The 72,089-nt window shown below is 40.3% G+C and overlaps 4 protein-coding genes across 11 annotated transcripts in view; 2 read left to right on the forward strand and 2 right to left on the reverse strand.

Annotated features, from left to right (window-relative positions):
• Window positions 1–18,820, forward strand: part of LOC122552801 (TNF receptor-associated factor 5-like) — a 67,978-nt gene extending 49,158 nt beyond the window's left edge. For all 3 annotated transcript variants that reach the window (XM_043695758.1, XM_043695760.1, XM_043695759.1), the window contains 5 exons: window positions 6,604–6,678; window positions 6,759–6,851; window positions 12,934–13,074; window positions 16,084–16,252; window positions 18,047–18,820. In XM_043695758.1, the coding sequence (XP_043551693.1) occupies window positions 6,604–6,678; window positions 6,759–6,851; window positions 12,934–13,074; window positions 16,084–16,252; window positions 18,047–18,627 (1,059 nt within the window). In that variant the 3' untranslated portion in view covers window positions 18,628–18,820. The remainder of the gene's footprint in view (window positions 1–6,603; window positions 6,679–6,758; window positions 6,852–12,933; window positions 13,075–16,083; window positions 16,253–18,046) is intronic.
• A 5,557-nt stretch (window positions 18,821–24,377) lies between these two features.
• Window positions 24,378–51,963, forward strand: LOC122552802 (creatine kinase M-type-like). The gene is made up of 9 exons (XM_043695761.1): window positions 24,378–24,752; window positions 26,881–26,927; window positions 31,923–32,121; window positions 36,778–36,932; window positions 39,426–39,558; window positions 45,339–45,510; window positions 46,552–46,675; window positions 48,451–48,640; window positions 51,015–51,963. The coding sequence occupies exons 1-9, from the start codon at window positions 24,737–24,739 to the stop codon at window positions 51,203–51,205; spliced, it is 1,227 nt and encodes a 408-aa protein (XP_043551696.1). The 5' UTR covers window positions 24,378–24,736; the 3' UTR covers window positions 51,206–51,963.
• Window positions 51,964–52,046: 83 nt separating this feature from the next.
• Window positions 52,047–60,230, reverse strand: mrpl57 (mitochondrial ribosomal protein L57). Of its 3 annotated transcripts, none has more exons than XM_043695763.1 (2): window positions 60,042–60,230; window positions 52,047–52,672 (listed from the first exon to the last, which is right to left on the reverse strand). In XM_043695763.1, exon 2 carries the CDS (start codon window positions 52,654–52,656, stop codon window positions 52,345–52,347), a length of 312 nt encoding a protein of 103 aa, XP_043551698.1. In that variant the 5' UTR covers window positions 52,657–52,672; window positions 60,042–60,230; the 3' UTR covers window positions 52,047–52,344. The 3 variants fall into 3 exon arrangements, with proteins under 3 accessions (XP_043551698.1, XP_043551697.1, XP_043551700.1); XM_043695762.1 differs by lacking the exon at window positions 60,042–60,230 and adding an exon at window positions 59,556–59,659; XM_043695765.1 differs by lacking the exon at window positions 60,042–60,230 and adding an exon at window positions 59,341–59,521.
• An 11,082-nt stretch (window positions 60,231–71,312) lies between these two features.
• Window positions 71,313–72,089, reverse strand: part of mark1 (MAP/microtubule affinity-regulating kinase 1) — a 214,747-nt gene continuing 213,970 nt past the window's right edge. For all 4 annotated transcript variants that reach the window (XM_043695768.1, XM_043695766.1, XM_043695769.1 and 1 more), the window contains one exon: window positions 71,313–72,089. This exon is cut by the window's right edge and continues 940 nt beyond it. The gene's annotated coding sequence lies outside the window, so the exon portion shown is untranslated.

A 72,089-nucleotide genomic window follows, 5' to 3' on the forward strand; every position in this document is an offset into this window, starting at 1 on the left:
AAAATTGCAATATTTACATAAAGATGCATTAATTATCAGTAATAATATTTGATTTTAAAAATTTTATTAGCATTTTTCTCCACCTGTCTCAGTCTATCTCACCACAATACACCATGATGTAGGACTGAATCTTAACAGAAGTTACTACATGTTATTTTTGTAGTGCTTCATGGGGGGGTTTCTCTTGCAACGCCTAGCGAGTTTTCTTATGCAAAGGTCCCAACCTCACCTCTTTAACCAGGTGACAAATGCCCCGTGTACAATACTAGCCTGGTTCTCTGACTGACCATAGGTGGAAGTCCCCTCATCCCCCAGTTGATGGGATACCCCAGAATCCTTGATAGCCAAGTCATCTTAGAGCCACAACCCTATACATGGACAAATGTTGGCAGTCTAGTTTACCTTTCACAGTGTATTTATTGGGACATCACCCACAAACCAATGCTACTCCTGGCAGATAGGTTGGCACATCTGACACTTCCTTACACACACATCTGCCCATCCCTTTCCCTGTTACTGTTTAAGCATCAGGGCCATGATTAACTATATGTCCGTAGCCACATCCCATTTTACAATCCTGCTACTGTTTCCCTACTGCCTATCGTAACCCAGTATCTTGCCATTCTTCAAACAGGAAAGCCTTCAATCACTTCAAAACACTCATTTTTATTCACCAACACCAAAAACAAACAGAATTCAAACAAACAGAAACTGCATTTGCCTCTTGAAACAGCAATTGACTTTCCAGTGCCAATGATTTTACAGTAAATAAGAGAACACTGCATTCAGCACATCTGCTGGAAGTGGTTGTCAATTAAGTCCTGTCTGGCTATCATGCTGCAGATAATGTTCCTCCTATTCAAAGCTTCCCCTTCCTCCTCAGAAGAAAGCTCTCCAGGCTCATCGGCCTCCATCACATCCCCTCTTTTCCTCCTTCATTTGGACAGAGCACAGCATACCGGGATTATGCAGCACACTCTGTCCAGAGTATACTGCAAGGCACCAACAGACCAATCTAAGCAGTAGAACCTCATCTTCTGAAGGCCTGTTGTCTGCTTCACGGTGGCTCTGGTCGAAGAATGGGCTACATTGTAAGTGTTCTCCGCCTCAATCAAGGTACTGCATCGTGCAATCATTCATCATGGTTGAAAAGGAGAGCCCTTGTCTGTCTTTGAAAAGCATTTGGCTCTTGAAACTCAGTAGAATCATGAGAGTCCTTGGTGTACCCCACAGTGCTACAGAGTGGTACCAATGATCACAAGTGTATGTTGATAGAATGGCACCCTTTCCCATCAATGAACTCAGCCATGTTGTAAAATTGTCCTCTCAGTGCAACGTGAGTACAGTCTGTGCTCTGCACGGGAGGAAAGCCAGCTTTGTTGTTGAAGGTTACTGCTCGGGATGCAGCACTGACTCGATCATGAGGAAATTAGGTGAATCTGTGAGCCCTGGCACAAATGGATCCACTGTTGTTCATCATTTATAGAAATGATTTGGATGAAAATATTGGAGGCATGGTTAGTAAGTTTGTGGATGACACCAAAATTGGTGGAAGTGGATAGTGAAAATGTTTATCTAAGATTACAACAGGATCTTGATTAACTGGGCCAGTGGACCAAAGAATGGCAGATGGAATTTAATGGAGATAAATGCAAGGTGCTGCATTTTGGTAAGACAAACCAGGGCAGGACTTACACAGTTAATAGTAGGGACCTGGGAGAGAGACCCAAGGATGCAAATACATACTTGCCTTGAAAGTAGAGTCACAGGTAGACAGGATGGTAAAGGTATTTTGCATGCTTAGCTTCATCAGTCACGGCATTGAGTACAGGAACTAGGACATCATGTTATGGCCCTACAAGACATTGGTAAGACCACATTTGGAGTACTGCATACAATTCTTGTCATCCTGCAAATGGAAGGATGTTATTAAACTGGAAAGAGTGCAAAAAAGATTGACAAGAATTTTATCAAAACTGAAAAGTTTGAGTTATAAGGATAGGCTGGGACATTTTCCCTAGAATGTAGGAAGCTGAGGGGTGATATTGTAGACGTTAATAAAGTAATGAGGGGCATAGGTAAGGTGAATAGGCAAGGTCTTTTCCACAGGGTAAGGGAATCCAAAAACTAGAGGACATCGGTTTAAGGTGAGAGGGGAAAAGAGACCTGAGGGGCAACTTTTTCACACAGAAGGTGGTCTGTATATGGAACGAGCTGCCGGGGAAGTGATAGAGATGAGTACAATTATAACATTTAAGAGACATTTGCACAGGTACATGGATAGGAAATGTTTAGAGGGATATGGGTCAAATGTAGGCAAATGAGACTCATTCAGATTTGCAAGTCTGGTTATCATGGACAAGTTGGGCCAAAGGGTCTGTATCCATGCTGTTTGACTCTGACTGTGTCTGACTTGTGGATTGTATCCAACGGCATGCCCTTCAGTCATTTGCAATGGGCAGAGAGATGATTCTACTCACCCAACCTGTACTTGCAGAACTCAGAACATGTTGTCCATCATTAGGTATGGTTCCACGATTGGACAATACTTCTCAAATCTTCCAACCCTGGCAACATCCTTGTAAATCTTTTCTGAACCTGTTCTCAAGTTTTACATCTTTCCTATAGTAGGGAGATGCAGTAACCTAACCACTGTCCTGTTGAGCTGCACCATGACCTCTGTACAAACTGGATTTAGCTAGTTCTGCATTGTACAAATAACATTTTGAATGTTGGTGGAAAAATAGACGGCATTGTATCTGCACTCCGACTCATTCATGAGATTGAGTGAGAGTCATAGCCATGCTTAAAGGACAGGGCAGCCCTGGTCACACAGGGCTTCCTTACCTCATTGTAAGGAAGCAGAAATCTGAAAGTTCTCAAAAATATAGGCATCATGCCAACTTCCAGAGTGGTATAGACTTCTAGGCCCTGAGGTGATTACAGATAAACTTTTATCTGTTCATGGAATGGAATCTATGAAAACTGCTGCATTATGATATGGTATTCTCAATATAACCTGTGCACAGTCTATAGTGCAGTGAACCTGGGAAGCCAGCTATGTTGCAAATCCTACTGCTTCCACTGCAGCACTGTCCTTGTCATGGAGAATCAAATTGAAGCCATATGATCTGACACAAATTGCCTCGGTAATAGCCTCCATGCATTTGTGGGTCGTGGATTGAGAAAACCCACACAGTTCCCGAATGGATCCTTGGAAGCAGTTAGTTTCATAAATATTTAGTGCAGTTGTTGCCTTGATGATCACTGGAATAGAGTGACCATCGTGGAAATGGCATCGAAGATGGTAGACTCCGGACCTCTTGTACCACCTCCTCCTTTCTGAGAGAACCTTCAGCTGTGACTACTTCATGTGGAGACTATTTGGCAGCCACTGGAGGTTATTGGTGGTCCTGGGCTTGCTGGTGTATTTGTTCCTCTGTGTAGAAATCATAGCAACAATGACAGTAACCATTGTTGTGGCTTGTTACATTGATCACAGTTCCACTGAATTTGTGGGGGAAATATCAGAAACAGAACAGGTCAGTAGTAATGTGAGTAGTCAGCATTCACATCTTACACAAATGACAATTTAGCATCATCCTGATACAGTGGGACATGGTGGACTTTGACAAGGATGGCTCTGGAATATCTTGTCAGGGATCTTTGACATAATGGACCTTATTCCAATGTATGCAGCACAAGACATGCCACACAAATATAGTAGGAAATTGTAAATACAGTAGGATTACTGAAAATCTGACACCCCACCCCACCCTGCATCCTTAGAAAGGCAGCTTGGGTTTGAAGAGTATGTTGACAGATGCCTACAGTTCAAGGTGCAGTCTGAGATCTTGGATTGTCTTTGGAAGAATGGTGGCCCTCCCATGCCATTTTTGATGTTGCTTGTGATAACTGTGATCAATCTGCAGTTACCAATGACATGGTCAAGGTTGCTTGTGACCAAGATTTGTAACCCCCACAATTGGACATATGCAGAGTTCTATGACAACAAATGTCTTTATCCTGAACTGTGTAATGTCTGATTAATGCTATTGCCCTGTACAGCCTGCTACTCAGACAGAAAGAAACACTTACTCCATCTACTCCAGCTGTAGTCAAAGCCCCCTCCATTTCCAATGAACATCTGTGATTCAGATGAAGGTGGAAGGCAACACAGGTCACACTTCACACAGTGAGTCACATGTTCAGCCTGTTCACCTTACCCCCTCCCTCCACCCCACAACAAAGCTTCATGTTCCTTTTCCTTGCACTCCCTGGCACCACCTCTATTCTTAGCTTCCACATGATCTCATACAGCTCCTTGAAATACAACTTCATCTTCCAACATTACTCCTGGTTCCAGTCCTCCAAGATTAGCTAAGATATAAGTGTGGTGATGCACTGGCTCCCCCATCAAAGCCAAGATGGTGATAACCATCAATGACTGCACCCTCCAATCCCACTGTACCCAAGTCCTCTAATGCACCATCTTCTTCCCCCACTTACATGTTGAGTTGGTCCCATTTTGCATGGGTTTCCTCCGGGTGCTCTGGTTTCCTTCCACAGTCGAAAGATGTGCAGGTTAGGTGAATTGGCCATGCTAAATTGCCCATAGTGTTAGGTGAAGGGGTAAATGTAGGGGAATGGGTGTGGGTGGGTTGCGCTTCAGCGGGTCAGTGTGGACTTGTTGAGCCGAAGGGCCTGTTTCCACACTAAGTAATCTAATCTAATCTAATCTAATCTAATTTTGCTGGTTCCAATCCACACTAGTGACTTCAACTTCCCTACCACAGCAGTGGCCCCGACAAAGCCCTTGACTCTGAGTTAGCAGGCCCCCAGGACTGACAGTAGACCACCCCCTGACCAGTTTGAATGAACAGCCCAATTAATGGATGACCAGACACTGACTGACATGAGGTGCACCAACATATTCATCTGACTACTGCTGACAAGCTGCCTGGCTTTGTGCCTCCACTAAATGACAAGGCGAGACAGAAGAGCTCTGAACATGACCAGTACCAGCCTTCATGGACAGGGGGTGCAGACAGTCACTGCCCATTGATGTTGGGCACTGTTGACCAAAATGGAGGCCCAGACTCGCAAACGGTGATTTGGAGCCACCATTACTGACTCTGCCCCTCATGTCAGGAGTTGTCACTGTCTAGATTCTCTAGTGAGAGAACAGCAAACTGTATATAAATGAGGTGGATTAGGCATTTATGAAATGTAAATGCATACAAATAGGCCTCTTGTCACTCACTGGCATGACTCTATCTCATCATTGGGTGGAAAGTTGAACTTATTTTCTTAACATTGTGACTGTCATTTTTCTGACCTTATCATTTTTCCCAATTGACTCAGCATTGCTTACGTTTTTCTGGGGCTGGGAAAATTCAGCTCCATGTTACTTTTTTGATCTTCATAATAGTGTTCAGCCTATTTATAAGTTTGGGTTGAAGAAATTAAATAACTATGTATTGCCTTAGAAGAAGTAGGTACAAAAAAAGTTAATACTGCTGTATTCAACATTATCTATTTTAATGTATTTTCTATAATTCTTTGGTATTTGCTTTGTGTGAAAAATAATTCAGCAGAATTTATCTCCCAGGCATAAAAACATAATTAATTTTAATAATAGAAGATTGTGGTATGATGTACACTTCATTCAGTACTATGGGAATGAGAAATCCTTCATTAATATGAATAATCATGGCTTGATGCTAACCTTCAAATAAATGACTCAACAATTCAACAGCAACAAATTTGCTAAATTGCAGAGGGACTGTTCTGTTCTTTCATTTCTGGGTCCAGACTGATGAGGTGATAGCAAACTTTTGATTAAATAAATGTGCATTTAAGGGGTTACTATCCATGGTGCATCTCTTTTACATGAAACTGGTTTTAATACAATTATGGAATAAATTCATGTCACAGCATGTGAATGGCTGCTTTGAGAAATAGAACTCACAAATTCAAAGGACAAGAAATGTCTCTTCAAAATGGGATTGAGTGAGAACGAAGGGAGCTTTTGTCTATTACATCTTAACAACATGCTGAAATGTGCCTGGAGTATTTCAAAATGGATTAGATTAGATTCCCTACAGTGCGGAAACAGACCCTCCGGCCCAACAAGTCCACACCGACCCTCCAAAGAGTAACCCACCCAGATCCATTCCCCTACTCCCTACTAATGCACCTATCACTATGGGCAATTTAGCATGGCCAATTCACCTGAATTGCACATCTTTGGACTGTGGGAGGGAACTGGAGGAAACCCACGCAGATACAGGGAGAATGTGCAAACTCCACGCAGACAGTCACCCGAGGCTGGAATCGAACCTGGGTCCCTGGTGCTGCAAGGTAGCAGTGCTAACCAATGAGCCACTGGAACACACTATAGTTAAGATTTTATGGCCTTCTGTCAACTTGATTTGCACAAAAAGACCCAAACACACTTTTTCCCCTCTTAGTTGGAAGGGCCCAGTTTTGGATCCACAGTTAATTTTATCAAGGAGTTCCAATCACACATTCAGATAATGACAGCTATTATCATTCTCTCCACTGAGTTGGTGTTACAAAATATTTATGGTTTCTCTGTAGCTTGACTCACACTTGATGGAATGTCCAGAAGCTGAAGTGGAATGTAGCTACAAAAAATATGGTTGCCATGTCAAGGTAAGTAACAATATTAACTTTCATATCACCAATTATTTAAAATCATAAAACAATGCATAATTGTGACATTATTTTTACAGGAAAAGCGGTGGATGATAAGGGAACATGAACATTCTTATTTAAATGAACATTTGTTGCTCGTTGTTACAATCAATACTAAATTAGAAGAACAGGTAATGCTTTCTGAAAAGCACTTGCATATTATTTGTTGCCAGTTTGAGTTGATGCCTGTAATCTCTGATATTGTCATGCTCCTAGGCTCCCTCCTCAATCCTTCCAGACTTTAGGCTTTCCAGAGTTTCCTGAGCACCTATGACACTTAGGTCTCAAGACTTTGTTTCAAAAGCCTGCACTACCTTTTATACATCAGAAAACATCCTCAATGTTTACAATTGCAGGAATCCTCCATTCAGAGCTCTCTGATCTCAGACCAGCCATTGCTTTGCTCAAATACAGGGAAATTCCTTTGAAATGAATCAATTTTTCAGACCCTGCTTGTCCCTGCTGTAAAATTTGATCATTTCACAGATTATCCAAAAGGATTGAGGGATTGCAAGCAATTTTATTGAAGAACTACAGCTTAAATACAGTACATAATTAGACCAGATACAGCCCGATGTGTAACCTCTAACCCATGAGAATGGTTTACTAGCCCAGAATGAGAGGGACTGTGGAAAGGCAGCAGGATTTGATCTTGCTGCCTGCTGTAATATTTTCTTCGTTTTTGTGACCAGGGTGAGATATTAAACTGAAAGGTAGCATGGATCCAACTCAAGGCTGAGCTGAGCAAGGTGTTGAACTGAAGCCAACATGGACAAATCTCGGGGAACTCTCCTCCACTTCTTTCTCAAAAAGCTCTTGTGAGGAAAATATCATCTATTAACTTTATTGTGTGTCAGCTCAAGCAGCTGCTGAGGAATTGCCCTCAACTAACTTACAATTCTGTAAGCACTATTATTTTTACATTACATTTCCAGAAAACCTTTTTGTAGTCATTCCCAGCGCTCACGATCATCTGGTGATCTCAGACACCAGTCTCCTCAAAGTATTCTTCTTTTCTCTGTGTGGAACATTTTCTGCAATTTGTTTCACCTGGAAGAGATAAGCCAGAAGCTATAACATGAGAGGGCACCACTCCGCATCTAGCAAGGCTGACCAGCAGAATCTGCTGCTCTTAGTGTCTTCCATAGAGAGGATTTACACATTAAAAATTAACTTGTTTGACCATGTTATGAAATGTATCTTCTGTGCCCATCAGGTTCTGGCGTGAAACCTGAACAAGGAGCTTTTGGCTCAGAAATAGAACACTACTCACTGCACCTCAAAACCTTCCCTGAAAGTGTTCCCAGATCCTCATTTCAGTACTGCCATGATATAAACTGCTTTCCTTATGCTTCCAGAACTTAGGGCCAATATGAATGCAAATAAATTAATAACCCACCTAATACTACTCGGTAAAGTGAAGAGTTCAACCTCATATAGTCTCTGATTAACTGTAAGTAGCAGTATTAACTACCAGTTGTTAAATATGGGTGCACATTTGGGTGCATGGCGCTCATCTTATAGGCACCACCCTTGGTGGTCTAAAATGGCATTCACAGCATGTGCACACATCTGGAGTAAGTCAAGCCAGACACCATATTGACAAATGTGTTAGTGTTTGTGCACAAAGCTCCCATCAGAAACATGCAGGGTGGGCCACTCACGTGATCAGTCAGCTTGTAACAGTGATTTAACATCGGCATTGCCATTTTGAAGTTCAGTAATCCAGCTATTGTCTTTTCTTAGTCTTGTACAGGTATGCAAGCAGCAGCAGGAAGAAAACTCTGCCTAACTAGCAGTGCTGTTTTAAGGCATCGTCAACTACTTACAGCATAGTTGCTGGTTTATTTCTATTGGCTGTTGTGATTGTGCAAGTGTCGGATACTTTCTAGCATTCTTTAAAGCTGCTAAAGTCTACAGGGACCTCTGTGGCAGGTGGTGTCTGTAAAGTTTTGTCAGTTTTGCTGGCTGTAAAAATTCTAAACCACAAACCACTTACTCCCACACATGGGTGAACTAGTAGTCATCTGCCTTGGAGAATAAACTGAGGGCTTGCAGATCAGAACAGGCTGCAATAAGAAGCAGGGGGAGGGAGAGAAGGACTCCCTGCACAACATTCAGGATGTTCAGGAAGCAACTTGTCTGAATCTCAGCAAGAAACCGTACACTACCTGAAATATTAACAAGTGAGTGAGGACATTCTCACTGAAATCTAGCAATGGCTGTCTCCACAACTGCAGCCTCAGAGCAGAGTAAGGGTTGCATTGTCATGGTGAAGGGGACAGTATTTTTGCACTGGGGTCCTTGCAAATATCAGGTACCTTCATTCTGTGGCAGACCACTATTCATTTGTCATCACAACCAACCTACTAGCTATTAGACAAGGAAGGCTATTCTATAACAACATTGCTCATGACTTAAGTGTGCAATCCATGCACTTTTGCAGTGTAGTAATCATAAAAGCTTTGCTATTGTACAAAATGAGATGAAGCAGACCATTAGCCTGCTGAAACAGCGAGTGGGACTTGGTGCAACTGATGTGCATTGAACTGACCATTTGAAGAACCAGTGGCAAACCTGCATTGCTCCTGAGCAGGAAGCCCAACTGAATTTAAATGCCTTTCAGAAATTTAGCTGGCCAATGTCCAGCCATCCCAGGCATCAGGACATTGAAAGCAGAAATCACACCCATTGTGAGCTGCTGGTCAATCTGAGAAGCATCCTGGGGGACGTCTACAGTACTCTCCTGATGAAGAGCTAATGCCCAAAATGTCAATTCTCCTGCACCTCAGATGCTGCCTGACCTGCTGTGCTTTTCCAGCACCATACTCTCGACTCTGATCTCCAGCATTTGCAGTCCTCACTTTCTCCAGAGTGTGTGCCAGATTCCATGATAGTCTTTTGTGTGTCAGTGTCACACCATCATGAGGGCACAGCCCTTCCCGCTAACTAAACAGAGAGTAGCTGAGGACCAAAGTGGAGAAAGATGGAGGAGGTAAACTGGACAACCTCAGTTTACCCAGGTTCTGTATGAACAACCCACCTGACTGTGAACCCTGTAACCCTAACTTTAGTCCCTCATTCTCTGAGCTCACCTTCCCTCTGTCAATCCCACTGCAGTGTTCACAATGTGAAACAATAAATCCAACAAGAAATATGCATTCCAAACCATGTCAAATGGCATACAAACACCAATCAGTCATCCTCATGCATTCCATTGTCATCAGGGTCCATTTTCCTGCCCTCTAGCTCCTATTCAATACAAATCCAATGGCCACAGCATGGTGGCTGGGAGCTGCTGAATTTCAATGGGAGAGACTGCAGAGAGAAGATGACCAACTCTGAGCCCACAAAGCCTGGTTTCAGACAGCGCTGTTTTAGCATAGTCAGGTTGGCTGACTGACAGGCTAAGGCTCTGGCAGAACATTGAATACTGCCATCATGAGAGAAGACAGCAAGTCTTTACAGAGACATTGCTAGTCCCTAGTATAACCTCAGCCATTCTGGCATTGTGTTGAAGGACAAATTGCTGGACTGTAGCTGAAATATTCTTGACACAACAATCCACAGTCACACTGACAGCTGTCCAAATGTGTATGGCAGCAAGCAAATCTTTAGCTTTAGTTAACACAGATATTGGGGGGCTGCTTCAGCTGCAGTAAAAGGTGATGTATCAGTTACTGCACATTCTATCATAGTTGGATCCAGAGGTGTGCTAGTGAGTTTGCCACCAGTTTCATGCTGAAAGAATTAGGTTACAAGCTCTGTGCAGACCCTTTTGCAAATTTGGTGCTGGATCCCTCTGTGCTTTTTTTTGTATCCAGAGCAGGCTTTCTGGCAGGCCTGACAAAGCACCAAGCATTATATTGTGCACTTGATTTAACCTCCTCTGTAGCCCGCCCCATCAAAATGTTCACCTGAGGTCTCTGTGGTAGACTTCAGGAGAGCCCACCCACTGGTGAGCTGACAGCTATGCAACACTTACCCTGGCCAATACAGGCCACTTGTGCTCACTGCATCGATGCTATCCTCCACTTTACAGGCAGTGTCAGTCTCTGCCCTAGTGGTAACAAATTGTAAATGAAGTTCTGATGTTTTTTCATCATTAGTATTTTCATCTTCCACCTATCATTCTGGTGGCTGTGGTTCCTGAGTATTTGGAAAGAAATTAAGTAGAGGGGTAAAGTTGTGGTGAGAGGCAATATTGGAGAAAGTAAGAGATGCATACTCGCACAGTCTGCACCTTATAAATCAGAAGCGAGTGTAGGATGGGAGAGGACACTGCCTGGGGAGGTAGGATGGGAGAAAGAGGATTAGGTATGGTTATACTGTCATCTTCTATAGTTTCACCTCCACCCACTCCAGTGATGGTGATCTTCTGCCTGGCAGTAAGGACAGGCCTCTTCCCCACACTGTAAGTTTGCTTTGTTTCCAGTTGTGCAACGTCTTTTCCTGAGAGAGAGGGAGAGGATTGTCAGTGGGTGTGGTGTAGTCTGCCTGTGTGATGTGGCTGTCAGTAGAATAGCTGTGTAGATGTGGGTGTGAAGCTTACAGCAGTGCTCAGTGTTTGATGGTGAGGGAAACTGTGATTGTTAAGTAAAAGTTCTGTTGTCACAGACTGTTAGGAGATGAGCAGCATCTGAGATTGTGGTCTACTTGATTGGACGTGACGTTTGAAGACAAATTTGCTGGTTTTCACTACTAGTGAGGTCATTGAACTTTATGCAGCTCTGTACAGGTACTTGGGCTTGATTCCTGGCATTGTCCAGCAGAGCTGACTGGCCCCACTGTCTTCCAAACATTTGGAGGGCCTCCTGGCTTCCCATACATACATACTTTCCTGCTTTGCATCTTCGCCACTAAGATCTCGTGTGCAGTATCTGAGAATCTTGAAGCAGACTCTTTCCTATGTTATGCCATTATTCAGTGCATTTTTAATGTCAGAGTGCCTTATACAAAACAATTCAGCACTTGTGCTTCAGTATAAGGCACGTCCTCATCAAGAGAAACAGACCAATTTTACTTACTGTAGGCTAACTTCAACCTAGCCCCTCTCAATTTTGATTCCCTCTGTTGAGGTGTAAAGCAACTCAATGGTGAATTTAGTTTTAGCTGCACACTACAATCTTAGTACCAAACAGCAAACACCAGACTCTGTATGTTGGCAATCTCACATTGACAGCATGAAAGACAATGGTGCTTTGTGAGTCCCATGTCATGGGTTTTCCAATTTAGCGTGTATGCTATTATGAAAGTGTTTTATAAAGAAAGAACTTGCAATTGTAAAACATCATTCAAGTTCTTGGAAAGCTCCAAAGACCTTAAAGCTGATAAATTACTTTTGGAGTGTAGTTATTGTTATTATGAGGAGAGGCTGTGTAGATTGGGATTATATTCATTGGAATTCAGAAAGATGAGGAGGGATCTTATAGAAACATATAAAGTTATGAATGGAATCAATAAAATAGAAATAGATAAGATGTTTCCACTGGTAGGTGAAACTAGAACAAGAGGTCATGGCCTCAAGATTAGAGGAAGCAGGTTTACAATTGAACTGAGAAGGAACTTCTTCACCCAGAGGGTTGTTAATCTATGGAATTCCTTGCCCAGGCAAGTAATTGTCGCTACTTTCAGTAATGTTTTTGAAAAATAAAGGAATTAAGGGATATGGTGAGAGTGTGGGTAAGTGGAGCTGAGTTCACAAAAAGATTAGCCATGATCCTACTGAGTGGCGGAGCAGGCTCGAAGGGCTGGCCGGCCTACTCCTGCTCCTAGTTCTTATAAAGGCAAATTGAACTCAGTAATCTAAAGTATTTAGCCTTAATATTGTTACTTTGGTAGTGTAATTTTTATTCATCTAATGTAATCCATTAGTAACATTGTTTGGAAACATTACTACATCTGCAGAGGTATTCCAGAGACGTGGGTAGCTGAGGGGATTCACACAGATCACAATGACCTTTCATTTTGAGCAATTTACAGAAACATTTTACACAATGCTCTTATTTGCTGAGTTGAAGAAAATACTGTAAAATTTGTTACAGACAAACTGCACATACAATTAAAATTGAAATATAGGTGACCACACGAGGAGTATGAATGTTTACAAGGGGTTGAAAAGAATTGTTGCTCAGTTTTACTGTTGGCCTACTTGCAGTAATTCCTAATGTTGTTAAGTTTTATTCAAACTTCTCTTTAATTTCTTAATGCTAGATTTTAGATTTAAAAAACACTTTATGTGAAAGGAATCAAGCCATCATTCAATTAGAAGAACAGATCAGCAAACTTGACATGGAAATGAGGCAATTAAATGGGCACATTTCCAAAAATGATGATGAAGTTGCAAGAACACAGGTAAGAAATTTCTCTGAGTGGGATTTTCATTGATCACCATCTTTGTAAATAGTTCTGTGCACCCTAAACTGGTAGCTAAATACCTCTGCTTTGGCCATTTGTGACTGGTAAGGCCTCAGCTTAGGCAATAGAGATGTGGAGCAGATTTCCTGCTCTTTTGATCAGAGGAGATACGTGGAACCACTAACTTAGAGTCATAGAGATGTACAGCATGGAACCAACCTGTCCATGCCGACCAGATATCCCAACCCAATCTAGTCCCACCTGCCAGCACCTGGCCCATATCCCTCCAAACCCTTCCTATTCATATACCCATCCAAATGCCTCTTAAATGTTGCAATTGTACCAACCTCCACCACATCCTCTGGCAGCTCATTCCATACATGTACCACCCTCTGCGTGAAAAGGTTGCCCCTTAGGTCTCTTTTATATCTTTCCCCTGTCACCCTAAACCTATGCCCTCTAGTTCTGGACTCCCCGACCCCAGGGAAAAGACTTTGTCTATTTATCCTATCCATGCCCCTCATAATTTTGTAAACCTCTACAAGGTCAACCCTCAGCCTCCGACGCTCCAGGGAAAACAGCCCCAGCCTGTTCAGCATCTCCCTATAGCTCAAATCCTCCAACCCTGGCAACTCCCAGTATTCCATGAGATCTAACCTTGCTAATCAATCTCCCACAGGGAACCTTGTCGAATGCCTTACTGAGGTCCATATAGATCACATTTACCGCTCTGCCCTCAGCAATCCTCTTTGTTACTTCTTCAAAAAACTCAATCAAGTTTGTGAGACATGATTTCCCACGCACAAAGCAATGTTGACTACCCCTAATCAGTCCTTGCCTTTCCAAATACATGTACTTCCTGTCCCTCAGGATGCCCTCCAACAACTTGCCCACCACCGACATCAGGCTCACCGGTCTATAGTTCCCTGGCTTGTCCTTACCACCCTTCTTAAACGGTGGCACCATGTTAGCCAGCCTTCTGGCACCTCACCTGTGACTATCGATGATACAAGTATCTCAGCAAGAGGCCCAGCAATCACTTCTCTGCTTTCCCATAGAGTTCTAGGGTACACCTGATCAGGTCCTGGGGATTTATCCACCTTTATGCATTTTAAGACATCCAGCACTTCCTCCTCTGTAATATGGACATTTTGCAATGTGTCCCATCTATTTCCCTACATTCTATATCTTCCATATCCTTTTGCACAGTAAAAACTGATGCAAAATACTCGTTTAGTATCTCCCCCAATTTCTGCGGCTCCACACAAAGGCCGCCTTGCTGATTGATCTTTGAGGGGCCCTATTGTCTCCCTAGTAACCCTTTTGTCCTTAATGTATTTGTAAAAACCCTTTGGATTCTCCTTAGTTCTATTTGCCAACGCTATCTCATGTCCCATTTTTGCTTTCCTGATTTCCCTCTTAAGTACACTCGTACTGCCTTTATACTCTTCTGAGGATTCACTCGATCTGTCTATATCTTACATATGCTTCCTTCTTTTTCTTAACCAAACCCTCAATTTCTTTAGTCATTCAGCATTCCCTGTACCTATCAGCCTTTCCTTTCACCCTAACAGGAATATACTTTATCTGGATTCTCGTTATCTCATTCATGAAGGCTTCCCATTTTCCAGCCATCCCTCTACCTGCGAACATCTGCCCCCAATCAGCTTTTGACAATTCTTGCCTAATACCGTCAAAATTAGCCTTTCTCCAATTTAGAAGTTCAACTTTTGGATCTGGTCTACCCTTTTCCATCACTATTTTAAAACGAATAGAATTATGGTCGTTGGCCCTAAAGTGCTCAGTCACCGGCCCTGCCTTATTTCCCAAGAGTAGGTCAAGTTTTGCACCTTCTCTTGTAGGTACATCCACATACTGAATCAGAATATTTTCTTGTACACACTTAACAAATTCCTCTGCATCTAAACCCTTAACACTATGGCAGTCCCAGTCTAAGTTTGGAAAGTTAAAATCCCCTACCATAACCACCCTATTATTCTTACAGATAGCTGAGATCTCCTCACAAACTTGTGGAAAATAAACAAAATTCCAGAAGGATCCCAGGCTAAAACTGGCAGAATGTTGTTTTCCCCTACCCAATCTTAAAAATGCTTACTTCTATAATTCAAACCAAGCATTGAAAACAGTCAGTCATTTTAAAAAATCCTCTAATTATTTATTTGCCCTTTTTGTTGTACTTTAAAAGAATTGGCTCTCTGCAAAAGAGAAAAACATGCTATTGTTTTTGTTTTATTTTGTAATAGAGAAGTACAGTTCTTTCGAATTGAAACTGTTCAACTAGGGATGAAATGATAATCATTCACAATGGCCTAGATTTTCCATGGCCTGACATTGGTTATTCCAGTGTAGATGAGGGTTACAAAGAATTGTCGGAGAAATTGAAGATTCTGCTAGACAATCTCCATATGCCTGGAAAATCTTCATTTAGATCAGACAATTCAGAGTTTCAATGAAATTATGTAAATACTTCCTCAGGAAATATTAGACTATTAAATCCGTAGCCTAACTGGTGATAACTATTCAACTGACCCCAACCTTATCTCAAATGCCCTCAACTACACCTCCTAATAGACCTCTTACAAGACCATGGTCTGACCACCACCCCTTTCCCACTTTGCCTCAGTCTCACTTCCCAGCTGCTCAACTCCTACTATCGCCGCTCCACACCCAACCACAACCCCCTCCACCTCCCCTGGCAGGACCCAATACCCCATTTTGCCTTCCACTGCAGATCTGCTCTCTTTTATCTCACTCTGAACCTAACCACACTTTCACTGCTCTGGACCCAGTGGGACTGATCCCCAAATTGATCATCCATTCTGCACCCAACTCCCCTTTCATTCCTATTCCCTTGTTGTGGCACCTACCCTTTGTATGGTATTACTTGGATACTGTAAAGTTGTAATACTTCTCTGCCAATTTTCTACCCTTTTTTGATCTATTTTATTCTAATTGTTATGTCAACATACTGTTGCTTTAAAACAGAAAATGCTAGCTGGGCATACTGACAAAATAATAAAGATTGAGCAGCAATCACAACAACTTTGTAGAAGATTTGATGAAGAAGGAAGAAGTGAAATCTCAGCCCTGAAGGAAATCATCAATGTGTTAAAGGAAAAAGTGGATTGTGCTGAAAATAGCATTGCATCACTAGGTCTGTGTTACTTCCAACGTTCTTTCTCGACAGCAATGGTACATTTTGTATTTTAATTTATTGTGAATTTGGCAAAGTTTAATCAATTTTAAGCAGAGCTGAACTACTATATTCAGAATTCACTTCAATTGACATTGAGTGGACAATTAAACCCACAATCCAAGGGGTAGACCGTAATGACACAGGAGCATGTTTCACACAAAACATTGGCTTTTTGGCTCTCACCAAAAAGCGGTTCAAGAGCATAAAATGTAGCAACAATAGGTGATTGAGGGTAGATGCTAATTCTAAGTCCAAGCAATTAAGTAGAATATGTTACAACAAAAACAAATTGCTGGAGAAATTTAACAAGTCTGTTAGCATCCATGGAGAAAGTAACAGAGTTCATGTTGAGAGTCCAGTGACCTTTCTTCAGAACATAGAAACATCGTACAGCACAGAAACAGGCCCATTGGGCCAACTCGACCATGCCAACCAAGTTTCCACAACTAAACTAGTCCCATTTGCCTGTGTTTGCCCCACATCTCTCTAAACCTTTCCTATTCATGTATCTGTCCAAATGTCTTTTTAATGTTGTAATTGTACCTGCATCCCGTATTGCCTCTGGCAGTTCATTCCACATGCAAACTACCCTCTCTGTGAAAAAGTTACCCCTCAGGTCCCCTTTAAATCTTTCTCCTCTCACCCTAAAAATATGCCTCTCGGTAAAAGACCTTTTCTACTCACTTATCTATGTCCCTCATGACTTAATAAACCTGTATAAGGTTACCTCTCAACCTCCTACAGTCTACTGAAAAAAGTCCCATATTAAATCGCGGAGCAAGCTTGAAGGAACATCATTGGACTTGAACTGTTGACTCTGCTTTCTCTCCACAGATACTGACAATTCTGTTGAATTTCTCCAGCAATTTCTGTTTTTGTATCGGTTTCCAGCATTCGCAGTTCTTTTGTTTTATTTAAGTAGAATGTGGTTCCTCTTTACCTCAAAGATTACAGCACATGGATTGATTAATGATAAACATGAGAACTGAAAGTGAACTTGTGGTGTTTGAAATTTCACAGATCCAAACAAAACATGCATTGTCTGGCATTCCTGGGCTGTTGTGAAATTTTGATCCTGAAAAATTTAGTTTTTGAAAGGCCCAGAGTTCCCTGTGACTGCTTGGGTGTGTAGGAACAGCCCATTCTGCCATTGCATTAGTTGTGCCTAATCTGTATTCCTACTTTGGTTCCATATCTCTTGATATTCTTATGTAACAAAATCTATCAATCGTTCTCAGTCTTGAAATTTTCAATTGTGCTAGCTTCCAGCCTTTTGGAGGAGATAGTTAAGATTCTTACGTGTGGGGAAAAGATATTTCCTGATTTTACTCCTGAATGCTCTATCTTTGAATTTAAGATTGAACTCTCTAGTTCTGGATCTCTCCATCTGAGAAAGTGGTTTATCTGTGTTTACACTTTCAGATTCCTTAATCATTTAAATACTGTGATTCAGGGTCTTTTGACCCTCCCGACACTCTCATTCTTTCACTCACGTAAATTCTATCAACGTACCTGCTTTCGCACTTTCTCAGTCCTGCAGGATTGCTAATATATCACCATTTTTGTAATGTATCACAGAAACTGAAGCAGCTTGTATCAGAACCTATATTGTTTTGCTTTTGAAATTCAGAATATAATTTAATAGTTATTAATAATCAAAGTATATATAGTATTGCAGCTAACAATACTTTGAAAGTTGGCAACATTTTAAGGGCATGAGTTGGATTGTATTATGCTTTTTTTTCACTTTAGCCACTTTCGAGCCCTGCCTGAAGCAACATGAATCATTACTAAATGCTCATAAGAAACTTCTGGAGAAGAATGATGAAAGATTTCGAGTTATTGAAGCTACTAGCTACAATGGTAAACTGATTTGGAAGATCAACAATTACAAAGCACGAAAGCAGGAAGCAGCAGAGGGACGTGCACCTTCTCTTTTCAGCCAGCCCTTTTACACCAGTCGCTGTGGATATAGGTTATGTGCTAGGGCATACTTGTACGGAGATGGCACAGGCAAAGGAACACACCTATCTTTGTTTTTTGTGGTTATGAAAGGTGATTATGACTCTCTCTTGGCATGGCCATTCAAGCAAAAGGTCACCCTTTTACTGCTCGACCAGGGTCCTAAGAAAAACCATATTGTAGAGTTCTTTAAGGCTGATGCCAGCAGCACTAGCTTTCAAAGGCCAGTTTCTGAAATGAATATCGCATCCGGATGTCCAAAGTTTGTATCTCACACTGTGCTTGAAAGTGGGAAAACTGCAACGTTTATCAAAGATGATACATTATTTATCAAAGTTATTGTAGATTTATCTGATCTTGAAGATCTATAAAAGAATTTCCAAACATTTATAGCTATTTATGTAATTCAGGGAAGACATTTGCACATGAATTAAAGGAATTAATCGACATTGTTGACTATTGAGAACTATGAATGATTAGAAGTTTATATTTGTAATCTTTGTGAATATTTCTATTTTTATATTAAACACTCCTTCATATAAAGAGTTATTTTTTGAATAGTGATCAATGCATTATTTTGTTTGCGTGATGATTCAGTTCTGTATTACCACTGGAGCCACACAGCACAACTCCAGGCCCTGTGGATGGGGAATTCAGTGCTTCCAACCATTAACAGTGCGACCTGTTTCCTGTGAAGATGTGTCATGTCTGTCCCACAGGACTTGTCAACTGGCAGACTATAACATTGAACAGCCGTACAGTTGGCTGCGTGTGCAGTTTACAGACTCAAACTGTGCTGCTCCACTCAACATACGTTACGCGCTGAATGACAAGCCAGTATGTAAAGCTACAAGAAGGTAACACCCAGAGCTGCCCATAGGAGTTTGCAGGGCCTGGGAAAGGTAGATTGTGTCAAGACCCCTGCCCTGGGACAGACGAAATATACATTCCATTCCACCGAGCAGTTTTCTGGATGTTCCTTTCATTCCATGAATGAAGGTCTCTTGAGTCTGCATGTTTAACTTTGCAAAAGAAATGATCACATGGTGCTCGTCTCAACTTTTCAAAGGTCATCCCCTCCCTTGTTTCCTGATCCTCCCATCAGCTTTTGGGGTCCCATGTGCACAAGACCCTGGGTGATCATAAAAAATTGCCCTAATCAAGGATTGTCTTAACCAAGTTTTTGGAAATATTGTGAGGTGGATATGGTATTGTAATGAGATGCTGAATTTGGCAGAAAATGTTGCTGCATCCACATTAGATCAGAAGATTTGGTGACCTCTCAAAATGGCAAGATATTAGGTTGCAGTTTATTGTCTTATGTCAGCCATATCACAAGGAAATGGACTAGAAACTGGGTAGAGAAGGGAGGGAGGACAGTAGGAGGCATCCACACTGCTTTTCTTTGGAAGGCTACTTACATGCATCTACGCTGATTCTAGTTTCCATAGGCAGGCATCTCTTCACTCAAGAATTGCTTTACTAAACACCATCTTGTTCATTTACAATTGCCTATTACAGCAACCTCTTGGCCAGAATCCTGAAATAAAAGCTCTCCATATCAACTTTGTTGTAACACCTTTCTCAATCAACATATCCAATGATATAAACAAAAAAGGTCTATTCATTCATGTGCAATTCCTGAGTGCTTGTCTTGTAGGTGCTGTTGCCTGTACTAGTGCCCCTATACAGTACTAACCCAGTGTTTCAGCTTGGCTGGTGGAAGATCAATGGCTTTTGGGGGAGACTACAGATAGCCTCAAGCAGCTCTGGGCCTTGAATTACACCAATGTGGCCTGGGTGGCAGCAGCCTGGAAAAGCTGGCTGAGAGGTTGTGGAATTCGGAGTGTGATGGTGGTATCATCTTGAGAGAGGTTAGATATTTGTGCTGCACAATGCCATTGCTCCAGCCATGGAGGAATGCCTCAGTGACTTTAGTAATTTGCTAGAGCACAGATTATGGGACAGTCACAAAACCTGTCTGCCCCGTTGAACACAGAGTTCTACAGCCCCAATGTTTACAGTTTAATGCAGTCCTGCATGGCAGCAAGGACGGAGCTCATTGCTGCTGTATGAACCTCCACTGCAACACTGAGCATTCAAGGAACTTCAAGCTCCAGTGACTCCAGTGTTTACTCACGCCCAGTGACTCACCATGTTCAGGCCTTGATGGTGTTCTCAATGTCAAGATCTGAATTAGTAGCTGAAGTGTTCACTCAGTGGCATGGTGCTGCTGTCACCTGCTGGGCGTGCTGTAGAAGGGATGGTTGGAATGAGTGAAGGGAAAGAGCAGGTGCAAAGTAAGAGGTTTATGGTCACACAATTTCTAGCATGCACATCATACCAGAAAGCAGGAGGTGAGTCAAGGGAGATTTTAGAAGGAGCATATAGTAGTAACAATGCATCATCTGGAATATTCTCTATGACATGGTCTTGATTGCAGAGGCCTCCATAATGTAGCTTACCATTTGTTCCCTCAGGCTCAATGTGAAAGAAACCTGGCCTCAGCTGCAACTGACAGTGGTTAAGGTCAGTTTATCCTAACACAGAGAGAGGGGAAGGCTAGTGACTGCAGCACAAATGTGTTTTGCTGATGTGCTTCCCATAACTGAATAGGTATTTGGTAGCAGAAAGAGCTGAGTGTGAGGCTGGTTTCATGGTGGGATTAGGGGTTTGCTGATGCAGTAAGTAAATGTCCTTTGAAGATTGATTCTCATTCTGCGTGAGGATTTTGAACATCAACACCACGGATGAAATACAAACATAATGTATTGGAGAAATTCAGCAAATCTGGCAGTGTCTGTGAAAAGACAGAGTCTGATATGTCTGCTTCAGAACAGAAGGGAGCTAGACAAATGATTGACTCCCCTCTGGGTAAAGACTTCCCTGGTTAACAGTTCCCATTCCTTTCTGAAGATTAGCCCTGAGGGATCTCCTCACCAACACCCACCCCTAGAGCATATATAACTGCTTGCCTCTATCCACCTTCACTAGTCAGGCTTTCAGTACCCCTGTTCCCCCTGCAGCTGTCCCTTCTTAGGTGTTCCTACTTCCAGCCATTTTCCATTTTGTAATGGTTACAAAGGATTGAATGGATAATCTCAGGAATGTGGATTATTTATGACCACTTAGAGGAATGCTTGCATGTCCTGCTCACGGGGATAGTCAGCATATTAAAATAGTACATGAGGCAGATCTGCTGCACTGTGTGCCTGGACACCTGTCCTGATTCTCACAGATCCTTGACTTTGTCAGTGCACCACACCTCCCCATGCTTTCCCCCCTCACCCACCCCACCTGCCTGCCCATGAATCCTTGAATAGGTCTTTTCCTGTGGTTACATTTCAAAATGTCTTGAGATGTTTAGCACAGTAAAGGTCATCAGGATCATTGTACTGTTTGCTAGAATTTATGGCTAGAACGGAGATAAAATGGTGCACATTGAAGCCAAATTCTTTTGGTGATGATAAAAAGTTTGCAGATGACACCAAAATTGAAAGTGAATGGTGGACCGCAAAAAAGGTTACCTCGGAGTATAATGGGTTCTTGATCAGATGTGCCAGTGGGCTGAGGAGCGGCAGATAGAGTTTAATTTAGATAGATGTGAGGTGCTGCATTTTGGAAAGGCAAACCTTAGCAGGACTTCTACACGTAATGGTCAGGTCCTGGGGAGTGTTGGTGAATAGAGACCTTGGAGTGCAGGTTCATAGTTCCTTGAAAGTGGAGTCACAGGTAAATAGGATAGTGAAGATGGTGTTTGGTATGCTTTCCTTAATTGGTCAGTGCATTGAATATAGGAGGTCATGTTGCAGGTGTACAGTACATTAGTTTGGTCACTTTTAGAGTATTGTGTGCAATTCTGGTCTCCTTGCTATAGGAAGGATGTTATGAAACTTGAAAGAGTTCAGAAAAGATTTACAAGGATTTTGCCAGGGTTGGAGGGGTTGAACTGTAATGAGGCTGAATAGGCTGGGACTGTTTTTCCTGGAGCATTGGATACTGAGGGGTGACCTTATAGAGGTTTATAAAATCATGAGGGGCATAGATAGGGTAAATAGACAAGATCTTTTCTCTGGGGTGGGGGAGTCCTGAACTAGAGGGCATAGGTTTACAGTGAGAGGGGAAAGATATAAAAGGGACCTAAGGGGCAACTTTGTCACACAGAGGGTGGTGTGTGTGTGGAATGAGCTGCTGGAGAAGATGGTGAGGTTGGTATAATTTCAACATTTAAAAGCCATCTGGTCCAAATCCTGATAAATGGGATTAGATTTACATAGGCTATCTGGTCAGCATGGACGAGTTGGACCGAAAGGTGCTTTTCCATGCTGTATATCTGCATGATTCAAATTACACACTAGTGTTCATCATAAATACACAGCAGAGAGTAACATGAGCCTCAATGCACTTAAGGCAAGGCACAGGAGCAGAACCAGGCCATTCCGCCCATCCAGTCTGCTCCACCATTCAATAAGACAATGTTTGAACTGATCTCTTCAGCTCTACAAAAGAGTATTGGATAAAGCTGGTTGAAACAGTCTGATCTGAAAAGGATTGTGATCAGAAGGTAGGCACCGAGAATACTGGAGAAACTCAACAGCTCTGGCAGCACATGTGGAGAAAGAAACAGGATTGACGTTTTGGGTCTCCTATGACTCTTACTCAGTCTGAACAGTTCACAGGGCACGTCTCTCCATGGCTCCGGGATAATAATCGCTGTCACCGGGAAACTTCCCAAAACCGGAAAACAGGAACATTCAACTTGATTAAAACAAAGAGCTTGATTTACTTCTTTAACATAGAACCGGGGGAAATCTGGCGAGAGAGAGAGAATGGCAGGATCGTCTGTAAAAAACTGAATTCCAATAAATTGACCTCAACATTTGCAATGTAAATGTTAGGCGTCAGAAATGTCAGTGATGTTGAGGGTACCACGTAAACTAGGAAATAGTTTGAACTTTGATGAATTTCCTTTGTAATGATCAGAATGGAAATGTTATTAAGAGAGTGAGCAGACACAATGGTTTAAAGGGGATGTACAGGAGCAGCGAGGAACTCAGACTGACTTGTATCAATCCTAGGAACACACATTCCATCGGACACCACCAGCTATCAGAACCAAGCTGCATTTTGTGACTATGTATAGAGTCATAGAGATGTACAGCATGGAAACAGACCCTTCTGTCTAACTCATCCATGCTGACCAGATATCCTAAATCAATCTAGTCCCATTTGCCAGCACTTGGCCCATATTCCTCTAGACCCTTCCTATTCATATACCCATCCTGAAGCCTGTTAAATCTTGTAACTACCAGCCTCCACCACTTCCTCTGGCAGCTCATTCCACACACACACACCACCTTGTGCGTGAAAAAGATTCCCTCAGGACCCTTTTCAATCTTTCCCCTCTCACCCTAAACCTATGCCCCCTAGTTCTGGACTCCCCCACCCCAGAAAAAAGACCTTGTGTATTTACCTTATCCATACACAACGATTTTTTAAATGGACAATGTATATTTTTGAAATAAAAGAAACCCTAGCTATGACAATGTTGAGCCGGTCTTCCACCTTGACAGGTCTTTGTGACACATCCATGTCTCATTTCGGGGGTTTCTCCACGAGCTCTGTTTTAAAGAGCAAATAGTTTTAATAGTTCCCGTTTCCCGGTATTGGGAAGTTCTCACAGTTAGTTTCGGGGGAGAGCGAGAGATATAGAGACGTGCCCTGTGAACTGTTCAGACTGAAGAAGAGTCATACCAGACTCAAAACGTTAACTCTGTTTCTCTCTCCACGTGTGCAGCCAGAGCTGCTGAGTTTCTCCAGTATTCTGGGTGTTTGTTTCAGATTACCAGCAGCAGTAAGGCTCACTGCAGATAAAGGCAAAATTCCGTGGATGCTAGACATTTGAAACAAACAGAGGGGATGAACTAAACCTCCCTGGTCTCTGCTTCTTTTTCCTCTCCAGATTACAGCTTTAACAGCAGACAGTCTGCATTCTATGCTTCCATTTATAAAGTGACTGATGGTCAGTGGAAACATTTCCACTGAATTCTTCTCGGTCAGCTGCAGACTGATGTGGAGATTGCTGTTCCCTTTCAGTCATGCTGTCAGTACTGCAGCCGTGTTATCCTGGAGGGAGAGAGTGTGTGCAGGAGGAGAATATGTCTATGCCTGCTGCAGGGGGTTTGTCCCCTCCAACCGCGTCCCCCTGTGGCTGAGACAGAAGCGACAGCACAGACCCCCCCCCCCCTCCCGCTGCTGGAACTCCCACTCTGGGAGCAGTCCTGCAGTTAAAGAGCCCCCACCTCCCCCTCCAACAACAATCCAGTTGGAAGCTGTGAATTCCCAGCTGCTGAACCATCAAGGTCACATTTGAAGTGAAATGAGTTCGAACTGACTGACTTGCTCCAAGTGCAGATGGAAATACAGTGAGCCGCCTCTACCACCAGTAAGTGCTTCATAACCCGCCCAAACGCTGCAGCCATGTGGAAACTCAAACGTAAGTTGTTCTTCATTTCATTGCGGTCTTTACGAGTTGTTGATTGAGAATCCCCCCCCGAAATAGTTTGACAGAGCAGACAAGGAGAAATCTTTTTCCCACCTGGAAAAGGATCGAGAGCTAAAAGGCATGGGTTTAACACGGTTTGGGAAGAATGCAACTGAAGAAAGAGACTGGTGTGGGTTTGGAATGCACTGTCTGGGTAGGGTGAAGAGAGGGTAAAATCAGGATGGATGTTCCCAATGACTGGGGAGACCATTACAGAGGGTCACTGTCTAAGGAGATCATTTCGGAGCTGAGATGAGGAGAAACATCTTCACCCAGTGGGCGAAAGTGAGGACTGCAGATGCTGGAGATCAGAGTCTAGATTAGAGGGGCAGGTCAGCCAGCATCTGAGAAGCAGGAAAATCGACGTTTCCGGTAAAAGTCCTTCATCAGGAATGAGGCAGGGAGCCAACAGGGTGGACAGGTAAATGGGAGGAGGTTGGGGCTGGGGAGAAGGTAGCTCAGCGTACAATAGGTGGATGGAAGTGGGGATGAAAGTGATAGGTCGGAGAGGAGGGTGAGCGGATAGATGGGGAGGAAGATTGGCAGGTAGGACAGGTATGAGGATGGTGCTGAGCTGGCAGGTTGGAACTGGGTTAAGGTTGGGGGAGGGCAAATGAGGAAACTGGTGAAGTCCACATTGATGTCCTGGGGTTGAAGTGTTCACCCAGATAGTGGTGAGCCTGTGGATTTTTCTGCCACAGAAAACAGTTGATGCCAAAAGATTCTTTCTGAGGTCTAAACGGATCAAAGGGTATGGGGAGAAAGTGGGGACTGAGTTGAAGCCATGATCATACTGAATGTGGAACAGGCATCAAGGGCTTAGTGACCTACTCCTGCTCCTATTTTCTATGGAAGTGTGGAGAAGGTAAATTCAATTGAGGCATTCAAGAGTACATAGGAACTTATTTAAATACAAATAATTGTATGGGGAAACAGCAGGAAATTGGCACCAGGTCAAAATGTTTGGGGAACTACAATGGGCCAAATAGCCTCCTGAACAATATACGGGTTTTGTGACATTGGCTAACCAGTAGCTGCTTATTCATAGGGATAATGCGATTACAGGTTGAAAAAGACTGGGTCAGTTTAATTCACGTTTTACTGGTGACACAAAGTGAGGATAATGGAGTTAAATAATCATGGCTATTGATCTATTAATTCAGCTATAGCAGGCATAGGCATTTCCCATTTTTATTATGACCAATTCATTGATTTATAGAGTTAGACAGCATGGAAACAGACCCTTTGGTCTAACTCATCCATGCCGACCAAGTTTCCCAAACTAAATCAATCTGTTTGTCTGCACTTGGCCCATATCCTTCTAATTCTTTCCTATTCACATACCTATCCAAACATCTCTTGAATGTTGTAACTACACCTGCATCTACCACTTCCTCTAGCAGTTCTTCTCACATATGAACAACCTCTGTGTGAAAAAGTTGTCCCTCAAGTCCCTTTTAAATCTTTTTCCTCTGACCTTAAAATTGTGCCCTCTTGTTTTGAATTCCCCAATCCTAGGGAAAGGACCTTTGCTAGTCAGCCTATCTATGTCCGTCATGACTTTATAAACCTCTATAAAGTCACTCCTCAACTTCTATGCTTCAGTGAAAACAATTCCCAGCTTATTCAGCATGTAATAACTTATAACTCAAACCTTCCAATCGCAGTAACATCCTGTAAATCTTTTCTGAATCCTCTCCAATTTAATAATAGCAGGGCGACCGGTCTCACCAATATACTGTACAACTGCAACATGACGTCCCAAATCCTAAACTCAATGGTCTGAGCAATGACGTCAAGTGTTCCAAATGCCTTCTTTACCACTCTGTCTACCTGTGATGCAATTTTCAATGAATTATGTACCTGAACCTCCAGGTCTCTCTGCTCTACAACACACCCAGGGCCTTATCATTTTCTATGTAAGTCCTGCCCTTGTTCTACTTACCAAAATGCAAAATTTGTTGTTACTGAGATTTCTTTATGTCTTTGTTTTGCTGAAGAGCTGACTATTTTGTTGACTTCATATTCTTATGTCACATTTCTGCACATGTCACATCTTGTCCCATGTTGTTTCTAACAGCCCCACTGGAAATGCCGCTCAGTCTCAAGTACAAGCACATTTTGGAGGTTTGTATTCTGGAATAAAACAACATTTAAACTGTCATAACATTGCAAACATGGAAGGAGTGTGCATCAGCAATGTATATGTATTTGGCCACTAGCAATAAACAGTAGCATAATTAGTTGAGCTTTTTTTTTGCTTTTGTTTTCCTGTTAGGATTGCTGGCAAATATTTGCCCATTTCTAATTGTTCTTACACTGAGTGGCTTGCTCAGCCATTTCAAAAGTAAATCACATTGTGTGGATCTGGAGTCACATATAAGGCAGACAAAGGAAGGATGGTAGATTTCCATCGTTAAGTGGTATCAATGAATGAGATACAATATTTAACAACAAAAAAATGATAGTCATGGTCACTATTATTGAGACTAACTTTGATTCCAGATTTTTTTAAATGCCTTGAATGTAAATTCAATCTATAGTGATGAGATTTGAACCTATGCCCCCTTGAGTCTGGGCCTACAGGTCACTAGTTCAGTGACATTAACATTACACTATATCTCCCCATAACACTACGTAATTTATTTTGCATTTTAAATCTTTACATTGTGAGCACAGTTTGTTTTTTGTTAGTCGATGCTGCCTGCAATAAGGTATATTTTGAATCTTCAGCAGAAAGTCCCACGCTGAGCTTTGCACAATAAGAAAGTGATCCGTTATATAATGGGCCAGTAATTTCCTGAGCCGTTTCCTGATGCCATAAAGCCTCTGGGTTTAAAGTATAATTCAAAACCAGTGGAAAATATATAAAACAATATTAATTAAAATGACATATAATTTGTTATAGACAACAAATCCTTACTAAACTCCTCAGATTGAGAGGTTTCATTGCCATTTTCATGACTTTGTGTTTGCACACTAAATTATGGATGTTGGAAATTTGAAATTTAAAAATTGCTAAATGTTGGATCTGGCAGTACCTGTGACAAGAGAAACAGTCATTAATATTTTGAGTCAAATCTCTTCTACGGTACTGAGGGAGGTAGAAATGTGATGAGTTTTATGTCGTTGACAGAGGGAAAGGTGGGACAACAAATGGGGTAGTCTGGGATGAATTAAATGACAAAGATGTCATGGTATAAAATGCAAAAAGACTGATGTTGCAGTTAAGAAAAATAAAGCATTTATCCAGACCGAGTGTAAATGGCAAACCAGAATAAGACCTCACATGGCAAAAACATAATCAAAATGGGAGAGAAAGTTTGTGGTCTGAGACTGTTGAATCCAGCAGGATGTACCATGCTAAACCTTATGATTAGAGTTTCACTGAAACACTGCAGCAGGCCATGAACAGTTCAGAGAGCATGAGAGCAAGACAATGAATTTAAATGGAAAGCTACTGGCTGCTCAGGGTCATGCTTTGGGACTGAGTGACAGGTTTCTCAAAGCAATTATCATCCAGTCTGAATTTGTTTCCCCAAATGTAGGGGAGATTGCATTATCAACAATAAATACAATGTGATAAATAGAAAGAAATACATTACTTTACCTGGAAGAATTTGTTGAGGCACTGAACAATGTGGAGACAGGAGCTAAAAGGGCAAATATTACATTGTCTGCAATTGCACTGGCAAGAATAGATGCCATAAGAAGGGGACAGAGGGCTGTGTTGATTGAGGCGTGGGCCAAGGGCATGAGATATATCGGACATGGAGAAAGAATGTGAAATGGTTGGTGTGGGAAGAGGTGATGGACTTCAGTATTTAAGTTTTTACATTCATCACATTCCTGATGAAGGGCTTATGCCCGAAACATCAATTTTCCTACTTCTCGGATGATGCCTGACCTGCTGTGCTTTTCCAGCACCACACTCTCGACATTCATCATTACAACAATGCCAATGCCCCAGTGAAATGGAGATGTGTTCTCCAATCTGCCAACCTTATCATCACCATTGCCACTTCAGGCCCATCTCCCCAATACAAAAACATGTTTTTTTTTAGGACTCCTTAGTGGAGATGGGTGTGGAATTGGGGAATTCTTGATACCAATAGTCATTTCCTCATGAACATCTGTTGTGGGGGCCAGGAAGTTCCATTTGTGTTTTACCACCTAATTGCAGTTGGAGGCATGCTCAATGACCATTGACTTTGCACACCATCCACCGTCCCCAAACAAGAAAGCTTGCTGGATCAGTTTGCTAAGTGCTTTGCAGTGAATCACAGGCCTTGATGTTGAAGTCCAACGTCAAAAGAAGCTGCTGGCCATCAGAAGTAGTTAGCTTCTGGGTCCTAAATATTGCAGTTGGAGACTTAGTCTTAAAGGTAACTAACAGTGATGAATTAAATCTTTTTGTTTGAGTCTTGCAGGGTTAGGTTTGCAAATCTTGTTGTGGGGTTGGGAGTTGTCAGACACGAGGTCTGGTGGTGTCTTCTTGAGACCCACCCTTGATCTCCATCCCTGTTTATTGATTGGCTCCAGATTGGGGCAAGTGAGGCCTTGCCCCAAGCCTGAAGGCAGTCCAAGTTGGATAAACAGCCACTTTTTTCATTTGCTTGGGGAGTTGGATAAATTGGGCCGCAGGCTGTTAAATTGTTAGCTGTTACATAAGGCCTTCAGTGATGGAGAATTGAGAAGATCCCCAATGATCATCGTTTGATTGCTGAGGTGGCAAAGGAACAGGCAAATTCCAAATGATCCAATTGTCCTTCTTGCCACTTCCTGGCCCCCTCCAGAGATGGGAAATTTGTGCCCTTAGAACCTAAACCAAACAAAATTATTTACATCAAATAATTAAGTGAAAGTTACAAGGTATAAAGCAGCAAATGATAGACTCTACAATTCTTTCATGCTCACATAATAAAGGCACCAATTACTTTTTTAACTAAATATAGCCTTTAGGGCAAGGTTTTCTCACATTAGCTTCATTCTGTTCTTTATTGTAGATAGGAATCCAGGAACTCATCTACTGCTGATTCACAGCTGAAACTGGTACACCCTTGTAAAACTGGTTCATCACAGAAATATAATAACAATCCCATTGAATTATATAAAAACAAAAAGCAGCTGACATTTGAGACTGATAACTGAGGTAGATCGGCAGCCATCCACATATGGCCATATGACTCTTGACAAAATCGGAATTGTGAACAAACTTTTGATTATGCTCTAGTTCAAACAATTAACCACGTAGACACATTGATTTGACTTCTTGAGCAACTAAAGCTTTGCTGCAGCTGATGTGCTTGGTCCCATTAGATTACTTAATAGGATAAGAACCCTTGGTGCAGGATGTGGTACATTAGCATGGATAGAGGATTGGTTAATGCGTAAGGACAGTGAATTGGGGGGGGGGAGCATTTTCAGATGCAACCTATAACTAGTGGAGTACCAAAGTGTAGTCACTACAATTATTTGCAACATATATTAATGACTTTGAAGAGGAAAATGTTACTAAGTTTGTAGATGACACAAAAATAAATAAGTGATGGAAGACAGGTAGTGGGAATAACACAGTGTCTGCAGAGCAATATAAGTAGCTTAAGTGAGTGGATGAAAATATCATCTGGGAAAATATGGTTTATGCACTTTGACAGTAAGAATAGAGAATCTGAATATTGTTTAAATGGAGAAAAGCCGCAGAACACTATAGATCAGAGAGATTGGGGAATCTTCATGCATAAAGCACAAACAGCTATCAGCCAAGTTCTGTGGTCAGTAGGGAAGACAAATTAAATGTTGGCCTTTATTTCAAAGGGAATGCAGTATTTAACGAGGCTAAAACTATACAAAGCATGACTCAGAACATGCTGAAGTTTGAGCCCCTTGCCTAATATAAGATTCAATAGCCAGAGACTTTTCCCCAGGGCAGGATCGACTGGTACGAGAAATCATAGTTTGAAGATATTAGGAGGAAGGTATAAAGGAGACATCAGAAGTAGGTTCTTTACGCAGAGAATTGTGAATGCATGGAATGCGTTGCCAGCTGAGATGGTGGAAGTGAAGTCATTGAGGACATTTAAGCGACTGCTGGACATGCACATGAATAGCAGTGAGTTGAGGGGTGCGTAGATTAAGTTACTATATTTTACATTAGGATTAAGTCTCGGCACAATATCGTGGGCCAAAGGGCCTGTTCTGTGTTGTACTTTTCTATTTACTGGCATTGGACTTTGGAAACAGTCCAGAGAAAGTTCATGAGGCTGATCCTGAGTACTGTGGGACTGTCTTATGAGGAGAGGTTGAGTAGATTGGGCCTGTATTTATTGGACTGTAGAAGTGTGAAAAGCAACCTTATTGAAACACACAAGATTCTCAGGAAAGTTGACAAGATGGATGCTGAAAGGTTGTTTCCTCATAAAGGAGAGTATTGGACCAAAAAGCATTATCTCAGAATAAGGGATCGCACATTTAAGGCAGAGATGAGGAGGGACTTCTTTCACAGAAAGTAGTGAATCTGTGGAATTCTTTACAAGAGGACTATTTAGACTGGCTCATTAAATATATTTAAGGCTGAGTTAGATTTTTAATCAGTAAGGGCAGCAGAGTTATGGGAGAAGGTAGGAAAGAGGAGTTCAGGATTATCAGACCAGCCATGATTTCTTTGAATGGTGAAGCAGAATCAATGGGCTGAATGGCCTCCTTCTGCACCTACATTTTATGTTTTTTGCACATGACTTCTATGCAAGAAAGATTTCTTGTAATGATGGGTTTTAAACACATTGCAGTGTTATTATCAAAACAAAATACAGGTAAAAGCTCATCACAAACAATCATCCACTTTTATTATAACCACATGCTGTTAAATACGTGCTGTCTAACATTCAGTATGTGTCATATTGCATTCCTCATCTATTTGTTTTTGATTGCGATCTCACAGTGTAGGTTATCTCAGTAGTTTGGATCTAATGATTTTACAAAGCAATGATGTACGAATGAGCAGTACAGTTATGTACAATTGTGCACAGACTTAATTTCCACTTCATGTTTCTTATTTCAAATTAAAGGAATTGTGATTTAAATCCATCAAAGTGATGCTGACACGATTGTTTATAATTTTAGCAATTAATGCCAAGTGATCCTACAATTTCACTTAATCTTAAAAAATTGTCGGCTGAAGAAGAATTTCCAAACTTGGCCAGAAATCAGACTTATATGGCAAAGGTTCTTACAATTCAAATGTACAAGAGACTGAGGGCCAGAGCAACTCAAAGTGGCTTCACACTGGATGATATCATCCAACCTGGTGTTGATAAATCTGGTAAGTCTCAGTTTAATTTAAAAAATACTCCTTTAGTTTTCATTGAAAAGCTAATAATGTCACATTTTATAGCAACATAAATTAAAACATTTATAAATGATACCATTATGCTACTGTAAATGATACGGCATTAAAACGCTGTATGAAATATGAGCCATCCATCTTTTCAATAACTTGGGGCATTTCAGTTTTGCAAAGTTTTGTTTGACTTATTCCTGGGAATTTGTTAAGATGACATTTGATCATATGATATTTTGTCTACCGTTTACAACTGTTCCATTTTCCCTGGTTGGGTGTCAAGCCCTGATTGACATTTTGTTTTACAGTGAGATAAATCATGGAATTTATAAAGAAAGAAACTAAAAGAAAAGAAAGATTTAAGGATGCGTAATACTTAAATAAAAACGATTTACATGATGTTTCTACAGCATTGGCCTCGATGGGAAACGCAAAAATAAAACCATTGATTCAATCAAATTCATTGAGCAAAGTGAATTCTAACCAATATGTTCATAAATTTTACAATTTGTAGCAATGTATAACAAATTATAAATCAAACAAAACTGACACCTCATTGAATTCAGTGACTCCAATACCTCCAATACCTATTTACTTTAAAAAAAACCCTGAAAGAACTGTGGATGCTGTAAATCAGAAACAAAAACACTTAAATTGCTGGGATACCTGAGTTTCCTCAGTTCTGAGGAAGGGTCACCCAACCTGAAATGTTAACTCTGATTTCTCTGCACAGGTGCTGCCAGAGCTGCTGAGCTTTTCCAACAATTTCTGATTTTTGTTTCTAACTATCTACTTCCTTAAATTGATTGACAGCCAATCTGATTTGAAATTGAAACACGTTATCTGCTTGTTGTCCTTGCTGGACATCAGCCTGTTGATTGTACATTAGTGGCCATTATCAATGTTTGGCTAAATTTCAAGTGCTAATGAGTGTCAGCATAGTAGCTGTTCCATTCACCTGAGAATGACTGAATGTTTCAAACTTTTGTACTTAAAGCTGAGAACATCTAAACTCTGGTGTATAATAGCTTCAAGTACAATGTATCAGTAGTTCCAGTTTATAAATTAAAGTCACAAGTGAGTTAAAAAGATTTTTAGGTCATTGAGACAGGAATTCTAGTAAGAGTTTGTATTTTATTTAATTCCTCAAGATTCCATTGGTAATAAGATAAGCAGCCCCGCTTTGTGGACATGTGAATTTTGTTATTTTTGCAATCCTTGATTTTTTCTGTTCCTGATTAAATGTGTAGTGACATATATGAATATACACATACATTATATACATTATATTTCCTACTGACTATTAGGGAAAAAGCAGCAATGAGTGGGTGAACTGATATGACATAGCCCTATGATTCACACTGCCATCAGAATGTCATATCTGAGTGCTGTGCAGTGAAGTCTCTCATGATAGCCTGCAGGTTGTGAGGAACATGCTTTTAGAAGGTTGACTCATCAGCAATCCTTCAATGTTTCAGATTGCCCATAGATTTGAAACATTACATGAAATGCTTGGGTATCCTGTTGACAGCATTAAAACATTGCCCTCTGCAAATCTTACAGTTTTTCTCAGTAGACCACTGAGCAATGATTAGATTAGATTAATTACAGGGTGGAAACAGGCCCTTCGGCCCAACAAGTCCACACCAACCCTCCGAAGAGCAACCCACCCAGACCCATTCCCCTACACCTAACACTATGGGCAATTTAGCATGGCCAATTCACCTAACCTAACCTGCGCATTTTTAGACTGTGGGAGGAAACCAGAAAACCCGGAGGAAACTCATGCAGACACAGAGAGAATGTGCAAACTCCACACAGACAGTTGCCTGAGACAGGAATTGAACCCGGGTCTCTGGCACTGTGAGGCAGCAGTGCTAACCACTGTGCCACCGTGCCGCCCAGAGAATGGACACGTGAATTGCCCATTGTACATGTCCCAGTATTAGCAGGCAATGTGCACCCTTGAAAAGCTGATTGATAGAATTAACCTTTCCCTCCAGAGCTGTATCGAATCATCTCTGATTCACACTATCACTGACAAGATGGGTGTAAGTGTGGGATATGTATGCTGGCCAGGCCCCAGCACACTCTCTGAACATTGGGTTTCAGCTCAGTGCTATGGGGTTTGATTAGCTCAGTTAGCTGGACAACTGGTTTGCAATGCAAATGATAGCAGGATTAATTTCCTACACTGGATGAGATTACCATGAAGGACTCTCCTTCTAAACCTCTCTTCTTGCCTGAGGTGTGGTGACCATCAGGATAAACCACTACCAGTTGTCTCTCTCCAATGAGAGAACAGTCCTATAGTCTGGTAGGACTAAGGTGACTTTACCTTTACGTGTCCACATTAAAGTGCAAGACCTTGCTTGCAATCATCAACATGGCAGCTCAAGGATCTGTGAGGTCTGAGGCTACCTGTGGTCAAGGAGCTGGTTGACTGAAAGAGATGAGCAATGCTCTGTCATGACAACTTTACGCATCCTTAGAATGTCCAAAAGGCAGCTCATCTCTCACATGGGTATGATTTCATTTGGCCCTACAGTGAAAATAGTACTAAAGTTTAAGAATGCAAATTAGGATATTTTTACAAAAGTAAAGATTATGTACAATTATGTGTCACCAATGTGCCCTCAGAACATTATTTTTCTTCTCTTCCTCCCACTATGTCTAGGTTCAGTCCTGGTTTCCACAGTGGGGTTGGTGAGAGTCTGCTCTATCATTGACCCTGTTGGCTGATCATCTTTATTTGGGGGGTGGTGGGGGGGGGGGGGATGCTTGGGCCTAATTCTGCTGAGAGGATCCCAAATGCAGGTTCACTTTTTTGAGCTTGAACCTCTGTTAGCTTTGGCATCATAGGCAATGGGGTTGGTGAATTGGGTGGTAGGGGTCATAAGGAGGGGCTGGGCTCCTCAGGACAGTCCTGAGAAGAAGCTTCTGAGTAGCCTGTGTGTGTAGTTCCTCCTCTGTCAGGGGGCCTGCTAGCGCCATCTTGTCTCCCTGAGAGGAAGGGGCAATTGAAGTGAAGTCGATGTCCCCCATCCTACTTTACCTTGTAGCTGTTGAGGTCCGTGCACATATCTGACAGAGACTGTGTACTGGACCTGTCTTTTCAGGGCAGTGGCTAAAGTCTCCATGGAGACAGTCAGGTGCATGCAAGCTACAGCCAGCATGGCACTGATAATGTTTATGGACTCCTCCATTCTTTAATTCAGTTCACCAACTGCCTCAGACTAACTTGCCTACTGTTCCTATGCCTATTTGAGCATTTTGACGGCCATTAATAGCTGACACCATGGAATCCTCTTCTGCCTGGGGCTGTACAGGTACCTGGTCTCTAGCAGTCCCAGGAGTGACAGAGATCTGGGGAGTTCTTTCCTTGATCAGATGCAGAGACACGTCAGTGATATGCTCCTTGGGTTGTGCTCCTGAGTTTAATCTATCTTCAAGAGAAAATGAGGTCTGCAGATGCTGGAGATCAGAGATGGAAATGTGTTGCTGGAGAAGCGCAGCAGGTCAGGCAGCATCTATCTTCAAACCCACCAAGGCAAATGTTTCTGAGACCCAGGTGTGCGAGTGAAAACCTTGCCATTGCACCCTGTGATAGTTCGGAATTTCCTCAGAGGTGGAAGTCAGGCTGAGGGCTGCCTGTGCTGGGTCTTCCAGTGTGGAGGTTTGCTGGGTGCTGCTACTGCCTGTGTAAGAGACGGATTTAGTTGTGCAAGAGTTTGCACAGATTCAGAATGAGTTAGTGTGGTGTGCCAGCACAGCACTGTGAAGCTCATGGGTTGGTTTTCCATGGAATTCACCCGGACCCCATCTGAGCAACCCTCCGTTGAATTAAAAGGAATGAGGAAACTGATGTTCACCAGCAACACCACCCAAGGCCGGCTTGGCTGAGGTGTAAGCTGATCTCTCCTGCAATGAGCCAAACAGAGTTCATGAGTCTCAGTGAGATGCATGTACAATTTCAGAGTTAGTTACTTGTGAGTGTGAGGTGGCAGAGAAGGATCGTGGCACTTAACCTTCTAGAGCACAAAAGATAATTTATTTTCTTCCTATGCTGTTGTGCTTTCTGTCTAACCTGGGACACAGCACTGACTTGGGCCATTAGCTATGTCCACGCTGACTGTGTCTGGTAACATAGCTTCCTTTGGTGATCTGAAGTGTAAAGGATGGTCCTCCTCTCCACCAGCATTTCCAGGTCCCTTGCCCAAAGTGGAAAGCTAACACACTTTTCTGGACCATTTCCTCAGAGATAATGATACAGGGCCACAGTCTGTGGCCTAGTTCCTGACTTGCAGAATTTGAAGAACCAACAGGGCTTTAAATATGGCATCTTTGCTGTCTGCACTGGAAGGTGCTGGCAGTGGGAGCACTTAAGTCTCTCTTGCCATTTGATTCGACAGGAAGGCTGTCGGATAGCCCAGTGACAACCAATGAGGTGACCAGCAGAGCATTGCATGCAAAGATTCACTCAGCAATGGAGCAAATGAGCCAAGTACCACAAGTCTCACTCAATAAAGCTTGATAACTGAAAATGAGACAATTCAACCCAATGTTACTCATTTAAAACATTGCTATGGAACCACGGATATAATTGTCACTACTTTATTTGTTTGCTTGCCCAAATAGAATATTCTTCCACTAGAACTGTGGGTTGTGTGGCTGGAGATGCAGAATCATATACTGTGTTCATGGAGTTCTTTGATCCTCTTATTGAACTTTATCATCGTGATTATCAACTAAACAGAATGCACAGGAGCAACTTGAATCCAGAAAACCTAAAGGTAGCTTTATAAAGTTTGTTTTGTAATTTCTACATGTTACATTTGGAAAGAATAATATATCGAACAAGACCATTTCGGCCTGTTCCAATAGGCCTGTTCCAGAAACAAGTTTGCAAAGTTCCTTATTAATGTTTCCAACTTACTTTTCGATTTTGGGTGTAGACACACGTAAACACTTCAAACTCAGAAAAGCAATAAAGCAAAGGTTACCAATTCATATCAACATGTGTCTATATAATCCAAATTTAGCAAATGTTGTCTATAGATCATGTGCTTCCTGGCATAGCCGACCTCACTATACCACCACACACCGTCCACTCTCACCACACCCTGCCAGACGTGAGTGGCAAAAAGACCAATGTCTCCTGATGTACTTAGGCTATATTTTTCCTTATGGTCTTTAATCCATTCAAAATCAGACAGTTATATGTTTTTGTGAAAAAAAAGATAAGCACTGTTTTAACTACATTCACTGGAAGTCTCCTCCATGTATTTTGAGACTGTGTTAAAATAAAATTTTTACTGATTTCAAGCCTTACAAAATCAGGAAATAAACTTGGAAAAGACAGGCTACTTCATTATCCCACTGTACATTGGTTGCAAAGTTTTCATTTTCAAATCCCCCCATCACTATGCAACCTTCCTCCAGGCACACTTTCCCCTCCTCCTTTCTCTTCCAGCTTTGATAAACAGCACAATTCCCTCTTCCACCCATTCCACTACTGAAGGGAAACCCTTAAACCATCAGGCTCCAACAGTTCAAAATTTCTTTCATAAACCCTCCATCCTGCCTCCTCATCTGCAAAAACCTTAAAAGTACCAGTGTCTCCATCAACTCCCCTTGTTCATTTCCTATTTCTGAGCCCCGACTGTGAAGTTGCCTGTGACACTTTGCTACATTAAATGTGCAGATTTACTGTAGCAGACAAAAGTCTTCATCTTTGTTCCAGTAAAAAAATGCAATTTAAGTTTCTAGTGACATTTTCAAAAACTATTCATTAACTGTTCTAACAGTCCTTTTTCACTTAATAAGACTTTATTTATTACCTAATCCTTTCTCTATTAATCTATTTTCAAACTTTAACATCCATCTAATGTTTTTAGAGAATGTTTTATCATTTATGTTATAAGTATTGTATAGACAATGTTATTTTTAGTTTTTAATAATGATTTCTAATGGAAATATAGAAGTTCTATTTTGCTCATGGTGTTGTGGCAATGTATATATAATTTGACATGCACCCACCAGCGCTGATTTACTTCCAATACTACTTGCTGTTCTATATTTCATGAAGTCAACAGTTTCTGCTTACATTTAAAAGGTTAGAATATTAAATCATTATTTTCCAGAAAGTCCAATTTCTAACTTTGCTTCTCGCTGGTCCTGTCATCAGTGCACAGGGAAATTCCTCCTGATGGAATTGCATTTCTTCTCTAAATGCCTTCACACCCAAATTTGTATCACATACCTGGCATAACTGCAAGTCAGAATGGGGTCTAGTCAAAATAAAACTTGTACTGTTACAATCCAAGCTAACGTTATTACTAGACAAGAGAGATTCCATACTGCAACCTAGCATGATAGATGATGTTTCGTTTTCTTTTGATTTGAACAGTTTTCACTTGCTGAACTATTAGCACATGATGCTGTAGATTTTAAAAACAAAACAGAAGTTTATTAACATAAGAAATAAAGATAAAATAGGATAAACAAACTGTCTACTATTCAAATATTTTTAAATAGACAGTAAAAGTGCAATGTAATTAATCCCAAAACATTCATTTATAAATTGAAAAGAGAAACAACAGTTTTTGTAAAGCATCCAAAACACAGTCCTGGTACAGTCTCCGAAAACACACCTTGTATAGTCCCCCAAAACATAACTCATACCAGCTTTGAGTAACCTCCTCTGCATTTTATCCCAATTTTTTAGCTCTGGGAGTATCACTATCTTTGCTTTCACTGAATCTTCCCATTCTCGGGAGCACTAGTCTATACAAGCATCTACAAGCATAGGACTTCACAGGAAGTCAAAGTGAAAATAGAAAAAATCTCTCTCTAAATTTAAAAAGCCCTTTCTGATATTCTAAACTGGAGTTTGTTTATCTTGTGCAGTTGTAAAACCCTACCAATGTGTATTAAAAAATTAAAGCTTATAAATTATATAGTCTCAAAAATTCTTTTGAAATAAATCACAACAGGTAAGAAAAAAACTAAAGTCAGTTATGATCTTCAGACACACAGAAAGCCCACATTATTAATAAAAAAAAACAAAACTTATAAAAAATTATAGTAAAGTCATACAGTCTACACTACATTAACTAACCATACAATTGGGCTGGCAGTGCACAATGACAGGAGCTCCACAAACCTTGTACTGAGTCTATGGATTAAAATCCTTATGTTTATACTACTTGTATCCATTAATTAATAACAATTGAATGGCTGGTTAATAAAAGGCCTGTAATTATTTATTACCCTTCTCCCTGCAGGGTGGAGCTGATTTAGATGAACTCTATGTGTTGATCTGTCAAGTGAGCACAGGACGTAATGTGGATGATTTTTGTTTCCCACCTCACTGCAGCCGTGGAGAGAGACGTGCACTGGAAAAACTTGCCAAAGAAGGTGATTTATTTTGTTTGTTCATTATTGAAGAAATTAGAAATAACAGAACATTTACCTAAATCTCCAACATTATCCATATTTGAATCCTGCCAATGATACCAGAGGTCACATGATATCAACTTTACAAATGACTTCTGATATGCCTGTGACAAAAGCAACCTTCTTTGTTTGTCTCAATGTATGCAGTCTTTGACAAGGTTGACCACAGCATTCTCCTTTGAGACCTCTCCCTGTTGTCCAGTGCATGAGACCATTCCCCTTCCGCCTCCACCCTCATCTCCCTAACATCCCCTGACATTTCACTTGTCTCAGATTATCTGTTGTTTAAACCCTCATTTGTGGCTTTTTAAAAGAAAATCTCTAGTGTGGACTATTCCAACGCATTCCTCTTGGTCTGCCACATTTAGATTACTTACAGTGTGGAAACAGGCCCTTCGGCCCAACAAGTCCACACCGACCCGCCGAAGCGTAACCCACCCATACCCCTACATTTACCCCTTTACCTAACACTACGGGCAATTTAGCATGGCCAATTCACCTGACTTCTCATTCTCATTCAAGATCATCCAGCACTCTAATGCTTAACTCAATTAAGCTTCATTCACTTGTCCTACATTGACTCCTGGTAAAGCAGAATTTTAAAATTCTCTTGCTCATTTTTAAATCCTTCTCTGATTTTTGCTCTCCTTAATGCTATCATCTCCTACTATCCCCACAACCCTCCAAGGTATAGAGTCATTGCGTCTTACAGCACAGGAACAGACCCTTTGGTCTAACCAATCCATGCCAACCATAATCCCAAACTAAACTAGTGTCACCTGCCTGACCCTGGCCTATATCCCTCCAAACATTTCTTGTTCATGTAACTGTACCCACATCCACCACTTCCTCTGGAAGTTCATTCCACACACAAACCACTGTCTGTGTAAAATAAATTGCCCATCATATCTTTGTAAAATCTTTCTCCTCTGACTTTAAAGATATGCTCTCTAATTTTGAAATCCCCCACAGGGAAAAAAAAACACCTGCCATTCACCTTATGACTTTATAAACCTAAACCGCCTATAGTCCAGTGAAAAAAAGTCCAAACCTATCCAGCCTCTCCTTATAACCCACACTTCCATTCTTGGCAACATCCTGGTAAATCTCTTCTGAACCCTCTCCAGCTTGATAATATCCTTCCTCTAACAGGGCTGATATCTGTGCTCACATTTTGAGCATTACTGAGTTTAATCATTCCACCATGGTTGACTGTGCTCTGGGCTCTGGAATTCCTTTTGTAAACATCTGATCTCTACTCATTGTCCTTTCCCTTTGACCAAGCCTTTGATCACCTGACTGCATATATTCTTATGTCACGTCATTGTTTATGCCTTGATGCTCCTTTGCTGTGTTTTATTAAATTAAAGGTGCTATATAAATGCCATAAATCCCATTTCTCTGGCTCAATAATACGTTTGTTGCATATATATTGACATTAATGTCAACCCACCTTTTCAGCCATGGCATTACTCACATTACCAGTCAGTCTCAATTTTGCTCCCATCAAAGTTTTGTTTTATTTACTGATACCTTATGACTGGTCGCAAGGGATCAAGCAGGTAATATGAGCTCTGTTGTGAATATGAAACAACACATCGACTTTTTGCATTGGATGCTTACAAAATTTCAAAACAACACACCCACTCTTACTTTTATATTTGGTGCATAAGTCAACAATGGTTTTTAGAGGGATTTTTTCAATGTTTTAAATGTTGATTCAGACACCAATGTCTACGGTATAATCTGGTGTTTCGTTTCAGCTTTAGCATTCGCTAAACTATTGAGTGAATTGAGTTTTATCACCATCTAGTGGTAATCTAGTGATACAACATTAGGTAAAAACAATGACTGCAGATGCTGGAAACCAGATTCTGGATTAGTGGTGCTGGAAGAGCACAGCAGTTCAGGCAGCATCCGAGGAGCAGTAAAAATTCCTGATGAAGGGCTTTTGCCCGAAACGTCGATCTTACTGCTCCTCGGATGCTGCCTGAACTGCTATGCTCTTCCAGCACCACTAATCCAGAATAGTGATAAAACACTACAACTGTTGCTCTTGTCATCAGACAGAATAAGCAGCTATTGATGATCCATCAACAGTCGCATCCGAAAATAACATTCTGCTTTATGCTATTTTTATCATCTTCCATTCAAAGAATATTTAGGATGCTAATGAAGCATTCACCCACACTTCTTTGTCTATTTGTCTGTCTATGATCCCATGTAACCATACAGTTTTAGATAAATGTAGACTACTGTACACATAATTTGATCATTGTTCATTTAAACTAAAAATTTCCAACATTTTTGCATTGCAATAGAGGAATACTTCTACAAAAAGAACAAAATGTGGAGCTTTTAAACAAGATGATACTCAGATAAAACCTCTTGCTTTAAGTTTATACCTCTCTAAACTCATCAGCTAATATTCCATAGAAATCTGTTTTTGGGCTGACATTGCGCTATGCTGAAATTTTCAATGTTTTATAATTTAATAATTACCCCACCATTGAACCTAGCTCACATATCCCCACAATTTGTTCACTTCATTTGATATAATATAATTTAACTCATGAGTAATATTTGTTAAATTTGCAGTACATGAAATCCACTTAAATGCAAATACTTTGTTAGAATCCATACAACATCAGATTAATTTGAGATGATTCATTGCAACCATATTCTTGATTTGTCATGTATGAAACTCCATCTTTACAAGTTCTATTTAAATGCATGAAAAGCCTCTTGGTAACATTCAGCCATAGTGATAATTTTCTTGTTTGTTACAAAGAGTCCTTTGGTCAAACAATGTCTGCCAATTGGAGATAAAATGTTCTATGATTCAATTTAAAACAAAAAGAAGAGAATTCTCTCTTTATCCCAGGAAGCATTCTTCCTCAACCAAAAAGACCAAACCTATGTGGAAGCTTCATGCAGACAATTTGACTGCCAAGTTGTATATATATCAACTGTGACTACAGAACTAACTGATTGGCTGTGGTTCATTTGATACGTGGTGATGTAAGGTGTTTTGTAATTATTAATTTACACTTTTCTTCCTCTGCTTATTCACTTTAGAGATTGAAATAGGTCATGGTCTTAAGATTGCTTGCCTCGATATTTTTGAATTGTAGCTTTCTTTTTACTCAACTTCCTCCTTGTTTCTCACACTAGCTGCCCATCCAACCTAATTACATTTCCTGATACCATTCAAGGAGCCCTATATGTTGTTTTGAACTTCAGGTCACACCCTAAGCCATATCTTTCTATTCCATTAATTGACCTTTCTCCACAATTACTTGTCATCAACACTCACTTGTTACCAGGTCGTGAATGCTTCAATGTTTTGTGATTAATATGATTTCAATGGGTCTTCTTTGTTTCCTCAGAAAATGTCTCCAGAAACTGAGCCTCGATCGGCCACCTTACATCCTAAATCAGAGAAGGATTCAACCCTATTTGCCCTTTGTTTTATTTCAGGCCTTACCCCTCACCTTTGTCCATAAATAGGATCAATGTATGTGTTGAAACTATAATATAGAATCAGTTCATTTGCCTGACCCATTTAGGCTGGTGTTCGTTCCTTTCACAAGCAGTAATCCTAATCCCTTATTGTCGACTTTGTCTCCATTTTTCCTTATCCTTCTTTTCTTCAATCTAGCAAATTACTAAGTGATCACTGCTTCAGTCAGTTATTCCACTTTCCACAGTTTCACAACCTTCTGTGTGGAAACATTTTGTGTGCTTTTTGTCCAATATCAGTCACATTTAAACATATATTTTTATTCTTCTCCATTATAAATCCTACAATTACATAAAAATGTCTTCATAATTTTAAATATGTGATTTGCCCTGTTCTCTTAATAATATTGCCAATTTTAGAAGTCTTCTGTTGTAATTGTACTTTCCTATATCTAGCAACATTCTGGTTACTCTGTGTTGCACCATTTCTATTATCCCAATATGCTTCCTATAGAAAGGAACCTAAAATGGGATACTCTACTGTACCTGCGGTCTTACTACTGGTTTTATGCAGATTCACCACTACACCCTCAGATATGCCACTCTAAATGATGTTTCTAAAAAGATAATGTTGTTACAGTCTGTTCCTACCTCACTCCATTACAAACTCACTTCACATATGCTTTCTGCTCAAACTGTCCAGAATATCTATCTGACAGTCCATCTTTTATGACAGAACACCAAATCAGACCAAGTAGATCTATGGGAAAACAGTGTATAGTAATGGATGGATGCCTGTATGAAAGGAGATAACTAAGCGTGAGGCCATTTCCATTGAAGAATGCAACAGTTGTTCAAGTGCATCAATAAACTTGCTATCTTTTAAATTCCTGATTGTGATATGGATATCTACTATTATTGCCATCAATTATGTAAATGGCTGCTTTGAGTCAACTTTTATTGTTCTGCTGTGATGTTTTACAGTGCAGCCTTTCTTAATGTCATAACTTCTGATTTTGTCAAGAGATTGGCACCACTAACAACTAACTAAGGTGCTGTCACTTAAGGATGTCTAATTTTAGCAGATTTCCCCCCAAAAATATTAATTACAAAATGCTATTTAAAATTGCATCTTTTATTATTCTTTTCCTGTTTTTATTTTTACTTTTAACACTTTGAAAAAAAAAATGTTGTGAGTGAACAGTTTTCATTTCCATACCACTGCTGATATTTTTGTCCACTGCTTTTGGTCTCTTTGTGATTTGCCCAAAGAGACCTCTGAAAATTTGTTTAAGAAAGGAACAACCTGGAAACTGGCCAGTTTCCCTGTCATGCATAGAACGTACACTGACAGCTGAATAGTGGCAGCAAGCATTCCTACAACAAAGACTGGTATTTGCTGTGGCTGCTAAGTTAACATCAGCATTGTTGCACACCATGGATTGAATGCAGTAGAGCTATAATAGACTCTTTGGTTTTCAACAACTAAGCAGTTAGTTTACACTTTTTGGTGACTTGGATTGAGGAGAATGACCTATGGTGCATTTTGTATTGCATTGCTGATACGTTATATGGGCGTATCCTAAATTATGCTAATATATTTTAATCAAAATGATTACAATGTCGAGCTATGGAGTATAATATTTTCCCCAAAAGTAATTAGACATATTCAATTGCACAGATTGCAATTTAAAAAAAACTAAAGGAAGACTTGCATTTATATAGTGTCTTTCATATTTGTCTTTTACAAGTATGGGCCAAACCAAGGCAGGTGTTACTGGTTTAGTTTGGGAACATGGTTGGCATGGATTAGTTGGACTGAAGAACTATACAGCATCCAAACAGGCTCTATGATTCTGTAAATGCATTATAATCAACAAAGTGTTTTTGAAGTGTAATGTTGTAATATTAGAACCACAAAAGCTATTTGCACACAGCACTCTCCCACAAACAGCAATGTAATAATGACCATATCATTTGTATTCTTCTAACTTTAAGGGATAAATATTGGCCAGAATACAGGGAATGCCCAGATGGACATGTAAATGGGACTTCAGTTTACTATCTCCTCTGAAAGATGCATTTCTACATGCACAGTATTCCGTCAGTACTGCACCTAATGGCAACCTTCATTTTTGTGCTGGTTTGGAAGTAATTAAAAAAAAACTTTTTTGTAAAATGATGTTTTTATGAAGCTAAAAGCTCATCATCTATAGTCTATGCAGGTATTAACCATAAGTGTTTTCATTTACTTTCTCTTGACAAATTATAAACTACAGCCCTCAGTGCATTAGATGGTGAATTTAAGGGAACGTATCATTCGCTGAAGAACTTAAGTGAGGAGAAACTTCAGAAACTGACTGCTGCTGGAATCCTTACTGATAACCTTATTTCTCCAATAATGCTTTCATCTGGTATGGCCAGAGATTGGCCAGATTCTCGGGGAGTCTGGTAAGTTTTCATTTTAATCTAAAATGTTTATCAAGGGCAATGGAACTGCATATTGCAACCAAGAATGATAAATCCTGGGCTTGCTTTTTCCATGTTATTGACTTTCTGATCTTGGTTGTTCTGAGGCACTGGAATCTTATGCCAATCACAAGTGGACTTAGGCCACCTTGTTTCTCCTGCTGGAAATCCAAAGTAGCATCAAGAGACTGCTGAGCATTTGGTGAGCAAAATAGTTGGTTACAAAATATCTATAGTCTGGAGATAGCTGTATCGCAAAAGAAAAAAGAATGGAATCAAATGGAGGTCCTGCCTCAGATTGGTTTCATCCATCCATGAGGGTGACTTTGGAGAAACTATGAGAAATTTGTTTGGCCATAGCAGGAGAGAATGGGGAACTTACATTTATTAAAAAAAACATTGACATAAGGCAGTTTGTACAAATTGGATCTTCCTGAGAATCTGAATAAATTTGCATGCATTTGTAAAAATGTTACATCTTCAAGAAATTTTTTTAAAATTATCTTCTTGTTTTTCAAATTCAACCTTATTGCTTTATGATACTTAACAAAGTAGGTGAAAATTTCTGACTTTCTCAAAACTTAGTTCTCTCAAAACAATAGTTGTGCATTAAATGAAAATTAAATGCTAAAAAGTTAAGATAGTCAGGTGCAGAGAAAGAGCTCATGAACAGAATTTAATTGCCGCACCAGGGGTGGGTGGTGGGAAAGAGTTGGAAAACTGGTCAAATCCCCATTGTGGCCATTTTTAGGAAGTCCTAAGGGATTAAGTCCAAATCTGGCACATACCTGCTCATTGTCGGTCTTCCTGGTTTTCTGGGGGAAATTCCACCAATTCACAGACTTCCTGCTGCTGTGCAGAGAACTGTTGGCTGATTCAAGGTATTGCAACAGTATTGCAGAGCGACCTACATCAGAGATTGATGATGGAGCCCAAGAAAAAAGGTGGAGCAGTTCTATCAGGGCCTGCAAGAGGAATTGAATTTCAAAGAAATTTACGTGATCATAAATTTACCTTCTGCAGGCACAATGATATGATGAATTTTATTGTCTGGGTCAATAAAGAAGACCATCTTCGCATTACTTCCATTCAAGATGGTGGAAATATGAACCAAGTGTTTACACGCTATTGTTTGGGTCTTAAAAAGGTATGCAATTGCTTTCATTTTCTCATTACATTCATTTCAAAAAGACCAAATGAATGTAAAATTAAAGCGAAATACAGCAGATGCTGAAAAACTGAAATAAAATTGAATGTTCATAATTTGTCAACATTAGGATACAAGAAATTTCCTAAGATGTTTCCAACTTCATTTTTTCTATCTGGCAGAAATGTCTGCGAAGTCATAAGTTTATTCTGTGGAATGGTAAGGCAAATTTCATCAGTATACTCTTCTGCACTTTCCACGAATTGGCTAGATACTTTCTAGATGAAGCTTCAATATTCTCCATTTGGATCAGTGTGTGTGGCATCAAAAAGGCTAAAATTAAGAATGGTAATTCAGGGAAGATACAAATTAGTTACGTTGCTTTATTCCTTTCTTAGCATAGCGCTTAGCATATTGTTTGGTATTTCCCAGTAGAAAGCAAGGGAGACTCTTTGCCAGGCTGTAGTTTCTATTGAAAAGCAGCTAATGCGTGTGATGTTGGTAGAAGTTGGGAATCCAGTCTCACCAGAAAGGAAGGATTAGTGGTGAAAAGATTAGAAAACGACATTCCTTCAAAAATGACATGTATGAGAGTGCCTATATTTATGATGATGTACAGCTCGACTGCTATTACTTAGCTGGAATTAAGAGTTAGCCTGATAGTGGGTTTGGAGAAGATTTGTAGCTCAGGTTGAAGTTCTGGATGTAGGTTTGCTCGCTGAGCTGGAAGGTTCATTTTCAGATGTTTTCGTCACCATCCTAGGTAATATCGTCAGTGAGCCTCTGGTAAAGCACTGCTGTCACGTCCTGCTTTTGATTTATATGTTTGTTTCCTTGGGTTGGTGAAACAATCATCCCAACACCCACAAATGAAGCTGCATTAGAACATTATCTTAACGAGCCACCACAAACTGCAGCACAGGGGAACGATGAGGAGCAGAGGAAAATCACCTATATAGCATATCGAAAAAGAATGGGTACCCAATGAACACAGTCTGTCGGTTTCTCAGCAACAAAACCAAACAAGCAGACAAACACGCCCAGAAACCCTAGACACTCTCCTCTACATCAAAGACATCTTGGAAATGACTGCCAGACTACTCAGACCTATTGGAATCATGGTAGCCCACAAACCCACCAACACACTAAAACACCAGCTAATGAGCTTAAAAGACCCTATACAGACAAGCAAAATGAACATCATTTACAAAATACCTTGCAAGAACTGTAACAAACATTACATTGGACAAACAGACAGAAAACTAACCACCAGGATACATGAACATGAACTTGTCACAAAAAGACATCACTAGTATCCTTACATACAGATGAGGAAGGACACCACTTTGACTGGGACAACCCGTCCATCCTAGGACAAGCCAAACAGAGACATGCACGAGAATTCCTAGATGCATGGCATTCCAACCGGAGCTCTATCAACAAACACATTAATTTGGTTCACATCTACTACCCTCTGAGAAAAAGAACAGGAAATGACATCACCACAGGAAATGACATCACTAACCTAAGGAAACCCAAGCACATAAACAGAAAGTAGGACATAACACCTGTGCTTCACTTGAGGCTCACTGATATGGTGACAAAACATCTGAAAACGAACCTTCCACCTCAGTGAGCAAACTTACATCCAGAATTAGCCTGGTATTTGAAGAGAAGACTGTTGTTGGAGAGTGTGTCTTTTTCTATTTGTTGATGACTAGCATTGAGCCATACACCTTTGGAAGTTGAAGAACTTACTCTTGTTCTTGATTTAGCTTGAAGAAATATACCAGCAGAAAAAACACCCCTTCATCTGGAAGGACAATTTAGGATATGTGTTAACCTGTCCTTCAGATCTTGGCACTGGTATGCGGGCAAGTGTCCTTGTTAGACTGAAGTACATCAGTAAACATCAGAAGTTCGGTGAGATCTTGCAGAGATTACGTCTAGAAAAGAAGCCTACTGGTACTGTATTATAAGAAAACACTTCTCACTAATGTAAATAACCAATGAAATAGAAAAAAAGAAGTATGTGGTAACCAAAGTCTGAATAAACTGACAATAACAAACATATAATAACATCTAACACTTCTGCACCTCATGTGAAAAGCTCATGCTACATCATCATAACATACTAACTTCTGACTTGATTTTATTTCAAGAAAATGCACAGAAAGTTTTTACATTTCTGAGGCGGATATCTGATTTGAATATCTTTTTTGCTTGTTCAATATCCTAACATATATATTTGCATATTGGGCTTATCTATGCACATATTCAAAGCTGGGATATACATATTTTATTATCCAAGTAAATGGTTTTGTTTTTCCAGTATAGCAATTTTACTGAACTATATAATTTGGCAAATACTTTTATCTTTTAGAATCACCTGTTGGGAGACAGTTACATCAGTGTGATTAAGTCTTGCACCCATCCCCATAACTGTATTTCAATCTCTATCAGCATTCTTTCCTTGCAAAAACATTAACTAGTCCCTCAAAGTCACAAATAACATCCAGGAAATATATTTCCCATACCTCTCCAAGCTAAAATTTTCAGTCATAGAGATGTACAGCAAAGAAGCAGACCCTTCGGTCCAACTCGTCCATGCCGGCCAGATATCCCAACGTAATCTAGTCCCATTTGCTAGCACCTGGCCCATATCCCTCTAAACCCTTCCTATTCATATATCCATCCAGATGCCTTTTAAATAATGCAATTGTACCAGCCTCCACCATTTCCTCATGCTCATGTTTGAATCAGTTCATGGCCAACTTCTATCTCTGTAACTTCTAAACCCAGAAATTTCATTTTGGTTCAACTCTGGTGTTTTAAGACACCCCTATTGCCTTTGCCTCACCATTACTGCTTCTATCCTACCCTAAGTTCTGAACTGTGTTCACTAAACTGCCCTCCAACTTTAAATGTAACCACTCTTTAGTCGAGACTTTAGTCATCCCTTCATAATATTTTTTCCTCAATTTATAAAAACTTCTGTATTTCATTATAGTTGCATTTCATCAGTTATACAAGGTGGCATCAGTTGCTTACAACTAGCCTACAGTCCACACTTCTAATATTTACCCCATCTTCAGCCATCAATGTCTTCCAGTGTCCACTGATGTGCCAGTCCTAAAGCAGGCCATTCCAACTGGGATATTAAACTATTAAAATTGCTTTCCAGACTCTGAGCCTAAATGTGATAGCTCCACTCCCACCAGACAGGTTGCTTTAAATTCTCCTAATCGGTTTCCATCCACATACCCACTTTGAATTCTGCTCTTGTACTTCAGGATTAAGCAACAACTCTGAGTGCTTTCATGCTGCTCCCCAACAAATCTTAACTGTAATCCTGGGCATCAACTATGAACAGCACAGTACTTTTAAAGTGCTGAAATATTTACAATACATATTCCAGAAATAGTATACTATAGGAATCTGAGCTCATTTCATTTTGGATTCATTATTGTTTATCTTTTGTTTCACAACAGTGCATTTTTTGGTCTGCTAAATTCTTAGAAACTCTTAAGTTCCTGTAATGAAACATAAGTTCATTGACCAATTCTTCTATTAGCTATTGATTTACAGCAAAAACTGATTAAATGATAACAGGGCTATAATTTGCTGCAGTAAAACAACACATTTGATCACAACATTTATAGGCCATACATTGCTGGAAGTGCTAGCCAATAATGGCACTGAGGTAAATGAGGCAACTGGGACCAGAGTGAAAAGAGCAAGCAATTAGATTAAACTAATTAGATTGAAGAATTGTGAAATGAACACGATGAGGACTGCGAAGAAAGTTTGAATTAGAATGGGCAAACAACACCAAATCAGTACAGCAAGACCGCATTGAGAGAGAATGAAAGTACATAACGGCAAAGTAAAAAAAATTAAATACCCCAAAAAACAACACTGTACTTGTTGTAGTTATGACGGTGTCAGAGAGGTTCATTACCAGTAATTAACAATACATACTCTTTTAAAAACATTTTATAGACAGACAGAATTTTGATTGGCGTACTTTGTATCTACTGCATAAGTAAGGCAACTTAATCTAGATAAGTGTTGAGACAGTGAGATGTCATTTTCATTAACTTAATGGTGGAATGGAACAGGAACTTCTTAATTTTTGCATTAAAATGTACATCTGCTTCTCACCTGAAGTTGCTGTAAAATTTGGCATAATTTGAGTTCTATTAGCCTCATGATTTCTAATTATTACACCAATATTTGCAGAATCCTTTTCAACATCCTGTTCACTTTTATAGACTATTACAATCACTGAAACTATAGTTATATTTATTAACTGATCCTGAATCACTGTATCCTGTAGGTGCTGTGAATGCTTCTGCTGAAGTCTGGGACATTTCCAATGCAGATCGAATTGGTTTCTCAGAAGTGGAATTGATGCAGTTGCTAGTTGATGGCATTAAGCTGCTGATCAACATGGATAAACATATTGAACAAGGGAGACCTATTGAAGATCTTTTTCCCACTCAGAAGCAGATGGACATACATGAATAATTATTTACAGCATAGAGATGGAAATTAATATTTCAGAGGAAGGATTCCTGCAAAAAATAACCTATTGATACAAATAAATATGCTTCTGAAATAAAACTAATTTACAAATGAGAACTGTTACATATTAATTATACATTTTTAAGATTTCAATACTTTTGAATGTAATTTTCTATACAAAGATCAATATCCAGGAATAAGAAATGTGATTCTTACACTACTGTCAGCAAATCGCAGTGAGCTAGAGGCTCACAGGAATAAACTGATACATGATAAAATGTAGCTTTGGGTATCTAAAGTGATCTCTAACAAATCAATACATGGTTTCTAGTGTGATTTTTTTTCGCCAAATTACTTTTGAAAGAAATAACATCTTGCTAAAGGTACAATTCCATGGATCCCAACTGCTCTTAAGAACCCCAGCATTATTCGTTTCTGCCTTGACAGTTAAATCCATCAAGTTGTTCTCTGCTAAACGCGTAGACTGCAGAAGTTTCTGCATATTCATCCAAAGCAGATACTCTGGCCAGTTTTCTAAAGAATAGACACATTGAAGGCATTTGTCTAAGCACATCTTAGCACAGACTGCAAATTCAAACAGATATTCTTCATTTGTATGAATTCAATGAATTGCGAGTGAGAATTTAAAATATCTTAATGCATTCTTGTGGATTGAGGAACAGGAAGAGGATCTTCAAATCTTCTTGTCTTTGTCATTTTAACAAGTGCTTAAAGAATAACTACCAGCAAGCACTGGACTTGAAATGAAAGTCAAAAGCTGAACTCCTGCCTTTTCCAGTAAACGAGTGTATGAAAGTACGAACCAGAAAAATAAAGGTGAAACTTTTAGAATTAATCTTATTCTTTAATAAAAGTTTCCTGACATTTTTAAATAAAGTGGTCATGAATAGACATACATAGAAGATAAGTAAAATAGAAATGTAAATCTCCATCATCAATTATCAGGTCTTAAAATTACCCAAATGCTCTGAACACAACAGGTAATTTCCAAAATTAAATCATTATACATAACGTGCAACTTTATTACTAGTTGGAGTTCACAATAATTTGCAGGAGGCACTTTTTAAATCTCTTCAGTATATCTGGCAATGTAATTAAAAAGGATTCTTCTGCCAAATTTTTCACATGCCCCACTTTTTGGTTACGTTTAGGTGATTTAAATGTTCTTCAATATATTTGAATTTAGGGAAGTTTGCAGATTTGGCATTCTTGAAAGCCTCCCAGCGTTCAGCTCTGCGTTGTGCTGCATGACCTCGTTCCTGCTCCACAGTCATCCAGGGCTGGCTCAGCCAGTACTCTGTCTCCCTTTCGATTTCCAGTCTTTTAATTAAATTACGCTTCATTTGCCAGGTAATTTGCCTAGGGCGTCTGTACTTTCCTATCCACTGTTTGCCTGGAATTCCTTTCCGAAGCAGAAATGCCGTAAGAAACATTCTGCCACAGTTTTACCTTGAAAAAATAGCAACCGTCAAAATTGGAATATAACTTTCAGCAAAACATTAAAAATTAACATGATTCTTGCACACAAGGGGAGTTTTAAAATTATTTTTAAAAACTGAAAATGACAATTGAAGTTCAGCAGTGAATCTGTTAAAAACAGTCAACTTGTCAAATCTGAACAGCTGGAAAAATAACTTGCAGACGAGCTAAGTGCCACAAAGAAAGATGAATCTTGCAATCAAATTGTGCCTCTCCCATTTCCTGGATCTCTCAAAGTATTTTGCAACACAATTAATTATTTTTGATAACAAGGTTAGATCACATGGAATACAAACAGAACTAGCCATTTGGTTACAAAATTGGCTTGAAGACAGGAAATAGAGGGTGGTAATGGAGGATTGGTTTTTCAGACTGGAACCCTGTAACCAGTGGTGTGCCGCAAGGATCGGTGCTGGGTCCATTGCTTTTTGTCATTTCTATGGAGTCACAGTGCTGTACAGCATGAAACAGACCCTTTCGTGCAACTCGTCCATGTTAACCAGATATCCTAAATTAATCTAGTCAAAGTTTGCCAGCATTTGGCCCATATCCCTCTAAACTGTTCCCATTCTTTTCCCCATCCAGATGCCTTTTAAAATGTTGTAATTGTACCAGCCTCCACCACATTCTCTAACAGCTCATTCCATACACGCACCACCCTTTGCATGAAAACCTTATGCCCTCTAAGTTTGGACTCCCCCCACCGCAGGGAAAAGACCTTGTCTATTTACCCTATCCATGCCCCTCATGGTTTTATAAACTTCTATTATAAGGTCACCAGTCAGCCTCTGACACGCTTGGGAAAATACGCCCAGCCAATTTCAGCGTCTCTTTACAGCTCAACTCTCCAACCCTGGCAACATCCTTGTAAATCTATAAATGATGTGGATGTGAATAGAGGAGGTATGGGTATTAAGTTTGCAGATGACACCAAAATTGGTGGTGGAGTGGACAGCAAAGAAGATTTCCTCAGAGTACAGCGGGACCTTGATCAGATGGACAAATGGGCTGAGGAGTGGCAGATGGAGTTTAATTTAGATAGAGGTGAGGTGCTGCATTTTGACAGGACAAATCAGAGCAGGAACTGTACACTAAGTGGTAAGGTCCTGGGCAGTGTTACCAAACAAAGAGACACTGAGGTGCAGGTTCATAGTTCCATGAAAGCAGAATTACAGGGAGACAAGGTAGTGAAGGCAGTGTTTAGCACGCTTTCCTTTATTGGTCAGTACATTGTGTATGGGAGTTTGGAGGTCATGTTGCAGCTGTACAGGACATTGATTACGCCACTTTTGGAATACTGTATGCAATTCTGGTCTCCCTACTATAGGAGAGATTTTGCAAAACTTGAAAGGGTTCAGAAAAGATTTACAAGGATGTTGCCAGGGTTGGAGGGTTTGAGCTGTAGTGAGAGTCTGAATAGGCTGGTGCTGTTTTCCTGGAGTATCGGAAGTTGAGGGGTGACCTTATAGAGGTTTATAAAATCACAAGGGGCATGGATAGGGTGAATAGTCAAGGTCTTTTCCCCAGAGTAGCAAAGTCCACATCTAGAGGGCACAGATTCAAGGTGAGAGGGAAAGATTGAAAAGGGATCTAAGGGGCAACCTTTTCACAGAGAGTGGAGCATTTATGGAAACAGCTGCCAGAGGTGATGGTGGTGGAGGAGGCTGGTACAATTAAAATAATTTAGAGGGATATGGGCCAAATGCTGGCAAAGGGGACTAGATTAGTTTAGGATATCTGGTTGGCATTGACAAATTAGATTGAGGGGCCTGTTTTTGTGCTGTACATCTTTATGATCTAAAGGCAGTTTTGCAACTTTAGTTGCAAAGTGGCAACTAATATTCATGCTACACAAGCTTCAGGTAATGATCATTACTCCTTAATATTTAATGGCATTTTGCTGAATCCTCCAGTATCGGCATTCTGGTGGGTTACCAGAAACCAAACTATTGTGGCTATAATAGCATGTCAGTGCCTGGTAATTCTATGACAAGTAACTCACCTCCTGATTCTGCAGAGTCTGTCATCTACAAGGCACAAATCAGTGGTGGGTAGGAATACTGTCCACTTACCTACAAGAATGCGGATCCAATATCACACAAAAAGCTCAACACCATTGAGGACAAAGCACTCTATCTAACACATTCATCATGAATTCCCTCCACCATCAATGCCGTGGCAGCAGCATGTAACCACCTACAAGACGTACTGTAACAGCTTATCTAGACTCTTGAAGGCAACACCTTCCAAATGCTATCTCCACCAACTAATATGCATGCAAATATGTAAGAACACCATCATTTACAATGTCCCCTCCAAGCCACACACCACCCTAATTTGGAACTGTATCACCATTACTTCACTGTCACTGGGTAAAAGTGTTAGAATTCCCTCCCTACAGCACTGCAATCACATCCACACTCTAAGGATTGCAGTGGTTCAAGAAGGCAGTTCACGACCACTTTCTTTACATTAATTATGGATCGCCAATAAATGTTAGCCTAGCCAGCGATGCCCACATCTTGTGACTGAATTCAAAAAAGTAGGAAAATGTGAGTCAATTTCCACTCAAGGTTCTATAAACAGCAATGACAAAAGATGGTAATCAGATTCTGATTTTGAAAATATTAATGAAGAACGAAATGTTTCTTGATGCTGGAAATACACCACTTTCCTTGGGAACTTTTACATCCACTCATTTCTTACTAACAAGGCAACCCTGTTCCCTCCGCCTATCATTTTAATACAATGTGCATACTTAGATATTCAGTTGCTATCCTAGTAATGCATGTCTGCGTGGGTTTCCTCCGGGAGCTCCGGTTTCCTCCCACAGTCACAAAGATGTGCAGGTTAGGTGAATTGGCCATGTTAAATTGTCCGTAATGTTAGGTAAGGGGTAAATGTAGGGGTATGGGTGGTTTGCGCTTCGGCGGGCCGGTGTGGACTTGTTGGGCCGAAGGGCCTGTTTCCACACTGTAAAGTAATCTAATCTAATCTAATCTAATCTAATTTAATTGCTCATATTTGTGACAACTCATGACAATGAGGCTTGATTTCTAGCACACTCATCCCAGCAGAGTGGTGACAATTTATTAGTGACCAACACATACATCATGGCTGCTAGCCTTGCAAAGGACTTCAGTCCTCTTTGTACACAACTTGTACTGATTCCATCCTCAGGTTAAGTCCAAGAATAGCCTCTTCACTTCAAGCTCACTTTTTTGGGGTTCTTCTTTGGAATGCAAGAGGATACAGGAAAATTTAATTGAGATACAACACTCTGAAAAGCCGAGACGAAGAAGGGAAGAATCTAATTCCATTGACAGAGGTTAATTCCCTTTTTTTGTTGGTGGGAAAGAGTGGGTAGTGGGGGGGGGAGAGAATTAATAAATTGGCAGAAAAGTGAAAGAGAAGTAGAAATGCTCATTGCACTTAAGTTACTTGGACATGCAGTTGAGGCTCCATAGTCTACAGGACCACAGACCAAGAGCTGCAAACTGGATTTGGCTGAATTGCTCTCGATTGACAGACATTAATATGCTTTGCTGAATGGCCTCCTTCTGTGCATTATATTTTTGTTTTCTAGATCTCTTTTAATTAAGTATTTGAATAAAGATTCCATTGCCTTTCCTACCTTCAGTATTAAACTGACCCATGGCTTCTCACACTTGCTCCAACTTCATTTTAAAATATAAAAAACTTTAGTTGGCTCTAATTCTCTGGCAATAATTGCTTTTCTAATAAAGATATTATAGCAAGAAGTGCCTTTTCCTTAACTTACTTTGCAATCTATCTGGGATGGGAGTTTTAATCCAAGTTTGATTAGGTTTATGAAGTTTCTTGTCCTTTTCCAATTTAAATATCATATTACATTTTTAATCCCTTCTAATTCATCCACTCTATTAGTCTCATTGGTCCAAAAAAGAGAAAAGTAATGCAATATTTCTGCCATTTCCAAGTATATTTTGTACATTTCTTTTGACCTTCTCAATGTTCTCATTATCAATGTGCCCGTGGAATGTTTTATATATCAAATGGTCAGAAGCTCAAGCAGCACTAAATCTCAGGATGAAGGATCCAATGGATCCTGGATCCAGATGAGTCAGGAGCATTAAACCACCAATCTGGAGCATCTTTCAGGTGGGAGGTTTGAAGTCTAGGAAGGGAGGAAGGGTGTTATTGTCTTTTGGGGAGTTCTCTCAATGTGTAAAGGACAACCCCCAGAACAGAATTTCATTTCCTTCCCACTCAAACAAACTTAAAGATAGGCTGCCCAAACCAACTGTTAACCAAGTTCAATTGATTCAATTTTTCAGTGCCCCTTCCAAATTACAGGGGAAAGATAGATGATGGGTAGTAAGCTGGAGACCTGGGAATCAACCAAGGAGCAGGAAAATCGACGTTTCGGGCATGAGCCCTTCTTCAGGAATGGCTCATGCCCGAAACGTTGATTCTCCTGTTCCCTGGATGCTGCCTGACCTGCTGCGCTTTTCCAGCAACACATTTTCAGCTCTGATCTCCAGCATCTGCAGTCCTCACTTTCTCCTAGACCTGGGAATCAACCCAATATTATGTGTCCCCAACACACTGAAAACATATGAAGAACAAATTCTTTCCTATATCTGTCCTGTTCTTTTTTTTCCAACATTCCTGTGAAGGAAATTTGATTCTGTTCTTATATCCTCAATCTTTGCCTGGCACCCTACTATCAAAAAAAAAAGCCTTTGTATTATCATTATACTTCTCATTATGTTAATCCCTGTTTTAAAGTGATTGCTTATTTTTCTGAATTATTTCCAATACAATACAATCAATCCTGTCATCTGCACAGGTCAGCCTCTAACCAAGGGTGTACTGTACATGGAACACCTACACTAGAAATGCACAAAAACCAGGATAAGGTGTGGCAGCAGCAGGGTCTGGTGAACGCAGGGTGGGTGACACACAAGAACAACAGCAGGTCAGTTAGCTCCTCAAGTCTGTTCCACCATTTAAATTTTGGGGCAGCATGGTGGCTCAATAGTTAGCACTGCTGCTTCACAGCACTCGGGACTCGGGTTTGAATCCAGCTTTGGGTGACCATCTGTGTGGATACAGAACTGGCTCAAAGGTAGAAGACAGAGAGTGGTGGTGGAGGGTTGTTTTTCAGACTGGAGGCCTGTGACCAGTGGAGTGCCACAAGGATCGCTGCTGGGTCCTCTACTTTTTGTCATTTACATAAATGATTTGGATGCGAGCATAAGAGGTACAGTTAGTAAGTTTGCAGATGACACCAAAATTGGAGATGTAGTGGACAAAGAGGGTTACCTCAGGTTACAACAGGATCTTGATCAGATGGGCCAATGGGCTGAGAGGAGGCAGATGAAGTTTAATTCAGATAAATGCGAGGTGCTGCATTTTGGGAAAGCAAATCTTAGCAGGACTTATACACTTCATGGTAAGGACCTAGGGAGTGTTGCTGAACAAAGAGACCTTGGAGTGCAGGTTCATAGCTCCAAGTGGAGTCACAGGTAGATAGGATAGTGAAGGCAGCGTTTGGTATGCTTTTTTTTATTGGTCAGCGTATTGAGTATAGGAGTTGGGAGGTCATTGTTGCGGCTGTACAGGACATTGGTTATGCCACAGTTGGAATATTGTGTGCAATTCTGGTCTCCTTACTATCGGAAAGACGTTGTGAAACTTGAAAGGGTTCAGAAAAGATTTACAAGGTTGTTTCCAGGGTTTGAGGATTTGAGCTATAGGGAGAGGCTGAACAGGCTGGGGCTGTTTTCTCTGGAGCATCAGAGGCTGAGGGGTGACCTTATAGAGGCTTATAAAATTATGAGGGGCATGGATAGGATAAATAGGCAAAGTCTTTTCCCTGGGGTCAGGGAGTCCAGAGCAAGAGGGCACAGGTTTAGTGTGACAGGGGAAAGATATAGAAGAGACCTACGGGGCAACTTTTTCACACAGAGGGTGGTATGTGTACGGAATGAGCTGGCAGAGGAAGTGGTGGAGGCTGGTACAATTACAACATTTAAGAGGCATTTGGATGGGTAAATAAATAGGAAGGGTTTGGAGGGATATGGGCCAGGTGCTGGCAGGTGGGACTAGATTGGGTTGGGATATCTGGTCTGCATGGACAGGTTGGACTGAAGGGTCTGTTTCCATGCTGTACTATGACTATGTGTGTCTGAGTTTCCTACAACAGTCCAAAGATATGCATACCAGGTGATTTGGTTAAGCTAAATTGCCCAGTGTTCAGGGATGTGTAGGTGAGGTGCATTAGTCATGGGTAAATGTACAGTAATAGGGTAGCATAGGTCGGGGTGGATTACCCTTCAGAGGGTCACTGTGGATTTGTTGGGCCAAAGGGCCTGTTCCCACACTGTAGGGATTCTATGATTTAATGTAATCACGGATGATTTAGCACCTGATTTCATATTTCTGTTCTTTGGCCCACATCCCTTAATAGCTTCAATTAACAACTAATTTAAAATTAACAACTGATCCTGCATCCACTGTCGTTTGTCAAAGCGAGTTCACAACATCCACCATCCTTTGTATAGAAATGCTTCTTAACGTCTCTCCTCGCCTTACTTCTCAGATTAAACCCCTTAGTTCTAAACCCGCAACCAGTGAGAACAGTTTATCTTTACCTCTCCTGTCTTTTCCAGCTAATATCTTGAAGACTTCAATCAGATCACCCCTTAACCTTCTAAATTCTGCAGAAAACAGGCCTAATTTGTATAATCCCTCCTCATCACTTAACAGTTTATAACAGTCCCTAATTCTGTAAATTGAATCACAAAGTTCTTTTGGCCTCTTTCCACACAGAGACATCCTCGGCTGCCGACCCGGCTCCCTCACTTACCGACTTTCCGCTCCAGCCGCTTCTCAACACCACACCGAGAGCAACTCGGAATAACCTACCATCCCATTGGCCTACGCCTTCGGGGACCAAACCAGCAAACGGAAATATAATTGGCTGTTGCTGGCGGCCTTAGTAATGAGCGTTCCGATTGGTGACCCGGTGCGATTGGGTTGCTATGGGATACGCCGAAATGGCGAGGGCTGCTTGGAAATGGGAACGGACAGAAATAGTCATCCAGCCAAAGAGCAAATCAGTCCTGGGCGGCGGTACTGAGAGATGATAGTTGTCGAGCCTCAGTCGCCGCAAGGTGTCCAGGGAGGATCAGCAACAGCGTCTGCCTGGTTCCTGCCGAACTGCCTCGCCAAGAAACTCCGAAATACACTCATACCTCCCCCAACACCCAGCCGTTGCCTCCTCCCCTCCCCCGATGAAGGAGCAACGCTCCGAAAGCTAGTGTGCTTCCAATTTAACCTGTTGGACTATTACCTGGTGTTGTGATTTTTCTCTTTTGACATAATGTGTTGGTCGCTAAGCTGGCGAGGCTCATTCACCAAGTTGGTGCTGAAGCTGAAGGAATAATGGTGACATGGCAAGATGCTGGTTGCTGTAATTTCCTTTATAAGGTAGCAAAAGTGACTTCACCAGTTTCCTCATTTCCTATTTTCCCCCCCCACCTTACCCCAGTTCCATCCTCATGACCTTTCCTACCTGCCAATCTTTTTCACCTATCTGCTCCACCCTCCTCTCTGACCTATCATCTCCTCCCCAGCCCCACCTCCACCCCCTTCCCATTTATTTCTCCACGCCGGAGGCTCTCTGCCTTCAGTCTTGATGAAGGGCTTTTGTCAGAAACGTCGATTTTCCTGCTCCTCAGATGCTACCTGACCCACTGTGCTTTTTCCAGCACTACTCTAATCTAATCTCTGATTTCCAGCATCTGCAGTCCTCACTTTTGCCAAGGAGTAGAGTCAGCCCAGGCTCTATATGTTCCATCATGGTGTCCTGGGATAATGTCAGTTGGTAAAAAGGACCTGAGGGCTGCAGGAATGGAAGGCCATCTTCTCCGAATAGTTCTGAAAGTGAAAGCTGTTTTGACCTTCTGTGCTGTTGGCATTTTCCAAGGAGGAATAGATAACCCACGTAGAATCTCTGTCATCAGGATAATGACTATGCCACCTTGCAATATCACACCAGATCATTTCATTCCCAATGTCAAGGTCACATCATATCACAATGCTGCAGAATTTGTCACTAGGAAGTGGTTCCATTCCCTTAATGATTAGGTAATCTGTGATCATGGTTATTACTTTCAGGTGTGCGTCTGCTACCCTGACTATTGACTCCCACGTTGTGGAGCAGACCTTGTGTACCTTGTGCATTGATGGTCCAGGTGCTTCACAAGGCTACCCACTGGGTGACAAGGGCTACCCACTATGATCCTACTTCATGACACCATTGTGCAATCTGCTGCCTATACTTTGACTCGAATTGTGGTCGAGTAGGTGATAGGGCTGCTGAAGATATGATTCTGCTGCTTTGATTGATTTGGGGTTCCTTCATTATAGGCTGGATAGAATGTGCTACATCATCCTGGCATACCGTGCTTTTCACAATTTGAGCACACAACTAGGTGATGTGGTGGATACTGAAGAACTGGGGGAATGGGAACAATTTTCCAAGGAGCAGGGTAAGGACACTAAAGATGCCAGATATGACCAGTTCAACACCCAGCTCCAGATAAGATCTAGGTACAGCTGACCATCATGGCATGTTCAATTTGATTTGCATTATGGGGTCAACTGCAGCTTCCATTCTCTTTATGTTCACTTTCATTGATGCAAATAAAAGCTCATGTTTGGACTGCTTGCTGGCGTGTGATATACCCTGAATGGACAATGAAATCTATAGTTTATGTAATATATTTGCCAGCCTTAGACAGGGTTTATTTTAAACAAAGATTTCCACTCAAAAAACAGCTAATTTATGAACCAGCTGAAACTCTTAGTTTGACTTGCACTAGAATGCCAAAGTTAAGTGAAGGGAAAGGAAGAAGGGAAAGAGATTTTCTATTGCTTGTGCTTTTCCTAGACCTAGAGAGGCAGGAATTTCTGTGCTACTGAAGAAGCTCGTTATTTGGTGAGTTTCTGTTCAGTGATTACAGTCCATTCTCTAAATTTTAAATTAATATAGCAACTGGTGGTAACATTAAAATATTTACATTTGTATACATTTTATTAATCAGGTTTATATTTAGTTGTTCCTTAAAGCAAATTAAGGTTGGAGGATAGGTGATATGTGACAGTTACAGCGTATGGAAGTTCTTGGATAGCAATTTGGTCCAGAGCAAAGATCGACAGGAGTTATTTAAAACTCAGATCTGTACTCCTTGGGCTTATGAACTCAAATCTAAACTACAAACATTGTGATGCATTAGGAAAGCTATGTGGATTCTTTGAACTACTAAGCAGTCACTTCTCTGAGGGTTGGATCATCAGATTTTGGTCAAAGGTCAGGGACAGGAGAGTTAACTAACCATGACACCATGCTACAGGAAGTCATTCAAGAGGGGGAAGGAAAGAGGAATGTAATGATAATAGGTGACAATAAAATGAGGGAATTGACACCATTCTCTGCAGCAAAGGGAGTCCTGATAGCTGTGTTGCCTGCCTGGTGCTAGGAGGTGGGACATCTGGTCAAGGTTGGAAAGGAACTTGCAGTGGGAGGGAAAGGATCCAATTGTCATGGTCTATGTAGGTACCAATGACATTGGCCAGAGGAAGAGTTCTGAACCATCAGTATGAGGAACTGGGTGTCAAATTAAGCAGTAGAACCTCCTATGTCATAATCACTGAATTACTTACTGGGCCATGCACAAATCAGCATGGTGCAAATCAGAGTGATGATTGCATGGCTTAAAGTGTGGTGTGGGTGAAGGGGGTTCTAGTTCATAGGGCACTGACACCAGTACAGGGGAAAGTGGATGCGTTCCATTGAGACAGTCTCTACCTGAATGGTGCTGGGTCAGTGTTCTTAGTGACTGCTGAATGAGACAAGTAGAGAGGGTTTTAATCTAGTGTGGGCAAAGGATCAAATTTGAGAATATGTAATAAATCAAAGTAGAGTCAATGCCAAAATGTGTTAATAAATGAAAGCATACAGACATAAGAAGGAATCTCAGAGTCGACCAACAGATAAGACTAGAATTTACAAACAGGATAGAGGATGAAATTGAAAGTTCTCAATATGAATACATTGAAAACAAATATGAACATGTGCATGAGAATGCAAATGGAAATGAGAGAGTACAATCTGATACCCATTACAGAAACATATCTATAGGATCATGTGGAATGGGACTGACAGAAAACTATGAAAAGGGTGTTGGGTGGCTCTGTTAATTGTTTAGGATATTAGCACAACAGAGAGGAATGATCCAAGTTCAGGAAACCAAGATGGGGAAACAATTTGGGAGAAAGAAGAAAAGCAAGTAAAGTCACTTGTGGGATTGATGTACAGGCCCCCCAACAGTAATTACACAGTTGGGTAGGGCACAAAGGAAGAAATGATTAGTGCTTCTGAGAAAGGCACAATTAAGATCATGATACATTTTAGTGTAATAGAGTTTACAGAAGTCATGTGGACAAAGATAACTTAGAGTAGGAGTTCATAATGTTTTTAGGATAGTTTCTTAGAACTGTACGTTCTGCAAGTGACGAGAAAGAAGGATATTCTCAACCTGATATTGTGCATGGAGATGTGGTTAATTTTACTTTTAAAAATGTAAATGAGATCTTGAAGGCAAAGCTGACTAATGTGAATTGGTAAATGGGGTTAAAAGTTAGTTGAAGAGAAATGCTTTGGCAGATATATAAGAGGATACTTCAGAAAACAGGTTAGATCCATTCCAACAAGAAAGGAAAATTCAAAGGATTGGAAGCGCCATATGTGGTTAACTAGAGATGTTAGAAATACTATCAAAATAAAGAGAAAGAACATAATTGTGCAAAGGCATGGCAGGTAAGAACACAAAACACAACAATCATCAAAAATTGAAAGAGAAAAATTCAAGGGAAAGCTTGGGAGAAATGTAAAAATATATGTTAATAGTTTCTACAAATACTTAAAAGAAAACAATTAACAAAGTGAGCATTTGTCCGATAGAAAGGGAGACTGGAGCATTATTGATACAAAATAAGGAATTGGCGATGAATTGGGCAGGTATTTTGCATCAGTCTTTACTACAGAGGTTACAATCAACATCTCAGAAGGAGCAGTCCATCAGGAAATGAAAGGGAAGGATATATTCAAAGTTCTCAATCACCAAACTATTGCTACTAAGTTATTTATTGGAGCCGCAGGCTGATCAGTGCCTCAGGGTCGGCCCCATTAGTTTGGAAGATAGTGAATGTAACTCCCTTCATTTAGAAAGGGAGACTGCAACATGAAAGTACAGGCCAGTTCTCCATCATAGGGCAAGTTTTAGCAGGTATTATTAAAGAAGTTACAGCAAGGCATTTGGATAAGTTTAAGGTAACCAGGCAGTCACCATGATCTTGTGAAATGAAAATCATAACATCATAAGACACAGGATCAGAATTAGGCTAGTCCGCCCATCAAGTAGTTCTGCCATTCGATCACAGCTGATGTTTCTCAACCCCATTCTCCTGCTTTCACTCTGAAGTTCTTTGATGAAGTAACGTGGAGAAAGCAGAACTAATGGATGAACTGTATTTAGAATTTCCAGAAGGCATTTGATAATCAAAGGTTATTGCAGTAAAAGCTCATGGTGTAGGGGGTAACATATTGGGTAGACAATTGGCTGGCTAACAGGAAGCAGAGAGCAGACATAAATGGGTCTTTTTCAGGTTGCCAAGATGTAAGAGTGCTGCACCATAGGGATCAGTGCTGGGACTCAACTGTTTTCAATTAATCTAAACAATGTACATGAAAGGATGAATTGCATAGTTTCCAAATTTGATTATGACAAAGATAGGCAGAAAATAAATTGTGAAAAGAGTATAATGGGGCTACAAAAATATGGAGACAGGTTGAGTGAGTGAGCAAAAATATGGCAAATGTAATATATTGCAGGAAAATGTGAAATCCTCTGACAGGAAGAATAAAAAAAGCTAATTACTTAAGTTGTGAGAGATTGCATAGCTCTAAGGTGTAGAGAGATGAGAGCGTTTTCATACACAAATTACAAAAGGTTAGTATGTAGGTACATCAGTAATTATGAAAGCCAATAGAATGTTAAAATTTATTGAGAGGGGAATTGAATACAAAAGTAGAGTGGTTATGCTTCAGTTATACAAGACACAGTTCAAACAGCATACAGGTACTGTGCGCAGTATTGGTCATCTTATTTAATGTGTTGGAGGCAGTTCAGCAAAGGTAGGACAGGCTCAGCTTATACCTACTGGAGTTGTTTTGAAGATTAAGAGGTGACCTAATTGAAATATACAAAATCTTGAGAGGTCTTCGCAGGAGAGGATGTTTCTTCTTACTGAAGAATGTAAAATTAGGGGTTACTGAACAACTGTTGTTGGTAACAATTCTGCTATTCTCAGTTACACTATGAGGCTTCTTCTTGTGTTCTTTTAGTTATCCCATTAATTCCTTGTACCATTACATCTTCAAATCATATAATCACTCTCATCTTGCAACCCATCTTAAACCGTCCCTATCATTCTTTGTGCCCCAGCTCTGTACTTGCTTTACCTTGTTCAGTTCTAACAACATAACGTGTAACACTGCACAGATGCTACATGGCTTAGAGTATTTCCAACATTTTCTGTTTATATTGAATTTGAAATTCTTCACCTAGTCTATCATAATCTCTGGATCCTTACAGGACAACTTGGTATATCTATTAGTGTCATAGAGTGGTACAGCACGGAAACAGAATCTTCAGTCTAATTCATCCATGCTGATCAGATATCCTAAACTAAATCAGTTCCATTTGCTAGCATTTAACCGATATCCCTCTAAACCCTTCCTATTCATATACCCATCCAGATGCCTTTTAAATGTTGTAATTTTACCTGCCTATACCACTTCCTCCAGCAGCTCATTCCATGCATGCACCACTCTCTGCATGAAAAAGTTGCCCCTTCAGTCTCTCCTAAATCTTTCCCCTCTCACCTTAAACATATGCCCTCTAGTTCTGGACTCCCCTACCCTGGGAAAAAGATCTTGTATACTCACTCTCTCCATGCCCCTCATGATTTTATAAATCTCTATAAGGTCACTCCTCAGCCTCCAACGCTCCAGGACAAATAGCCCCAGTCTATTCAGCCTGTCTCTATAGTGTAAACCCTCCAGTCCTAGAAACACTCTTGTAAATCTTTGCTGAACCCTTTCAAGTTTCATAAAAATTTTCCTATAGCAGGGAGACTAGAATTGAACACAGTATTCCAAAAGTGGCCTAATCAATGTCCTGGAAGAAAGTGAGGACTGCAGATGCTGGAGATCAGAGCTGAAAATGTGTTGCTAGAAAAGTGCAGCAGGTCAGGCAGCATCCAAGGAGCAGGAGAATCGACACGTCGATTCTCCTGCTCCTTGGATGCTGCCTGACCTGCTGCACTTTTCCAGCAACACCTAATCAATGTCCTGTACAGCCACAACATGACTTCCCAACTCATATAGTTGGAAGACACAAGCAAAGTACTGCAGATATTGGACATCTGAAATAAAAAATGCTGAAAAAAAAACTCAGCGAGTAAACAAACTCAGTTGGTATTTGTGTAGAGAAAGAGTTAGGATTTTTAGGTCAATAATCTTCAGAACTGAAAAAAGATAGAAATGTTGAGCCAGTGGAAGAGAAAGGGAGCAGGAAGAACAATAAGGAAAGCTTGAGATAGGTTGAAGGGTAGTCAAGATTACATAACAAAAGGTCTCATGTACAAAAGCCAAAGAAAGATGTACTGGATATGATAAAGAAGCAAAAAAGATGTAGCCAGATGAGATTGCATAGTAGCTGAGTGCATGTGAAGGGCCCAAATCAGCAAAATGCAGAACACAATGGATGCAGGGCTTATGATATAAAACTGTTGAATTCAATGTTGAATCCAGAAGACTGTGGAGTGCCGACTCAAAAGATGACGTGCTGTTCCCAAGACTTGTATCCAGCTTGATTGGAAGGTCGGCGGTGGTCATGGACAGAAAGCTCAGAGTGAGTGGAAGGCAGAAATAAAATGACAAACGATAGGAAGCTGTGGACTGAACAGAAGTGTTCCACAAATGATTCACCCCGTATGTTTTGTCTTCTCAATGATGTGAAGATACATGAACAAATAAAGTATACTAAATTGGAAGTGATATGAGTAAATTACTGCTTCACTAGGATGGAGAGTTTGAGGCCTTGAAATTTGTGAGGGAAAGAGAAAGGGGGTTACTGAGGAATGATAAACAACTAGGATTCATTGAATGATTTTACAGTGAAGTCACCCTAGGTTTCAACAATCATAATGATTCAATTTTAATTTAGTTCCAGGGAGAGAGAAGTGGGTTCAGGACTGCCACTTTAAACTTAAACTTCTGTAGGAAAGCAGAACTTGCAAAAATGAACTGGCAAATTGGATTGAAGGACAGGTTCATACAAACAGTTTAGGGGTATTTCAGATACACAGAATCAAATCCACAGGCAAGGGATAGCCTAAGCATACAGAATAGGCCATTTCAGACTGTGATGAGGAGAAATTTCTTCACCAATAGAGTGGTGAGCCTGTGGAATTCTGTCATAGAAAGCAGTTGAGACCAAAATACTGAATGTTTTCAAGGAGTTAGATGTAGTCTTTAGGGCAAAAGGGCTCAAAGGATACAGGAGGAAAGAAGGAATAGGACATTGAGCTGGATGAACAAATTGAATGCCTCAGCAGGTTCAAAGGGTCGAATGGCCTACTCCTACTCCTTTTTTCCATGTTTCTCTAGATCGATTCCAACAAGGAAGAAAAATTCCAAAGGGTGAAACAACAAAATGTTAAAGATGATATCAAACATAAATAAAAGGCACACAATTGCACAAAGAAAGGAGCAAGTAAGAAGATTAGACAGAATATGTTAAAAAAACAAATAACATTAGGTAATGTTAATGCTATGAAGCAAAGAATGACATGAGGCAATGATATTCATTTCAAGAGCCAAATTCTGCACCATGACAATTTTGAGAGTAAAAAGGCAAAAAGTAAAGCATGAGTGAAAGCTCGCCAGAAATGTAAAAATTGATAGTAAAAGGTTTTATTGATGATTAAAAAGGAAAAGAGCTAATAAAATGAAAACGCCCTGTAGAAAGGGAGTCTGCCGCATTAATAATGGAAAATAAGGAGATGGATGATGAATTGAACAGATATTCTACATCACTTTAGAGGATACAAGTAACACCCCAAAAATAGCTGTTATTCAAGAGCTGGGTGGGAGGCAGAAACTAAAGAAAACTACAATCATCAGGGAAATGGTACTGACCAAATTGGTGGGCTGACCAGTGCCTGGATCCTAATGGACTTTATTTGAGGATCTTGAAACAAGTGGCTAGTGAGATAGCTGACGCATTAGTTCTAATTTTGCAGATTTCCCTAGATTCTGTCAAGTTCCATTGGGTTGGAAGATAGTGAGTATAATTTCTTTATTCAAAGAGAGAGTGAGAAAGAAAGCAGAAAACTACAGCACCATTAGCATACCATCTGTCACAGGAGAAACATTTCAAGTTTTTATCAAAGACATTATAGTAGGGCACTTAGAAAAAAAATCAGGGTAACCATGGAGAGTCAACATGGTTTTTTGAAAGGGAAATATGTTTAAACCAGTTTTTTTGGTTCTTTGAATTAGTAGTGTGTTATGGATAAAGATGAACTGGTACATATATGGTTCTCAGATATCTAGAAGGCATTTGATAAGATGCCATGTCAAAGATTAAGAGAAACAGAGATTCATGGTGTAATGTGTAACATATTGGAAAATGAGAATATTCATTAACCAACAGAGAAGGAGAGTAGGGATAAATAGGTCTTTTTCTGGTTGGAAATATGTACTGAATGCTGAACAACATGTATCAGTACTGGGGCCTCAACTCTTTATCCAAATGACTTGGATAAAGCGGCCAAAGTTATACCTGCTAAATTTGCTGATGACACAAAGATAGGTAGAAAAGTAAGTTATTAAGATGACATAGGGAAACTATAACAAATACAGATAGGTTACATAAGCAGACAAAGATCTGGCAAATGGAATGTCATGTGGGAAAATGTGAAATTTTGGCAGTAGAATAAAATAGCATATTATATGAATTGTGAAATACTGCAATACTCTGAGCTGCAGAGAGATCTGGGTGTCTTAGTTTATGAATTGCAAAAGGTTGGTATGAAGGTACAGCAATTGATTAGCAAAGTTAGTAGAATGTTATAATTTATTGCAAGGGCAATTGAATTCAAAAGTAGGGATATCACACTCCAGAGCAATAGCGAGACTACATCAAGAGTACTTCTATTTAAGGAAAATGTAAATGAGTAGCAGTCCAAAGATGTTTTATTTGATTAATACCTGGAATGGTAGTTTTGCCTTATGAGAAAAGGTTAGACAGGCTATTTGCTGGAGTTTAGAAGAGGAAGAGGCAACTTGGTTCAAATTTCTAAGATCCTGAGGGGACACGACATGTGGATGAAAAGAGGTTTTCTTTTGTGGGAGAATGTGTTTACTGTTTTAAAAGTAAAAGGCCGTCCGTTTAAGAAAGAATTGAGAAGAAATATTTTCTCTCCAAGGGATGCTTTTGGTACACTTTTTCTCAAAAGGCATTGGAAGCAGAGGTGGATAGACTCTTAGTAAGTAAGGTGGTGGTAGGTTATCTGGAATAGACAGGAATGTGGAGTTAAGGTTAAAATCAGACCTGATCTTGTGAAGTAGTGGAGCAGGCTCCAAGGGCCAATTGGGCTCCTGCTCTTATGCTGCGTGATCAGGTCAAGAAGGAAGTATAGCCTTTGGAATACTGAAAAGGGAGGGAAAATGAAGATTCATTTTACAATGGCATTACTGGGGGCAGCAGCAAATAATTCATTGAAGACAGAAGCTGCTGGGTGCAGGGTGGGGATAGGGGAAATTCCGTCATGATTCTGTAAGGGAGAGGAAAAGGCAAGAATGAAATACAGCCCTTACCAGAGGGTAGGTATGGGTAAGTGTAGGGAAGATAGCTTTGGGAGGCTTGAGGTGAGCAGCTGAAGTCCAGGAAAGGAAGCAAAAATTAATTTCTCAGTATGGATAATTTTCTACAACTAACAATTCAAAAACCAGTCTGATGCAGATAAGCATTAGGACTATTATGAAACTGAGAAAAACACATTGTAAAACCTCATTGTAGAACATGTTAATGCAACAATAGTTTGTATTTCATGTCAATAAAATGGCAAAGTTTGCAACATGTAACTTCATTTTCATAGCCTCTTTAACATAGTAAAGGATACGGGGGTGCTTCACAAAAATGCTGTCCAACTGAATTTGACACTGTGCCACAAATGATTATGGACAAATGACCATAATCAGGGTAAGGAAACTTCATTTTTAGGACAGTCTAAAAGGAGATGAGAGAGCTGGAAATGGAGTGCCTTCAGGAGAGCATTATTAGCAATACTTCATGGTACCTGAAGGCGTGATCCCCAATAGTGGTGTTTTAAGGAAATTTGAGACACATATCAGTCCAGAATTGGAAGAACACAGGATTAGAGGTGAGGAGTGTTGAGGCTACAGAAGGACTTGAACAGAATGTTTAGAATTTTACATTCACGCCACTGTAAACTGGGTTCCAACATAGTTCATCAAGCACAGGCCTGATTAGATGAACAGGAGTTGGTTTGAGTTAAGCAGCAAGAAGCAGAATTTTGCACGAGTTACAATTTATGAAGGATGGCAGAAAGAGTTCAGTTGGAAAGCACTAGAGTCTTGAGACTAACAGTGACATGGATATAGGTTTCAGAAGCAGATTGTCTGAGGCAAGGGTGAAATTGGGCAATATTGCAGAAAAGAAAGTAGACAATATTGGCAATGGAAATGATATAGCTTCGGTCAATTCAGCCAGGTTGCAAATAGACTGGATCAGCTTAAGAAAAGCAAACAAGAGTCGAATTTCCTGTGACTAACAGGAAATAGAACGTGGGGCAGAATCAATATTGAGGTATGGTTTTATTTCATCATCTTTCTGTTAGTAACAAGAGACAGCCTCTTTAACTGGGTCATTTTAAATTTTTCCACATGAAAATAAAATGTATTTAAAGAATTCATGTTTTTAAAACTTAAAGTAAGATCTGTTGCACATTACACATCATAGATGACAGAAGTCCACATTACCTGTTAAAAAGGAAAATGGTTCTTAACCCAAATTCTTTTTGTTCTTTCAGGATAGCTGGTATCTTGTTGCATGAGCTGCAAATGTTGTACTGCACAAATGTTTTGACTCCTAATGATCACATTATATTAGAATGGTGTGTTTTGCATCTTCAGTCACGTCTGCTGCTTATGCTATAATTTGCTTATATGGGTCAGATTAAAGACATAGAACATTTCTTTTTCAGAACATCTTCACAAAGTAAGTACAAATACATTTTCCACATCTTTTGTATGGTGAAACAAGTTGCAAAGAAAGAAAACTGGCATAAACAAAGTAACAGGAAATGTGAAAATTATAAAAGAACAGACTTATGCTATATCACATCCAAATGATTTGAAAAAGTATTTCCTCTAAAGAATTGTAAATGAAATAAAACTTGTGCCATGTTCCAATCATTTCAAGTTTGTTTTAATATTGTGCACCAGTGAAATGTACTCCTGTATTTTGCATTGAACTCCTCTCAATGTACATCAAGGGGGAGGTTCAAGTACAACTTTCCAAGCATCTTCTAAGGCAACAAAATCAATGCCATTCTGAAATACAACCGCCAAAGAAGCTACAGCACAGAATATTTACAATCCAAAGCTTCAATCGGATGCTGCTGTATGTTTATGCAACCATACAAAGATTGAGTTCACCTTATAATCAGGGTTCCAGATCTGATCACAACTTGTACATTGACAGATTTTCATTACTTTTCTAAATCTCCACAAGAGTGCAGGCAGGATCAATTGCTAATATTACAGTAATTACAACATAAAATACAACTGCACAATTAACCTACATGGTTAATTTGATACAAAACAAGTATTAAATGTACGAGTACTAGTGGTTTTACATAGTACCTCACTAGTTATAAAGGAAAAAAATCCTTTAATTGGTGGAGGCCTAACATAATTAAAATGCTGCACATTACAGGTATATTGTCCTGGAATAAATACAAGAAATCTGGTAAACTTTTCAGCACAGATGATTACAGTGGGATAGGAAATCATACATTTAACATGTGAGCAGTACCATTTAATTATACAAATTGGAAAGTGAACTTGATAGATGCTTGTAGCTCCATACAGCACAAAAGGAAAAGAAGAGGACCATCTTCCTTAAAGATGAATGTCAATTCCTGAGACAAAATTCCCCAAAAGCTGTTTTGTGCTATCAGT

This window comes from Chiloscyllium plagiosum, chromosome 9 (assembly GCF_004010195.1).
Source record: "Chiloscyllium plagiosum isolate BGI_BamShark_2017 chromosome 9, ASM401019v2, whole genome shotgun sequence".
Taxonomy (NCBI): Eukaryota; Metazoa; Chordata; class Chondrichthyes; order Orectolobiformes; family Hemiscylliidae; genus Chiloscyllium; species Chiloscyllium plagiosum.

Coding starts and splice junctions, on each gene's coding strand:
- LOC122552802 (XM_043695761.1), top strand. Junction 32,122..36,777: donor ACCTGGTGTTGATAAATCTG/GTAAGTCTCAGT, acceptor TTGCCCAAATAG/AATATTCTTCCACTAGAACT. Junction 46,676..48,450: donor ATTGTTTGGGTCTTAAAAAG/GTATGCAATTGC, acceptor TTCTTGATTTAG/CTTGAAGAAATATACCAGCA.
- mrpl57 (XM_043695763.1), bottom strand. CDS start 52,656: ATGTTTCTTACGGCATTTCTGCTTCGGAAAGGAATTCCAGGCAAACAG.